The 72,089-nt window shown below is 42.9% G+C and overlaps 4 protein-coding genes and 1 pseudogene across 4 annotated transcripts in view; 2 read left to right on the top strand and 3 right to left on the bottom strand.

The window, feature by feature from the left end:
- The window catches only part of LOC115144448 (Na(+)/H(+) exchange regulatory cofactor NHE-RF1-like), a 32,817-nt gene extending 9,606 nt beyond the window's left edge, over positions 1 to 23,211 (bottom strand). The window contains exons 1-2 of the mRNA XM_029685501.2: positions 22,504 to 23,211; positions 92 to 262 (exon numbers count right to left, since the gene is read on the bottom strand). Of these exons, the coding sequence (XP_029541361.1) occupies positions 92 to 262; positions 22,504 to 22,941 (609 nt within the window). The 5' untranslated portion in view covers positions 22,942 to 23,211. The remainder of the gene's footprint in view (positions 1 to 91; positions 263 to 22,503) is intronic.
- A 10,047-nt stretch (positions 23,212 to 33,258) lies between these two features.
- Positions 33,259 to 43,182, top strand: LOC115144623 (uncharacterized). The gene is made up of 5 exons (XM_029685662.2): positions 33,259 to 33,520; positions 33,773 to 33,882; positions 38,208 to 38,297; positions 39,987 to 40,154; positions 40,458 to 43,182. Exons 1-5 carry the CDS (start codon positions 33,448 to 33,450, stop codon positions 40,653 to 40,655), a joined length of 639 nt encoding a protein of 212 aa, XP_029541522.2. The 5' UTR covers positions 33,259 to 33,447; the 3' UTR covers positions 40,656 to 43,182.
- Positions 43,183 to 44,000: 818 nt separating this feature from the next.
- LOC115144446 (large ribosomal subunit protein bL27m-like) lies at positions 44,001 to 49,869 on the bottom strand. Its single transcript, XM_029685500.2, has 4 exons — positions 49,681 to 49,869; positions 46,468 to 46,596; positions 44,808 to 44,875; positions 44,001 to 44,534 (listed from the first exon to the last, which is right to left on the bottom strand). The coding sequence occupies exons 1-4, from the start codon at positions 49,718 to 49,720 to the stop codon at positions 44,328 to 44,330; spliced, it is 444 nt and encodes a 147-aa protein (XP_029541360.1). The 5' UTR covers positions 49,721 to 49,869; the 3' UTR covers positions 44,001 to 44,327.
- Positions 49,870 to 53,421: 3,552 nt separating this feature from the next.
- On the top strand, positions 53,422 to 57,726 carry LOC135561182 (uncharacterized; annotated as a pseudogene).
- Positions 57,347 to 70,638, bottom strand: LOC115144445 (leucine-rich repeat-containing protein 59-like). The gene is made up of 8 exons (XM_029685499.2): positions 70,437 to 70,638; positions 69,992 to 70,110; positions 69,833 to 69,892; positions 69,268 to 69,426; positions 67,706 to 67,810; positions 67,228 to 67,300; positions 58,975 to 59,169; positions 57,347 to 58,881 (listed from the first exon to the last, which is right to left on the bottom strand). The coding sequence occupies exons 2-8, from the start codon at positions 70,088 to 70,090 to the stop codon at positions 58,532 to 58,534; spliced, it is 1,041 nt and encodes a 346-aa protein (XP_029541359.1). The 5' UTR covers positions 70,091 to 70,110; positions 70,437 to 70,638; the 3' UTR covers positions 57,347 to 58,531.
- Positions 70,639 to 72,089: the final 1,451 nt, after the last annotated feature.

Here is a 72,089-nt window from a genome sequence, read left to right as displayed (position 1 = left end):
AGGGATGAGAGCAGGGATGTGCTGCTGGGTAGTTGGCTTTATAAAAACGTCCTGTACAGAGTCTCTGTTTGTACAGTAAAGATATACGTACCTGTACTATCTTGTCCTGCGGTTTGAGGCCAGCCTTGTCAGCAGGAGATTCCTCGTCCACAGCTCTAATGTACTGGCCCGGTTTAGACTTCTCACTGTGCAAGTTGAAGCCATAGCCCGTCACACCCTTCTTCATCGAGCACAGACGAGGACGCAGCTCTGCCTTCGAGTCCTACAGAGAAAACAGATCTTGTTAAGCACATATCTATACATAGAGAGAGTGAGACAGCAAGAGAGAGAGAGAGACAGAGATAAAGCATGTCTAGTTCAGCACATCTCTATGCTGTTACATGGAGAGAGCAGATCTATACCTCTACAAAGAGCAAAATAGCAGATTGCTCATCACAAAGAGAACAATTAGCACAAACTCCACATTTAAAGCATCAGTTGACCTGGAATGGATATTTTAAAAATGTAGTATACCATTAGTGTGACAGATCAAGACGGACTGGATTCTAGCGTTCAACAACCATCCGAAGACCAAGAGAGAAATAGGCAAGGTTCCTGTTCTCAATGAATTAGAGAACACTCCGTGACAGGTTTACACCAGAGACAGGGAGCTGGGACAATTAAAACGTCGCCCCGTGTCATTTTATTAGTGCAAATGTGGAACATAGACGGCTAGCAAGGGAAAACGGACATGAAGCTATTGGACCTAGTGCACTGCTGTTACTAAATACTCACCAAGCAAGCATCATTTAGTTTCTTTACGAACACTATAGCTCTTCCAAGTAGGGTTGCCAACAGTTCGTATTAGCCGGGATGTCCCTTATATTGGGCTAAATTGGTGCCGTTTTTTTTCATCCAATCACAGTATAGCGTAAACACGGCAATTCCTGTAGTCATTTCGGTTGTTGTTCGGTCGGTTTGGCATATCAAGGAAATATGGATAAACCTGCAAAAAAGACAAGAAAAAAAAAATACTGCAGCTACAACAAACAACGGCAAGCAAAAAAGACGTGGGTTCAGCCTGTCAGTGGTGACTCGACAAAAGCTTTCTGTACTTTATGCGGTCGGGAATTCTCAATTGGCCATGGAGGGGAGAATAACCACAGAAATGCACAAGAAGGCCTCGCTAGCTAAAAAGGTGCTAGCAATATTGGTTCATTTTTCGTGACGTCTTGCCGCGATTTTTGTCATTTTCCGCAGTAAGTGAAGCCTCGTCTATGTACCATACGGTTAAACACGGACTCCGCTACAACAGCACTGACTGTCTTGTTATGGTCAACGGTGCTTGGTTTCATGACTCAAATGTTGTGAAGTTGATGCACTTGGGAAGAACGAAAGCGGAGATGATTACAATTAGTTTTGGATGGTCTGTCCCCGAATGAAGGTGAGCCCGTGTATTTCTCAGTTGCCAGTGATGCCTCAAACAAGGGAATCAGAAAAATGTTTCCAGTGTGTGTGAGATATTTCTCTGTCTGATGGAGTGTGAAATTCTGCGACATGTTTGCACCACGATGGCTCGCTCTTCAATCCAGCTGTCGACCGTCTCCTGCAAAGCTGGCCAGCTCTTACGTCATACTTCAGGTCCCTTGGGGAGTCCTGTCCTGTGGCATTGAAGAGTATTTTTTAGTATGAAGAAAAAACAGAAGCTGCTGAGATTTATCTGTGATTTTTCCACAACGTAGGGTGTGTTTTTGACCAACTCGTAAAAAAGCTGGAGGAAACAACACTCTGCATCACAGATGTTTACGAGGAAGTCAAACAGTTTAAAATGAAGATGCTTCAGGGGAAACGGGACAGCTTTTTTGGATACAAAACCAAGCAGCTGATGGACAAACAATTGTCATCACAAAGGTCCAAGCAGCAACAGGACTTTGAGGGTCTATGACACTGTCATTACATACATTGACAAGTAGTTTGATTTCTCACCAGAAAATGTAATGGTGGAACTGAAACCAGTCGACCTCTGAGGAGCTCTCCTTCACTGACCTGGAGCGGGTGGTGGTTGCCCTCAAAATGACAGAGACAGTCATACTGACCAACTCTGAAGAGTTTTGTGTTAGCCGGGAGGAAATACAGAAAGCCAGACAGGATACCACAAAATACACCAGTGAGAAGTGGGTGGCAGTTTTCCAAAACCTCGGGAAAGCCAACTTGATCAACATGTTCAGGATTGTCTCATTTGTCCTCAGTGTGCCAGGCTCAAATGCCTTTGTAGAGAGGATTCTGTCTGATGACCATTAAATGGTGTGACTCAAAAAACAGATGCAGCACAGAGCTGATCAAAATTAACAAAATTAAATATCTGAACTGCGACTTGTCATGGAAGGACTTCTCTCTGGCTATGCAACAGGACTGCTTGACTCAGTCTAGAGCAGCAAAAATATCCATGGAAGAAGTAGACTTGGAGTGATTCATGCCTCTCTTTTCCTCTTTTGCATTTGAAATGTTTTGTCTGCTGTCAAGTTCCAAACTGAGATTTCTTTGATCATTTATTTTGAGGTTTGTTTACATAATGATACAGTTTTAGTACAGCTATAGGCTAAACGGAATATAAGAATGTTTTTCCTTTCCAATTAAATAAGAACATTGAATATACACTTTCACACAACACCACACCCACACCACCGTGGCACCGTGCACTGGCACGCCACCTTTTGGCCCTTATTTGGTAGTGAGAAAGTTGGCAACCCTACCGCCAAGCTCCATACTTGCTTCTACATACTATAGTTCTATGAATATGAACAGTAGGATAATACTGTATCTAAGAGGAGCAGTTCAGACTCCAGGCTGTGATTGTAAAATAGAATTTGTTCTTAATTGACCTGCCTGGTAAAATAAATATGAAAAAACACCTGTGTGGCTTGGGTTGTGTGCGAGCATCCGTTAAACTCTGTCTCAAGTCAGTGACAAGGCTTGCTAGAGAGTCTAGCTGGGCTCTGGACTGGTGTTCAATGTAACGGACTAATCCAGGAGTGGTCATACGCTAGACTAAGCATTTAATCCCACTAGAGGTGGAGACAGGCTAACAGCTACATAGGAGTGCAGTAGCAGAAAAGGGAATGAATGGGGTTAAGAGCACAGCCAGAGAGAGGTTGCAAACCTAACCTCCATGTTGGCACCAACCAAACCCTCTATGCAAAACATTCTCATTCAGAACCAGAATGCAATTGTTCTTGGAACTTTTGATACCAATATGTCATCCATTAGAATTCTAAGTTAGCAGAATTCTCTAAATGTATATGGCTGTGCTATGGTTCAACACTAATGAGAATAGCAGGGGAAGACAGGAAATGTACATTTATTGAGCCAGGTTGAGGACAAGTCGTTTTGGGGAAGGGCAAAAACCGCCCTGATTGGTGTTAAATCCCATTTCAATCATAACTAATGGAACAGATAAGATGCTGTAAAGGTGGAGACTTTACGACCAGTGGATATATAGAGGCCTATATCTATTTTGCATACAACAGTAATGACAGAACAATCATATAAAAAAGTACTCCTCCTCCACTGATAAAAAGGGCTGTTCCAGAGATTGTTGCTCTGTAATCGTTAGTCACCTGTTAATAATTATCTGTTACCAACCTTAAGAGCAACCTTTGCATCCTGAACGTCCACCCATGTGATGTGTCTCCCTGCTGTAGAAAACTTGCAGAAAATAAACCCAGTTTATATGATTCATATCCTGCCTCCCAAATGACACCCTATTAATTATGGGCCCTGGTCACAAGTAGTGCACTATATTGGAAATAGGGGTCAGTTTGAGAGTCAACCACAGAATATGATTGGTTTAATATCCTAAAATGGTCCGTGCAGAGTTGTTTCTGGCTGGGATGAACATGGAAGGACATTATTGAGCGTTTCATTGATTCACACATGGCTTCATAACCATTGACTGTTGAGGAAGACCAACACAGGCCGTATGACAGCTTCAGTACTGAATGGTACATTAAAACTATTACAACTCACAGTACAAAGGATGGAGGGCAGGACAATATCACATTCCTGACTGTCAAGTGTCAACATGAACATGTCAACAGTAATGATGTCAGACAAACATGATTTTGAATGTGGGAGCCACAAATAGTATGCACACGCACACCACACACAGAGAGAGAAGAAAGCACTGAGGGCCATCTAAGGTATCCAGTTAATACAAGCACAACAGAGAGAGAACCAGCCTATGAACCAGAAAGAGAAGAGAGAACCAGCCCGACACAGGAGGAGAGCAATGATATACCTCCCACCCCCTCACACATCCTGCTGGTGTCCGTCACTACGCCCATGTCTAGCTCCAATCCCAGGTCGTCCTCTGGGGGGACTGGGAGGCCAGGCAGGCTGACAATGAGAAGCTTTGTCCTGGGGAGATGGAGGCCTGAACCCCTGATCCCCAGCCAGCCGCTGTCACAGCAGAAATCTGCACTCAAAACTCTACGAGGGTGGTTTCCTCAGCCAGCTGCAGCCACAGCAAATACTCTCAATCTCTGATAGACAAGCAGTTGTAAATGGATTGATGTTTTGGGCGTGATTTGAGTGGTTTGTTTTGAGCTTTGGCAACACTAGTAGTGCCGACTTAAAACGGCACAGCTCAAAACGGCACAGCTCCAAGCATCCAAAACAAGCGCTTGTCTATTAAAGTACTCATTCAGCTTCAAGTATTTTGTTGAAGCTTTAAAATGCACCAGAGTTACAGAGCAGTGAGCTCTAAGCACTCAACCCACCAGCAGCAGCAGACTGTCACTCGTCTCACTACAGTACATCCAAAATGGCACCCTATTCCCTATATTGTGCCATAGGGCTCTGGTCAAAAGTAGTCCAGTATGTAGGGAATAGGGTGGCATTTGGGACAGATCCCAGTCTCTCCCTCTGTATTTGTCCAGGCTGTCGTGCGGTTTGCTGAAGCTGAGACTGGAACGGAGTAAATAGGCATTTTAACATCATAGAATTTAGCCAGTTGTAACTTGTGGAATAAACACAGGCTGGAATGAAGTTTTAATTCCATTTGAAATGCATTTTATTATTTTGGAACTTTTGTGAGTGTAATGTTTACTGTCTGCATTCAGGATTAGACCCAGCCCTTGAATAAGAAGAACATACCTACAATCTACCACACGTTAAGGGTGTGTGAGTGTTACACTGCCAGAAGGAGAACCATCTCCCCCATTGGAAACACATGTTAACATTGCCAAAGCAAGTGAAGTAGATAACAAACAAGTGAAATCAACAAAAAAAAAACAGTAAAACACTACACTCACAAAAGTTCCAAAAGAATAAAGACATTTCAAAAGTTATTGTATGTGCAAATAGTTCAAGTACAAAAGGGAAAATATGTCAACAAGTGGCAACAGGTCACAGATCTTGCTGCTGTGATGGAACACTGTGGTATTTCACCCAGAAGATATAGGAGTTAATGAAAATTGGATTCGTTTTCAAATTATTATACTTTAAGGCACATATGTCAGAGTCAAGGCCCGCGGGCCACATCCGGCCCGCAAGAAGGTTTTTTACGGCCCCTGGGATGATCTTGATTTATTATTAGAACCGGCCCGCAGCAAGCCGGCAGCCCGCAGATCTTTTACACGCACCAATACTACATTTCCCACAATGCAAAGGTGACGCACCGAGCAGTAGGCTGCTTCATTTCAATATTTATTGGCACAGCAGTCGTCAGCATCACAGTAAAATTAACTTTCAGATACCCATCAAAAATGGCAAAACGGAAGGTGGATACTGAGAACCGGGGTTTCAAACAAGGTGGGAGTCGGAGTATATGTTCACGAAGGTAGCTGGAAAACCTGTGTGTCTTCTGTGTGGAGAAAGTGTGGCGGTACTGAAAGAGTATAATCTGAGACGACATTATGAAACGAAACACGCGGACAAAAACAAGAATATGGACATGGAACAAAGGCTACAAAAGGCAGAGGAATTAAAACGAGGCCTCAAATCTCGACAGGCTCTGTTCAAAAAAGCCAAATCACAAGGCCAGGCTGCTGTCAAGGCCAGTTTTATTTTGGCAGAAGAGATCGCTAAATCAGCCCGGCCATTTACGGAGGGGGATTTCATCAAAAACTGCATGATTAAAGTTTGTGACGAAGTTTGCCCAGAAAAAAGGCAACTCTTTTTAAATGTGAGTCTGAGCAGAAACACCATTGCCGAGAGAGTAGACCAGTTGTCCATCAATCTAAAAGAGCAGCTTGTGAAAAAGGGAAAAGATTTTATTGCATATTCCTTGGCTGTGGATGAGAGCACCGACATTTCTGACATTGCCCAGTTGTCAATTTTCATCCGCGGAGTGGACTCCAACCTAAGCGTGACAGAGGAGTTTTTGGCTTTACGTCCTATGCATGGCACAACTACGGGGCATGATTTGTATGAAGAGGTGTCAAGATGTGTAAATGAGATGGAGCTGCCTTGGGAAAAACTCGTGGGTTTGACAACCGACGGAGCACCTGCGATGTGTGGACACAGGAGCGGACTGGTGGCGAAGATACGGGAAAAGATGCAAGAGGAAAACGCGACAGGTGAGCTGACAGCTTATCATTGTATCATACACCAGGAAGCGTTGTGCGGTAAAGCCTTGAAAATGGAGCATGTAATGAGCATCATCACGCGCACAGTTAACTTTATCAGAGCCAAAGGTTTGAATCACCGCCAGTTCAAGGCATTTCTGACGGAGTTAGAAACGGAGCATGGTGATTTGCCTTATCACACAGAGGTGCGATGGCTAAGCCAGGAAAGGTGCTTCAAAGATGTTTCGAGCTTCGTGAGGAGATTTGTCTGTTCTTGGACAGCAAAGGGAAAGACACAACACAACTCCGAGACGAAATGTTTCTGTGTGAAATGGCTTTTCTGTGTGACATTACGAGTCATCTGAATGCAATAAACTTGCAGCTGCAGGGTCGGGATCGTGTCATCTCTGATATGTACAGTACAGTGAAGGCATTTAAAACCAAACTGACTCTGTGGGAGACGCAGATGCGGAAAGAAAATTTGAGCCACTTTCCCAGCTGCCAGACCATGAAAGAGAAGCTCTCTACCAGTGCGTTCCCGAGCACACAGTTGGCTGATAAAATAGGTATGCTTGCCGCTGACTTTCGACGCCGATTTGCTGACTTTGAAGCACAAAAAAGCAGGTTGGAACTGCTCGGTAACCCATTTGCTGTTGACGTGGAAAGCTCACCACCAAACCTCCAAATGGAGTTGATTGACCTCCAATGCAATGATGCACTGAGGGCAAAATATGCGGCAGTGGGTGCTGCGGAGTTCGCCCGTTCCTCCCGGCACAATGCCCCAGCTGCGCATCCAGGCTGCTCAAACGTTGTCTATGTTTGGCAGCACATACCTGTGTGAACAACTGTTTTCTTTGATGAACCTGAACAAAACATCACACAGAAGTCGACTTACTGCTGAACACCTCCACTCAATTCTGAGGATTTCTTCAGCTCAGAGCCTTACCCCGAACATTGATGAACTTGTGGAAAAGATGGGACACCACCAAGTATCACCCTCAACCTCAAACAAGTGAACATTACTGTGCAATCACATATTTAGAGTTTTTACTCAGTTCAAGTTTAAAAGTTAAAATTTAATATTTGTTTTCACTGCATGTTACTTCTCCTTAAACAAAGTGTTGTTTTTGATTAATAGATTTTTGCACTTTATTTTTTTGTATTTCAATCCAATTATATTTTAAAAATATTTCAGTTGAGTGGATGATAGAAAATTGCTATTATTGTTTTTTCTTTGAAGTAAATTTAGCCCACTTTTGCTAAAATAGAAAATATAGTCTACTGATGGTGCCTTGAATACCGGTTTCTTTCATTTAATGTTCATGTTATGGGGATATTTATATAAAGGAAATTTGTCTTTTGTGTCTGTTGAAAATTAAAGATTACTGACAGAGCCATAAGAAAATATTGCTTTATTTATCTGATCATATTGTAATATATTTGTTAGGTTTTCAGTAGGTTCAATTAGGTTCACTAGACTATATGCGTCATTTAAAAATTTTTCAATGAACATTCGAACAGTCCGGCCCTCGTCTTGTAGCTGATTTTTTTATTTGGCCCTCCGTCCATTTGACTTTGACACCCCTGCTTTAAGGGGTGGATCGGCTTTAATATTGCGGATTGATTGTTGCTTCCATCAATGTAATTGTCTGCATCATTTCCAATCAGCAAAAATAGAAACGTCCCTTTTTCAGGACCCTGTCTTTCAAAGATCATTTGTAAAAATCCAAATAACTTCACAGATCTTCATTGTAAAGTGTTTAAACACTGTTCTCATGCTTGTTCAATGAACCATAAACAATTAATGAACATGAACCTGTGGACCGGTCGTTAAGACATTAACAGCTTACAGAAGGTAGGCAATTAAGGTCACAGTTATGAAAACTTAGGACACTAGAGGCCTTTCTACTGACTCTGAAAAACACCAAAAGAAAGATGCCCAGGGTCAATGCTCATCTGTGTGGACGTGCCTTAGGCATCCTGCCAGTAGGCATGAGGACTGCAGATGTGGCCAGGGCAATAAATTGCAATGTCCGTACTGTGAGAAACCTAAGACAGCGCTATAGGGAGACAGGACGGATGGCTGAGAGAGGCTGGACTGAGGGCTTGTAGGCCTGTTGTAAGGCAGGTCCTCACCAGACATCACCGGCAACAACGTCGCCTATGCGCACAAACCCACTGTCTCCAGACCAGAACAAGACTGGCAAAAAGTGCTCTTCACTGACGAGTCGCGGTTTTGTCTCACCAGGGGTGATGGTCGGATTCGCATTTATCGTAGAAGGAATTAGCGTTACACCAAGGCCTGTTCTCTGGAGCGGGATCAATTTGGAGGTGGGGGGTCCGTCATGGTCTGGGGCAGTGTGTCACAGCAGCATCGGACTGAGCTTGTTGAGATTGCCTGCAATGACAACGCTGTGTGTTACTGGGAAGACATCCTCCCTCATGTGGTACTCTTCCTGCAGGCTAAATATTTACACATTTGCTGTCCTGGGGCTCTGTGGGGTCTGTTTGTGGACAGAGCCCCAGGACCAGCTTGCTTAGGGGACTCCTCTCCATGTTAGTCTTTCTGTAGGTGTTGGCTTTGTTATGGAAGGTTTGGGAATCGCTTCCTTTTAGGTGGTTGTAAAATTTAACGACTCTTTTCTGGATTTTGATAATTAGTGGGTATCGGCCTAATTCTGCTCTGCATGCATTATTAAATGTTTTACGTTGTACACAGGGGATATTTTTTCAAAATTCTGCATGCAGTCTCAATTTGAGATGCAGTCTCAATCTGTCCCATTGTGCGTTTTCTTCCCTTGTCTCAGCTCGTTCACAGCTTTGTGGAAGTTAACGTGGCGCTGATGTTTAGGCCAAGGCATGTATAGTTTTGTGCTCTAGAGCAACGGTGTCTAGATGGAATTTGTATCTCGCTCTCTCAACCGCAGAGCAAATACTGGGTAAGGTAGTAGACCTACTGCTAACAGGAAGTCTTGGAGGCTGTCAAAATGACAACCTCAATTCCTTCATAATACTAATGGGCGTGTGCACACGCAACTGCCTTATCCTTACTAATAAAGATTAGCATATCTGCATAGCACCGCCTAGCTTACATGTGGAAACTAAAAGCCTGTAAAAACTGGACTTTCTTTTGCACATAACATTCCTTGGTCCTGCATCTCAAAGGTTAATGTTTTTACAGCTCCCTACAGAAAGACTGTGATATCCAAATTGGTAGTTACAGTCTTGTCCCATCGCCGCAACTCCCGAACAGACTCGGTAGAGGAGAAGGTTGAGAGCCATGCGTTATCCAAAACACGATCCTGCCAAGCCGCACTGCATCTTGACACACTGATTGCTTAACTCGGAAGCCAGCCGCACCAATGGCGACCCACACAACTGGTGACCCCCACAATGAGTCACTAGAGCGCAATGGGACAAGGACATCCCGGCCGGCCAAACCCTCCCCTAATCCGGACAACCCTGGGTCCATTAATGTGCGCTGCCTCATGAGTCACTCGGTCGCAGCCAGCTGAGACACAGCCCGGGATCGAACCCGGGTCTGTAAGTGACGCCTCTAGACCGCTGCACCACTCAGGAGACCCCCCACAAAAAGTTGCCATACAAAATATAAAAATTGTTGAAGAAGAGATGGATATCTAGTGGCATTCGATAGTAAACCAAAACATTTAGTCCATCCTTGAGGAATGAGGGTGTTTTATTGGAGTGTGAAATTAAAAATATATATTTCACCCTTATTTTACCAGTTAAGAGTTTGTGTGAAACCCTTGAACTTAGAGCTGCACTTTTGTCTTGCACAGACACCTAGAGATAATCATCAACTGGAGAAACAGCTAGCGCTGCAAATTCAATCAGATCTGTCAACACAGGACAGGCTGAAGAGAGATGGGCTGATAGCAGTAGACTAGTTACAGGGTCAAGTTAAGACACAGGTTTCATCCCAAATGGCATCCTATTCTCTATATAGTGCACTACTTCTAACTAGGGCCCATAGGGCACTGTGTAGGTAACAGAGTGCCATTTGGGGGTCACCCATAGGAAGATCCTAGCTTCACCAACAATATTGCAACACACTGGATGAACACAGTAACTAGACACAGCAGTCGGTCATCCAAAAACACATTATCTGATAGCACCTGATAACATCTCATTATAGAGCAATGATTGGGCCTGTGTTTGAACATGAATAGTGAGTCAGCATCAACGCATCTGCCGGGCGGACAGACCGATGGGTGTGGTAGGTATGGAGGACTGGCTGTGTATGCGTGTGTCAATCCTTTTTAGATAGGAGACCGGTGTGGGGCATGGGATAATGGTTGATTGAATGTCAACAGAGCAGTGCTGTTGTTTATAGAGGGGCCTTTCACCTCTGCTCTGGTCAAAAGTTACAACATAACGCGGCAAACAAGAACACCCCATGGCTGAGCTACATGACCACAACATTACCATGGCATCACATCAGTCTCCCGCTCTGTCGCTCTCTGACACCAAGACTGAAGTTTACCAGAGAAAGAGGCTTTTGTGAAAGAACTCCATATAGACACGTTTTATTATAAGATATAATAATAATATGAACTGCCATCAACTTCATCTTCCTTTAAGGTTTCTGTTTAGAACCATGAACAATCTTCCCTCGTCTTCCTTTGTCATGACTCATTTCTGATCTGCTTACCCACACAGTCAGAGAGTTGTGTTCTCTGACAATATAAATGACTTCCATCTCCTCCGTCTACCAACCAGCAGAACAAACACTAGCTGTCTCACATATTTTCTTTCCTGTTCTGGTTGTTCTAGTCTGGTACTGTCGTCAACGGTGACAGTGCTGTCTGGCCTGGTGCCATGGCAACACACAGGACGTGGTTTCCTCAGATAGACTGATGATACAGCACCACCCTAAACCTCAGATACCGGTAGCTACATGGCTCTTCATGAACGAATTGTCTTTATACAGGGTTCTGAGTTGGCTTCCAACCTGTAGAGAATATAATGAAGATTGACTCAAACGGTAGTCTGGACAGTCCGATACAACGGTAAGGCATCCCCTATGGACCAAAGCATCTCTAGCAAGCATCATAGTAAGACTTACACCATGGCCTAACCTACTGTGCTCTCTACTGGGCCTGGAATCTCTGCACAGCTATACCAGCAAACCACAGGCCTCTTGACACACACACACAGTGTAGAAGCTCAACTTAGCTGTGTTAGTTCTGCATGATTACAGAGGAGGAGCATACAGAGCCTGAAGCTCAGAGACAAAGCATCGCTCATAACAGAGAATCAATTCACTCATAATTACATGTAGAAGCTGAATGCAGTTCTCAACCCTGTCATGTTATCAGAAGTCCTTTTTCCAGGTTTGTTCACAGGGTTTTTTCCCGGCTGTTTAAGATCTCACAGCCTCATCACCATTAAACGGATGTGTTAAAACTGCTGTATTCACGGTCTTTATCTCTAGTAGAGGGAGAACCAGTCAGACAGCCTGGGTTAATGGAAGGGTGCTTAAAATGGAGGGCCTCAAAGTTTAATAACAAAACACACACCATTACACAAATCAATGAGTAATACAATCACATGATTTGAGGTCGTTATATGAGTAAGCCAACAGCCTGGGAGGAAAGAGTCGAGCTAGGGCTGGGCGATAAATCAATAATTATCGAGGTAATTACTTCCCTCAATAACGATATAAAAACGTATAGATTCATTTTCGATAATGTCGACGTAGAATAATTAGGTACGGCAGTCCATTTGACCTCTGACGCAGCAGGAACGTGCAGAGAAGTGACAATACGCACATGGAGAGGTACACGCCCACTAAAAACCACTTAGCACCTCGAGTGATGTAGGATCCATTATTAACAAGGAAATGAGTGATGGAGGAGCCATTATTAACCAGGAAATGAGTGATGGAGGAGCTATTATTAACCACAAAATGAGTGATGTGGGCGAAAACAGTGGCAGTGATAGCCATGGAGAAGGAGCAGCTTCCAGGGAAGAAATTATTCATGAAAATGGTTAAACTGTCATTTGGAAGCGGTTTGGCTTTTTGAAGTCCGACAAAGAGCAGAGCAATGCTCAGTGTAACATTTTGGCTACGACAGGTGGCTACCAAGTCTGGTAATAAGACAAACCCTTTTCAACATCTGAAGCAAAAATCACTCTCTGGAACATGCAGGAAGTTTGAGTTTGAGCCACGGTGTTGATCAACGCCCCTCAAGCACCAGTCAATCTAGGGATGTTTGAGCCACGGTGTTGATCAACGCCCCTCAAGCACCAGTCAATCTAGGGATGTTTGCCCGAAGCAGTCAACACTGACAGAGTTTATGCCCTACAAGCAAACATCGAAAAGACAAAAGACATCACAAATGCTATTATGCATTGCATTGCTAAGGACATGCTACCAAATAGCACAGTCGAAAAGGAAGGTTCGATCTAGCAACCTTTCGGTTACTGGCCCTAACCACTAGGCTACGTGCCTAGTGGTTTGTTCAGGCATTAGGCAATATTGAGTCTGAAGCAGATATGCACATTTTAAACACTATTTGATTAATATCATGATAACTATCGTTATCGAATGAAAAAAATATATAGATATCGTGATAATTGATTTGCCATATCACCCAGACCTACTTTGAGCCATAAGGTATTGATCTTCACAAACTATGTTGGCAGTCAGCCCAGTGTGTGTGTGTGTGTGTGTGTGTCACTGAGTAAACAACCCAGAGCAGCAAAGAGCTCTGTGAGATGTCAAGATCATCCAAGGGCTTGTGAGTACTAGTTGTTATGGTGACCCAAATCAGGATCTCCGTGGTAACAGATTAGACAGTGTGGCAAATCTGTGTCGCCTTGACAATAGAAGACGAGACAGGACTAAGAGGTGGGGAAAGCGGGGGTCTGAATCAAGTTCAACTTCACTGCAACACATTGAAATGCATCGCTAACACTGTAAGACTCCTTGTGCTATTAAGGAAATGTATGTGACAGAGTCTCTCCCGTACCCTTGTATACTTTTTAGCCAGCAGTTCTGAATGTAGCGCTCACGGGCCAAAATTGGTCCCTGAAAATTGCATACTACGTCACATTCTATAATATGTGCACCACATCATTGCCCCCCCCCCCCGCCTCTTGCTAGCTGTCACTCAAATGGCCTGAAGCTCATTGGTTGAACTCAAATTGCTAGAGGACTGGCCCACGTGGGTGAAAAATGTAGGGAAAAACAAAAGGCACAGCACAGCTTCCAGAAAAACAGTCGCTTTCAAACTAAGGATTTCATGGCTAATTGAGGTAAAACAGTAATTCTGCTCATAGATTATGCATGTTCATAAACTGGGTGGTTCGAGACCTGAATGCTGATTGGCTAACTCTATTGCCCTTACATATACCAATGACGTGTTATATGAGACCATATACCACAGGTATGACAAAACATTTTTACTGCTCTAATTACATTGGTAACCAGTTTATAATAGCAATAAGGCACCTCAGGGGTTTGTGAAATATGGCCAATATACCACAGCTAAGGGCTGTATCCAGGCACTCCGCGTTGTGCGTAAGAACAGCCCTTAGCCGTAGTATATTGGCCGTATACCACAAACCCCCAAGGTGCATTATTACTTAAATGAACACATTGATACATCCAGCCCAAAAGGGTTTTAAATACTTAGTCGCCAAAACTGTCTTTAATACAATGTTGTAACAATGCTATAACTGCAGTAATAAAAAGTGTAGTTACATAGGGATAAGGGCAACTCAATGGCACTACACCCAGATCAATGGAGAAGAACAACACCCACGATTATGTGATGAGAGCCGTTTTGAAATCTCACATTGAACAAGGTTATACCCATAGAGTACTACTTTTGACCAGAGCTTAATATGCCCTGGTCAAAAGTAGTGCACTAAATGAGTACTGTAATAGGGTATCATTTGGGACGCTACCTAAGACTAACACCAAGGTTATATAGTTATATTATAGACAGTCAGACTGACGTCTAACTAAGGTTCTCCAGTACAGACTGACGTCTAACTAAGGTTCTCCAGTACAGACTGACGTCTAACTAAGGTTCTCCAGTACAGACTGACGTCTAACTAAGGTTCTCCAGTACAGACTGACGTCTAACTAAGGTTCTCCAGTACAGACTGACGTCTAACTAAGGTTCTCCAGTACAGACTGACGTCTAACTAAGGTTCTCCAGTACAGACTGACGTCTAACTAAGGTTCTCCAGTACAGACTGGGGCTGCGTCTCAAATGGCACCAGATTTGCTATATAGCAGAGTGCACTACTTTTGATGGCTCTGGTTAGAAGTAGTGCACTATGTAGGGAATAGGGTGGCATTTGTGACGTACACTGGGAGGAGGCAGTGTACTCAGGATGAAGGAAGGACACCAAGATGTTTCAGGGAAAAAAATAACTAGTAAATACCTGTAAAAGAGTAGCCAGAGATTGCCTACTGCTACTGGGTAATGGTTAAAAGGTCAGGGTGAAGTTGAAGACATGGAATTCGCTTTGTGATTTTAGGACATAAGGCCATATTATTGGCCAAAGAAAGAGGGAGGAGAGAAAGAAAGGCTGTTTCACTGTCATCACTAACAGTCATTCCATCTTAACAGCTCTCTGAGTGTAACATTCTGCCCTCCAGGGACATTCCATCTTAACAGCTATCCGAGTGTAACATTCTGCCCTCCAGGGTCATTCCATCTTAACAGCTATCCGAGTGTAACATTCTGCCCTCCAGGGTCATTCCATCTTAACAGCTATCCGAGTGTAACATTCTGCCCTCCAGGGTCATTCCATCTTAACAGCTATCCGAGTGTAACATTCTGCCCTCCAGGGTCCAGGGTCATTCCATCTTCCATCTTAACAGCTATCCGAGTGTAACATTCTGCCCTCCAGGGTCATTCCATCTTAACAGCTATCCGAGTGTAACATTCTGCCCTCCAGGGTCATTCCATCTTAACAGCTATCCGAGTGTAACATTCTGCCCTCCAGGGTCATTCCATCTTAACAGCTATCCGAGTGTAACATTCTGCCCTCCAGGGTCATTCCATCTTAACAGCTATCCGAGTGTAACATTCTGCCCTCCAGGGTCATTCCATCTTAACAGCTATCCGAGTGTAACATTCTGCCCTCCAGGGTCATTCCATCTTAACAGCTATCCGAGTGTAACATTCTGCCCTCCAGGGTCATTCCATCTTAACAGCTATCCGAGTGTAACATTCTGCCCTCCAGGGTCATTCCATCTTAACAGCTATCCGAGTGTAACATTCTGCCCTCCAGGGTCATTCCATCTTAACAGCTATCCGAGTGTAACATTCTGCCCTCCAGGGTCATTCCATCTTAACAGCTCTCTGAGTGTAACATTCTGCCCTCCAGGGTCATTCCATCTTAACAGCTATCCGAGTGTAACATTCTGCCCTCCAGGGTCATTCCATCTTAACAGCTATCCGAGTAGGGTGTCCAATCAAAAACATAATAATAATCCTCTAAATGAATTATCCTGTGAAGATAATGCTTTAAGGAAAAAGAATGGACAAAGCGCATGTCTCTATCATAATCCGTTCCAACGTTATTGGAGTTTTCACCACTTGTAGGATGGCCAGAATTAGGATGACTTAAATCAATGGAGGCCAGATGGGGAATTTTTTTTAAACTAAAATTGCATCACATCAACTAGGCTGGATTCTATGTAAGAATTAAGGCTACCTGACAGGCTCACTTTCCTGTTAAACTAGTCATCTTTCTCCTCAAATCCAGAGGACATAAAACATTAGAGGTAAGATGGATATCGATTGAAACTTAGTGTTTTCATATTTTTACACTTAATTCAGCTTGTGTCATTTTAATTTTGCCTTTTACGACCAACAGAAACAACGCTAAAGATGAGTACCATGTCATCAGAGCTCTGTGCTTATTATCAGATGTATTAGGTTACGAAATCAGACTTTTTAGATATAAAGTTAATCATATGTTACGAGAAAGACTCCACAACATAACAATCATATTTGTCTTGGTAAAATGTATTTTATAACATAAATGTAATCACCAAAGCGTGTTTTCACCCATTCTGGTCAGAGTGGTTAGACACCCTACTCTGAGTGTAACAGTCTGCCTTCCAGGACCTTACTCCATCTTACTAGAACTAATGAGTGCCGGTCTTTGAGGGTTTTTCCTTTCAAAAAGGCTAACCGCTGGTTAATCCCTCAAGGCTCTCTCACACACACACACACACACACACACACACACAAACTGGTTGAGTACGAGATCATTATGAGTGTTTGTGGTGAGAAAGGGGTAAGGTATTTCAGGCTCAGCCTCCTTAGAGAGGCGTGAGAGTCCTCTTCGCTTTCCTCTCTGGCGCAGTCTCTCTTTTTCTCCTTTTCTCCCCAGACAAACACACCACAGACAATGCCTCATTCTGCTCCGCTGGGGTCTCCAGGGAAACCGAGATGGACACAGTCCTCCAAGGTGTTACTGGTCATAACTTCCATGTGGTCAACTTGACACCATTAATAAACACACTCAGTCTCTGTGCGTGTCCAAGCACAACTCCAACACCATCATTAAGTTTGCTGACGACAACAACGGTAGGGCCTGATCACCGACAACGATGAGACAGCCTAAAGGGAGGAGGTCAGAGACAACAACCTCTCCCTCAACGTGAGCAAGACAAAGAAGCTGATTGTGGACTACAGGAAAAGGAGGGCCGAACACGCCCCCATTCACATCGATGGGGCTGTAGTGAAGCAGGTCAGAGACAACAACCTCTCCCTCAACGTGAGCAAGACAAAGAAGCTGATCGTGGACTACAGGAAAAGGAGGGCCGAACACACCCCCATTCTCATCGACGGGGCTGTAGTGGAGCAGGTCAGAGAGCTTCCATTTCCTTCATGTCCACAACACCAACAAACTATCATGGTCCAAACACACTAAGACAGTCCTGAAGAGGGGAAGACAACACCTATTCCCCATCCAGAGACTTAAAAGATTTGGCATGGGTCCCCAGATCCTTAAAAAGTTCTACAGATGCATCAGAGAGCATTCTGACCGGTTGCATCACTACCTGGTATGGTAACTGCTCAGCATCCGACCCAGTACATCACTGGGACCAAGCTTCCTGCCATCTAGGGCCTCCATACCAGGCGGTGTCCGAGGAAGGTCCAAAAAAAAATTGTCAAAGACTCAAGCTACCCTAGTCATATACTGTTCTCCCTGCTACAGCACAGCAAGCGGTACCGGAGCGCCAAGTCTAGGTCCAAAAGGCTCATTAACAGCTTCTACCCCCAAGCTGAACAATTAATAAAATGCCTACCCAGACTATATGCAGCTCTTTGAGGGCTTGCCAAGTGTAGTGTTGAGAGTCCAGGACGAGCTGTCTGTGCCTGGCTCTCAGTCCATATTAGACTATGGTTCTGTTCAGTAGGGCACACCCAACCGTAGCAAAAAGTTCAGAAACATCCTCATTTCAAAAACACTTTCGTCCTACTGGACACAAACCCCAAGTCCTGCCTCTCAGTCCATGGCTGATTCCCAAATGACACCATATTCCCTATATACCTGGGTAATCAGCAGCGCACCATGTAGACAATAGGGTGCCATTTGGGACGCAGTCCATATTAGACCAGTATCAGCCAGGTCCTGCCAAGTGTCCCATCAGGGAGGAATGCAGGAGGCTAGCAGGCAGCACCTTTGGAGAGATGAGGCCTTTGTGGCCCCTGTCACAAGCAGGCAGCACCGTGAGAGAGACGAGGCCTTTCTGTGGCCCCCGTCACAAGCAGGCAGCACCGTGAGAGAGGCGAGGCCTTTCTGTGGCCCCAGTCACAAGCAGGCAGCACCGTGAGAGAGACGATGCCTTTCTGTGGCCCCCGTCACAAGCAGGCAGCACCGTGAGAGAGGCGAGGCCTTTCTGTGGCCCCCGTCACAAGCAGGCAGCACCGTGAGAGAGACGAGGCCTTTCTGTGGCCCCCGTCACAAGCAGGCAGCACCGTGAGAGAGACGAGGCCTTTCTGTGGCCCCCGTCACTTGAACCCAGAAGATTAGTGAAGGGTAGCAGTGCATTAGTGGTGGGAGACATGAGCTACATCCCAAATGGCACCGTATTCACTCCATAGCCACTACTCCCACATACCACCGTTTCGCTTTCCACTCAGTCTCTTAAAGGTAGGAACAGAATTCTGACCAGAGACAGAATATGACCGGAGACGATAAACAGAAACAGACCAATCGTGGTGACCAGACGAGGACACACTCCTTCCCTAAAGAAGCCGAATGAGTGAATAAGTAATAATATACACCGGATAGGTGCAAGGAGAGAGCGAGAAAGGACAGAGAGAGTTTGTCCTGTTCAGATCATGTGATAAGGAAACACTCAAAAAGGCCCTCGTTGAGACCTACTATTTAGGAGACCTTTCGTGTTCGTCTCAAATTGCCACACTTTACCCTACATGACTAGTGTGTCAATTGGTATGTAACCTATGGTTCAGGGGAAACACTAGCTACACATCAAGGCGAGGCCGATAGAGCGAGATCGGAATTTTTGTAATGTTCCATTTGTGTTGCCGTTGCACAATGGCTATAAATCAGAGGGCAGACCTTGCACTGTCTAACAAAGTTACATGAAGACGTTGTACATGTTCTGCCTAACTAACCGACCCCTACACACCCACGGATGAAATACCACATGAAAAAGTATTTCATAACCAGCAGTATGAGGCTGTGTGTTAGAGGGGTGGAGGCGTCTGTATGTTAGAGCTCAGCTATCACTTTCTCAGATAAAGGTTTTATTTTCTGATTAAATGAGGAATTCCTGATATTCCGACCTTAAGAAAACCAGGAGCACTCTGGCTTACAAATGGATCGGTAGACATTTTGTGCTGGTTCCATATTCAGAAAGCATCTCAGAGTACTAGTACTGATCTGGGATCATTTAAAACGCTTTTTATATTATATTGAATAAGATGACATGGAGGACCTGATCCTAGATGAGCATTCCTACTCTGAGATACTTTATGAATATGGCCCTTATTTCCTATGTTGTGTTGATCACATACCTTATTGAGACAATAAGCAGACAGGCGTCTCTAGTTCGATGGCCTGTTATAGAACATGATCTTTATGTGGTCTATTCAGTTCTCTCTGTAGCCCTGTACTGTACACTCACTGCCCTCGTCAGTCCCTGTATGGGTTGAACAATGCAGATTTGGTAGTGCCTAAATTGGAACTCAGTGGCTGTACAGTAACACACACGTGTGTGAATATGTGTATAAATAATACTACGTCAGAACTCAGTGCTGTATGGGATTCAACTGACAGCTGTTCTAAACGTGCGTACCACGCACAGCTAAAGATGACCCCTTCCCTCCCGCTAATTGAGCTACTTTTACAAATTAGTTTTGTTGTCTAACGCCTCGTTCACAATAAGTTACGCTAGATGTCATTCATTTCAATGGGGATGTCCACAACCGAGCGGAATCGCACTGCCCCCTTGCGGTTGAAGGCTCAGTTGGGAGTCAGACACTGCACACTTGGAATTTTTCCACACTTTGCGTAGTCTTCAGTACAGACAAAGTCTGTTGAAGAACAGGTAGTGACCAAAACCAAAAATGTTCATCTTCTCTGGTTTCGGTGATGGCTTTATGGGATAGCTAGCAACTTGTAAACAATGACCTTGTTTTTTATTATTATGGTGGAGGTTGCTAGGTATCTTCAACCTAGCCTAGCCTTTAGCTAGCTACTGTAGCTGTTCTGCAAGCTAGCTTGACTAGCTATAAAGTTAGTTTTAACTCTACTTGTTACGGTAACTAAACAAAACATGTTTTTTTTTAGCTATTACCGGAAACAATAAGTCTCCGGTCTTCAATGAAAAAGTCATATTTTGCGATCTGCCAAAATAAATGTGATCTCTGGTACACCTCCATCTTGCGTTAAAAACGCTAGACTTGTCCGCTCAGTAGCGGTGCAAGACTCCGTGAAGATGACCACATACAGCGTAATGAAATATATCACGGTGTGTACGGGGCATGAGAGAGCGGAATCTGTGTTCTGAAAGACGAGATGTTGTTTGACATCAAGGCGGTATTTATTAGAATCCTCAACAACCACAAACCTGTGAGTCTAAATGTGCACTTCACATTTCCATATTGAAAGCCTAACACTATGATTGGATTTTATAACTTAGCAAGTCATGTTGGAAATATAATAAGCTTTCAAAATGATGCCCACCTGACCCAAGTGGTTATTTATAATGGAATATTTCTGGATTGCCTAAACAACAACAGTAATTGTGTAAAGGGGGGATGCAGGGCTGTGTTCCAAACAAACTACAAATGTGTTTGCTTCAGTTCCTCAACGGCAAAGCTAGGAGAGATCAAAAAAGCACCTTATAGTTGAAGGCTCTTTCCTTGAGCCATAAAAGTACATTTAAATTCCGTATGAACTGTGCCCAGTCTGGAGAGGTGTGTCCAGTGGGGGTTCTAGACCATTTCAACAGGGGGGGGCCAAGCTGGGGCCAGTTGTACTGTTAGAGGGGCCAGTTACATTAAACGTTATTGTTGTCATCATTTTATTCACTACATTGCATTGCAGGCATTAGCAGGCAAAAGACCATGTTCATAATCATCATCGTTGCCACTGTCTAATAACAGATGTAAAAAAAGATAGCAAAAATGAGTTATGTAAAAATTATTTCATACTCCACATTTAGGGGGTCCAGAATTGTAGTCACGGGGGCACTCCCCCCCCCGAACCACCACTGTGTGTATCCACTTGGAGACACCAGTTAGAAATCATGCTCAAACTCGTAATAATTGTTTCTTATTTTGCACCTAAACCAAACTTTCCAAGAATATTCTTATTATGTAATTGAATGTATCCAGAGTATTTTCAATTTTTGTCAAGTACAGTCAATGTAAAATGCACATAAAATCAACAGTGTCATGTTTGAATTCAGTCATGTCAGGTGAACATTTGGTCTGAATTTCCCCATCTCCAAAGTCTTCTCTTTCAATTGCTACCATGGTCATGCATATCAATCAAATGTATTTGCTTTTTATATTTATTATTTTAAACATTCCAATTTGTCCCTATCCATAGGCCAATTTCCACAAGCATAAATGGTTAACAGAATATCTGCCCTGTAGGCAGGTGTCTGTTTAATGCTTCTATACACAATACAGGCGTACAATTAAAATTTTAAAAAGAGACAAAAGCAATTCTCAGCAAATGTCTAGAACATGACATATGGAGTTTAGGGTAGGATGTAGCCTAAGGTTTGGACACACCTACTCATTCAAGGGTTTTTCTTCATTTTTACTATTTTCTACATTGAAATGTAATAGTGAAAACTTCACAACTATGAACTAACACATATGGAATTATGTAGTAAACAAAAGTGTGACACAAATAAAAATATATTTGAGATTCTTCAAAGTAGCCACCCTTTGCCTTGACATCTTTGCACACTCTTGGCATTCTCTCAACCAGCTTCATGAGGTAGTAACCTGGAATGCATTTAAATTAACAGGTGTGCCTTGTTAAATTCCATAAATAAAATGATTTCCTTCTTAATGCGTTTGAGCCAATCAGTTGTATTGTCACAAGGTAGGGGTACTATACAGAAGATAGCCCTATTTGGTAAAAGACAGAGTCCATATTATGGCAAGAACAGCTCAAATAAGCAAAGATAAACAACAGTCAATCATTACTTTAAGACATGAAGGTCAGTCAATCCGAAAAATTTCAAGAACTTTGACAATGTAGAAAATAAAGAAAAATCCTTGAATGAGTAGGTGTGTCCAAACTTTTGACTGGTAATGTATATTGTTGTTCAAATGTGTTGACAGACAGTGGTTGACCCTGGTCAGCTCTCCAATACATCCCATGACTAGGCGTATGAAAATTGCCTCATAAAATGTAATATTCTGCGAAATGAATCTAGATAGGAAACTTCGGAAATCCCTTTTACCTTGGCGCTCACACTTAGCCTCTGTAGGGAGAAGTTTCCGTTCTCTGCCGATGTAGCAGTCGCCTCGCTCTCCGCTGCATCCCCATGGCCCGACTTGCTGCCCGGTAACGGGATGCCCTCCGTGACATACTCTTTACGGCACTCCAAGTTGTGCTTCTTCAGTACCTCCGCGGTCTCAGCGTCTACCACGATCAGCTCGAGGCTGCCCACGGTGGCTCGTATCCGGGCAACGACCTGCTGGTGGCTCTCGCCCTCCACACTGTCCCCGTTAACGAACGTCAGTCGATCCCCAGCGAAGAGACCGGCGGTGGCGGCAGGAGAGTCTGGTTCTACCAGTCGGATAAACTGTCCGGTCTTCCCTTTCTCACCGTGCAGATGGAAGCCGTAGCCATTCGAACCCTTTCCTAAAATACAACATCTAGGCCGGAGGTTTGACATAATGTTGCCGCTGATCAAATATTCTCACAGATAACGTCACAACAAAGAAAGTAAACGTGGACAACAAACAATCTCAGAAATTAAACTGACGGACTAACTACTTCTAACGACCGGTCGCTCTCACAGTTTACTTTCTGTCAAAACAGAACGTATTATTTCACTTGCGTCTCGGTAAGGTCCTCCTCGAAACTATGTTGCGATCTAGTAACTATTTGTGGAGTGCACGTAGTCAGACACACCCACAAAAGTACTCTTCCTTGTGTGCTCAAATCAACTGGGCTTTGTTTTTTAAGTTGATCTGAAGTTGATGGTGAAGGGTTCTAGTCTGACAGGTGACAAGACCAATCAGTAATCTCCTTTAGGAAAACGCTGTCGTTGAGTTTATCCGACAGCCAATGGACTGCCTTTAAATTTCCCTCTGAACAAAAGTGGGTGCCTACGCCAGAGCCATAAATGTATTTATTTCTAAATACGTGGCTCTGGCCTAGGCTATTACTTATCACATATCTAGATTCTAGAGACACTGTCATATCCTTTTTCCATAACGTTATTGAACGAATTAGGAAGGAATGTCGATGTAAAACGCAACATTCAGTTTTCCGTCAAAATAATAATTATTGCGAGCCAATGTAACTTAATAAAGGAATTTGCCTATGTCGCAAGAGAAAATATAATTTGCCTTTATTAAACTCCAGGGCCCGGTTTCCCTAAACAATTTTAAGCCTAAATTCCAAAAGTTCCTGATCATTTTCCACCCAATGCTATCTATGATTGTAAATATATCCCGTTTGCGCATGTGCATAACTATAGATAAATCCGACAGAAGTTTGGGTGATGAAAGTTGGACAGAGGATCTCGAAATCTCTTTGCAAGAAACATTTCGACAAACGTTAAAAAAAACTGGCTTAATGTTATTTTCTTAAATTGTGCCGTATTATGAGCCAGGTGTTAAGACTACAAATCGTTGAATGGATAATGCAAATAGCTAGGCCTGTTTGCGTGATTGACTTTTCAATAGACCTGGGCTGCTGACTAAAATCTGGATTTATGATTGTAATTAAACGTTGCCATGGTTTGCTTTTGCTTAGAACAAGTAGCCTAGTCCTTGATAGGTCCTACATCTCATATCAGATAGCCTAGGTAAAGATGTAGGTCAAATGTAAGCTGAACGCTTTAGCATCTTGCTTAGTTCAAATTGACAGACTCATTTATTCATCATGAATAGTGTCGTGAACAGCGATGCGATGCGATTTAGAGCCAAGAGTGCTCGTGTTGCCCATTAATTACTCTGTAGGCCTAGGCTAGTGCTGGAATTGACTACTGAGGACGGGGTCGTAATTTCCATCAAATGTTATTAATATGCCATTGATATGAACTGAATACGTTTGTCAACAACAGCCAGTGTTTTGTTTTTGTTTGCATGTAGCCTAATATGACTGACTGTTACCATCAATCTAATGTACTCTGATCGGCAATTGCGATAGAGCTGTGACCATGACCACAATTGCTTCCAATTGAATTTAAACATGGTCATTAATTGCATGATAACACAAGGCTGCAATAGCCTAAATTGAAGTTATAGGCTATTTATATATCATATCATATAATTTGATTTGCAATGACTCCAGTGTAGAGCTCTGCTACCTGCTACCTGACACTTGAAAACTTACCCCTTATGATTTATTTTTTGATTGTCTGTTTTGCAATTGATTAATGTGTTATGCAATGTGTTTATTTGGGCTATAGCAGTAAAATCAATATTTTATCAAATAATAAACACACACACACACACACATATATATATATATATATATATATACACACACACACACAACCATGTACATGGCTTGAAGACCAGCATCCCGGAGTCGCCTCTTCACCATTGACGTTGAGACTGGTGTTTTGTGGGTACTATTTAATAAAGCTGCCAGTTGAGGACTTGTGAGGTGTCTGTTTCTCAAACTAGACACTCTAATGTACTTGTCCTCTTGCTCAGTTGTGCAACGGGGCCTCCCACTCCTCTTTCTATTCTGGTTAGTTCCAGTTTGCACTGTTCTGTGAAGGGAGTAGTACACAGCATTGTAGGAGATCTTCAGTTTCTTAGCAATTTCTCGCATGGAATAGCCTTCATTTCTCAGAACAAGAATAGACTGACGAGTTTCAGAAGAAAGGTCTTTGTTTCTGGCCATTTTGAGCCTGTAATCGAACCCACAAATGCCGATACTTCAGATACTCAACTAGTCTAAAGAAGGCCCATTTTATTGCTTCTTTAATCAGTACAACAGTTTTCAGCTGTGCTAACATAATTGCAAAAGGGTTTTCTAATTATTAATTAGCCTTTTAAAATGATAAACTTGGATTAGCTAACACAACGTACCATTGGAACACAGGAGTGATGGTTGCTGATAATGGGCCTCTGTACGCCTATGTAGATATTCCATAAAAGATCTGCCGTTTCCAGCTACAATAGTCATTTACAACATTAACAATGTCTACACTGTATTTCTGATCAATTTGATGTTATTTTAATAGACAAAAAATGTGCTTTTCTTTCAAAAACAAGGACATTTCTAAGTGGCTCCAAACTTTTGAACGTGTGTGAGGGGTCCTCATATTCAAAATCAAATAGCTAAATGCTCCGTAGAATGACCATCTTAAAATAATTCTATGTGTTAGCTTAATATAGAACCACCTCTACCAAGGAATTTATCTAGTGCGCCTAAAGTCGATTTAAACCCTTTTTCCAGTGCGTTTGTTGCCATTATTTCTTATGTGTATCAGTTCTAGCATGTAAATATATTTTTTTTTATGGAAAGGGGTTTATAGCTAGGCTATTTATGTGAATTCAAAGCATAGAGATCCTATTAAATTACTAGAAAGGCTATGTCACAAACCCTTTAAGATCCAGGTTGGGAAGGAAATTGCAGCCATATTGGTCAGGGAGAAATCCAAACCGGTCTAATTGGAATGAATAGCAGTAGAGGCATTATCCTGATTTTAATGCATTAATGCATTATAAATACAGTTTATGGAGGTTGTATACTGTATAAATAGCCTCTAATATATATATATATCTATATATATATATATATATATATAAACATGTATTATTATTTTTATGACACAATATCAGTTGTTGTTGCATATATAACTTTTTTAAGTCCTATAATAAAACGGCTGGGTCTAATCCTGAATGCTGATTGGTTAAAACCACATTCCAGCCGGTGTCTATTCCACAAGTTACCAATGGTTAAATCAATGGTGTTAAAATGCCTATTTACTCTGGTCCATCTGTCTGCACAATCCACTGTCTCATCAGCCCAGCCAGGCAATTTATAAACCTGATCTCCACTATAAAAAACATTTAGACATCATCTCCCATTTCTTTTAGACTAACATTTCGTTTTCAACAGAGGAGATTTGTATAAACCTTGTTGTCTGTCTCTCCGACATTTGCAACATTGTTTCAGTATTCAAATTAGATCACCAGCTGTCCCATAGTAATGAACGTGTCGGGAGTCAGGACAAGACAGACATGCAGGCAGCGTTTCTCAGCTAGTCTAAATCATGAATCAGCTGGCATCATTTTTATGGATATATACAAAGAATTGTCAATTGAAAAAAGGTAAAACAAAATGAAGTGCAGCAAGTTTGCAGTCTTTGCAGCTTCAGTTTGAAGTGATTGTGTTAGCTGTGTTGTTGGCTAACTCCTCTGAACAAAATTGTCCTGATGAGTGAGCACATTTTCTATGACAGGCAAAATTGCGCCGCATTAGCTAATTGTTATGGATGTTTCCAAATAAATGTAATTAGAAAACAGCTTAAACAAATGCAAATGACCCTACTTTGTTGTTATTCTGTCTGCACTTTTTGAGGTGACTGTAAGTTAGTTGTAGTTGGCTAGGCTAGGCTAGGCTAGGCTAGCAAGGGATAAGATCTTTGCCAGCCGTATGGCAATGGAACATTTGGAACGAATTACTTCCACAGATACAGAACAAAAAGACTGAATGACTGGGTTGCGTCTATAGCAACCGTACCGATAGAACAAACAACCAGCCGGCGTGGGTAGCTACCCTAAATTTGTGTCGGGATTATATATTGTGGAAGGATGAAATACTATGAATAAATTCACCAAAATAACATTTTTAATGAAAATATGTCAATCATTATTTGAATATGTTGGTAATCCATTGTATAGAAGTGATAATGCCCTCAAAGCCGGTGTTTGGAGGATATATTAGCACAGACCTAACACCACCCGTGCCAATATATCCTCCACACACCGGCTTCTCAGGCATTATCACTTAATCATCAACTGATTTCAGCCAGTTTATAGCTGTGGATGTACTACATTGTTTGAATGTTTAAATATTGACAATTAATTTGAAAAATGTATGTAATCATTTGTCTAAAACTGACTAGCTAACAAACATACAGTGCAGATCAATTCTTCAAAGTCATTGTTTTACACAATGTCTTATCACTGCACTGGCAAACCATGGTTGACCAACTCCCTAACTTTTATACCATCAGAAGAGGTTCTGACTATTTATTTTTACCAGGTAAGTTGACTGAGAATACATTCTCATTTACAGCAAAACCTGGAGAATAGTTACAGGGGAGAGGAGGGGTGATGAATGTGCCAATTGGAAACTGGGGATGGTTAGATGACTGTGATGGTATGAGGGCCAGATTGGGAATTTAGCCAGGACACCCAGGGTTAACAGCCCTACTCTTACAATAAGTGCCATGGGATCTTTAATAACCACAGAGAGCCAGGACACCCATTTAACATCCCATCTGAAAGACAGCACCCTACGCAGGGCAATTTCCCCAATCACTGCCCTGGGGCATTTGTTTAGACCAGAGGAAAAAGTGCCTCCCACTGGCTCTCCAACACCACTTCTAGCAGCATCTGGTCTCCCATCCAGGGACCAACCCCTATCTTCCAAGGCAAGCCAGCAGTGGGATACAGGGTGGGATGCTGCTGACCCCTAGAGGTAGTAGGCTACAGCTATGACCGGAAGTTAGTTTTTTACCCAGCAGGCTAGGATAATTAACGTGGCATGTTAGGAGATTTAAGTTAAGGTTAGGAAAAGGGTTAGCCATAATGATCTCCTAACCGGCTGTGAAAAATCACTTCCAATCGTAGCTGTAAGCTACTCCCTCTAGTCACAAACATCACAACAAGGTTTGTGTTCATTCTAGTATTCTAATTTCTAATTCTATGATGCAAAGCTTCTTCATGAATCCTCATCCATAGACAAATGATTTTATCCAAACTGAGATAATAAAAAACATTATTGGTAAAAAATAGACACACAAATAAAATCCTTCTAAGTTCAATGTAGGACCCAATTCTAAATATAATAACATTACATTCATTGTTTTACTTTTGATCATGATGAAAGGTGCCTTCAGCCTTCCAGCGAATTACAGAACATAAATGATAAGACAAGGCCCTCTGGTGGTGTGTACCAGCTATGAACTCTCTCTCTCTCTCTCTCTCTTGCTCTCTCTCACTCTCGGTTTCTCTCTCTTTCTCTCACACACACTATTCACAGTGAAGAGACAAAAAAAGTACAAGACGTGTTAGAAAATATACTTTTTATGCAGCATAGGTCACTACAACATTTGGCATTCTCACAAGAAACTGACCTGGTAAATAACATATTATAATATTCTGAATAAAATACACAAGTTCATATTCAAAGGGGCAACCGGAAATAACTTTAGCAGCAAGATTACGAAAACGTTAACCCCCTTTTTTTGTGTTGCAGACAGCCACCCACCAACAAGTGAATGCAGTCTGGGGACATGGTGGATCCCAAGTTGTGTCAGAAGGTGTTATGGCTTTGTTTGGTGAGAGCACATGTCTTATCGAGTTTGGTCAAGCTGAAATGGAGATCTTGAGAAAATGGGCACCTGCTTCGTGGGCTGCATCACTTCCTGTGACCCTTTTTGTTTTGTTTTGTTTCGTTCGTATGTCTCTGATTTTTAAAGCTCAAAGTAAAAGAACAACAGCTTAAAGGGAAATAACAAATGACAACACTGATGTAAGAATGTGAACTGAGAACAAGAGCTAAAAGTGAAATAACAAATGACAACTCTGATGTAAGAATGTGAACTGAGAACATGCTGGAACTTTGATTTGCAACTTATGTGGAGAAAATGATTCCTTAGAAGATAAGACCTTGAAGCTGTCCTTTTCCACGTTGTGACACGTACATCACACTGCATGGTAGTCATGACACAAAATGTGAAATGGTGTATTTGACCTTAGGGGAAATGTATTCATCTTGAGACAGGTCTCCCTTGTGAAAGGGGAAACATCTCTATGGAATTTCTGTACTTGTATAAGTAAAAGAGAAATACAAAAACCTCAAAAAGCCAATTCTCCCACAAGTCTCCAAAGCTGAACTGCTGATCAGGTCCTTTCTGTGTAGGACTTAGATGGCCAGCCAAGTCACCCCTGATACAAATCAGTACTTGACATAGGAGATGACTTGGAAAACAGGCACTAGGGGCAACAGCTGTTTTTTTTATTTTATTTTATTTATTTAACTAGGCAAGTCAGTTAAGAACTCATTCTTATTTACAGTGACGGCCTACACCAGCCAAACCCAGACGACACTGGGCCAATTGTGCTCTGCCCTATGGGACTCCCAATCATGACCGGTTATGATACAGCCTGGAATCAAATCAGGGTGTCTGTAGTGATGTCTCTAGCACTGAGATACAGTGTCACTCGGGAGCCCAAAAGCAGGTTTCAGTTACCTTCAAGTACGTTTCAGTTTTGCTAGGGCAGGAAAGGAACATAATACCCATTGGAGAGAAACACAGGAGAGGACAACAGAATGATTACAATTTAACTTGGGTAAGGATTGGATAGTCAATTTAGAATGTGCTGAATCGTAACTTGAGATGAGTATGTAGATATGTGCGTAACCGTAAATGTTCCGTATGTGTCCTTCACATCAAAGCATGGTTTAGTTCAGAATGGACTGTGCTGCTCACCCTGGCCAGCTTGTCTCCTTCATCTCTCCTGATCACTCACTGTCCATGTCTGCCTGCAGGGGATTTAGAGATTCACACCATTGGAGAAGAGAAAGGACAAATATCCAAGTAGGCCAAATATCTCAAGTACAAAAATGTATACACTCAGTACTGTAAGTCGCTCTGAATAAGAGTGTTTGATAAATGACTTAAATGTAGGTGTCCAGATATATTTAAGTCATTTGTGTGAGGTAGGGGGAACAAGCATACACACGAGTGCTTGGACACATACATTTATTAAGTAATTTGTGTGCAGAGGGAGAAACAGACAATCAGAGGACAAGAAGGGAGGTCACGGGACCACAACTAAGGCTGCATTCATAACAAGTGGGAAACTCTGACAATGCTACTTGTAAACCGGGATGAACGAGTTGTGTGCGTTCATGTGCTTTGAACTTGGTGAGAACGGCGATTGGCTGATGTCAACCATAAACTAAAGGTACAGCTATCACGTTCAAAAACCATATCGATGTGTTTAATAAATCATGTTTTGTTGTCTCATTTAACTGTCGGAAATGCTGTATCCCCTGTATTCCATGTATCCCCTGTGTCCCCTGTATTCCATGTGTCCCCTGTGTCCCCTGTATTCCATGTATCCCCTGTGTCCCCTGTATTCCATGTGTCCTCTGTATTCCATGTATTCCCTGTGTCCCCTGTATTCCATGTATCCCCTGTATTCCATGTATCCCCTGTATTCCATGTATCCCCTGTATCCCCTGTGTCCCCTGTATTCCATGTATCCCCTGTGTCCCCTGTATTCCATGTATCCCCTGTGTCCCCTGTATTCCATGTATCCCCTGTGTCCCCTGTATTCCATGTGTCCCCTGTGTCCCCTGTATTCCATGTATCCCCTGTGTCCCCTGTATTCCATGTATCCCCTGTGTCCCCTGTATTCCATGTATCCCCTGTATTCCATGTATCCCCTGTGTCCCCTGTATTCCATGTGTCCTCTGTATTCCATGTATCCCCTGTATCCCCTGTATTCCCTGTGTCCCCTGTGTACCCTGTATCCCCTGTATTCCCTGTATTCCATGTGTCCTCTGTATTCCATGTATCCCCTGTATCCCCTGTGTCCCCTGTATCCCCTGTATCCCCTGTATTCCATGTGTCCTCTGTATTCCATGTATCCCCCCCTGTGTCCCCCCCTGTATTCCATGTATCCCCTGTGTCCCCTGTATTCCATGTGTCCTCTGTATTCCATGTATCCCCTGTGTCCCCTGTATCCCCTGTATTCCCTGTGTCCCCTGTATTCCCTGTATTCCATGTGTCCTCTGTATTCCATGTATCCCCTGTATCCCCTGTGTCCCCTGTATCCCCTGTATCCCCTGTATTCCATGTGTCCTCTGTATTCCATGTATCCCCTGTATTCCCTGTGTCCTCTGTGTCCCCAGTACCGTAAGCCTTCTTGGATGGGCACTCCTAATGTAATGCTATGGCAACATCCAAGAGGCTTGAATTTTCGAGCTCTCCCCGTAGATTTTGCTGTGACGTAGTGTCCCCATGAGTGACAGAACACTGAGCCTATCACGGCGCAACTAGAGAACATTACCAACCCCTAACCTATGTATTTTCCACTGGCTGCCCCACCACCACAGAAAGCACAGAGCTAGGCTGAAACACCTGCATTTTTGGAACTTGTAGTAGATATTTGAATCAATAATGAGGAGAGACAAGGTCAATCAACAATCAGGATATTAATTGTATTAAAATAACTTATCGATAAAGTATTTTACCCACACAAAAGTGAACAGAGTGAGAGCCCACTGAGTGGAGTGGGGGGGTGGGGGAATACCTAGGATAGGATAAAGTAATCCCTCTCACCCCCCCTCCCCCTGAAAAGATTTAGATGCACTACTGTTCCACTGGAGGTCATAAGGTGAATGCACCAATTTGTAAGTCGCTCTGGATAAGAGCGTCTGCTAAATGACTTAAATGTAATGTAAATGTAATGGAGTGAGCCTCTGGGTTATATACCATCTCAAGATAGGTGCAACCTCAGAGATGACGTACAATGGCTCCAAACATCAACACATCCTGTGCCAGCACTTGGCCTCCAGTATAAAGAATGTGTTGTTTTGTTCAGTACTAAGAACACAAAAGGACATATTTCGTTACTTAGTCTCCACCTTGCTAAAAAAAAAATGGATCCAGGGGAGAGGACAATCTCCCCCAAGGCCCAAGGAGGGGGTGACTGACGCACAGATATTGTGGAGACAAGTGATTGGTTCCCCATTACTCACACCATCCCTTCACATGGTTCATATTAGATGCACATTCACCTATGGAAACAGTGTTCTCTTCTGACCTCCTTGGCCCTATTCTCTTTCTGATATTCTGCATAGCAGCAGGGACATGTTGTTTGTCTATGGAGATTACATTTCTGTGTGCTCAATTTTACACACCCCTCAGCAACTCATTTTAAGGGGTGTCCACATACTTCTGTATATAGTGTAATTTCCAACATCCCGTGTGTGTCCAGTAGGCTGCGCCTCATTCACAACCTGGAAAAGTTTTTATCTCCAGTAAAACAACAATCTTAAATTACAGACGGGAAAGGTCTGTACCATAGCCAAACCTATATTTTTTTAGCAAAGGTTTGCGAGGTAGTATTTTGTTGTGGAGAGCACAGAGCACACGCTGCCCAGCATACCCCCCTCTCTCTATCTAGCGCGCTCTGGCATTCCAAAAGAACAACCTTGCAGCAGAATCGAACAACCTGGACTGAGTGGTAGACGTAATATAGTAAACATAACTCCAGAGATGGAATGTAACGTTTTGTATTTATTTATTTTATCTTTATTTAACTAGGCAAGTCAGTTAAGAACTGTCATACCTGGTCCATAGACTGCTTCTTTTTTTTAAACATGTACTTTTGGAATTTGGGTGAACTATCCCTTTAAATAACCTTCTGTCTCATGTGACCATACCCCCACCCCCCAAAAAAACTGTTGTAAAAATTATAATATAATAAACACCTATCTTTTCCCACTACCACTGACTTTGCTGATAAATACTTTGTTGAGGGAAAATGTACTTGATACGATTGTGATGGGTTGTTGTCTCACCTAGCTATCTTAAAATGAATACACTAATTGTAAGTCACTCTGGATAAGAGCGTCTGCTAAATGACTAAAATGTCATGTAAAATATATGTTTTAAAGTTTATCATACTAATTTTAGTATCCTGATTTAAGTTTACTATGTTACGTCTAGTCTATGAGACCAGGCTGAATCGAAGCAGCAAGATAGGTGGCAGAATCCTGCAGTTAAACTGGATTTAACAACAGTGTCCGGCTCTGCCCTCGAATGAAGAGGAAGATCATCGATTTATTTTGATCTTCTTGGTTTGGACAGGAGTAGCCTAATATCATGCCAGTGAAAGCCAACATTTTTATGTGGGCCGTTTACACAGCGGAACCTCGTTTACATGCTGATTAATTTTAGTTCAATATGTCTTTATCTGCATCTACAACTATCCCACCTGCGCTGACAGCGGATCAGCTAACGGTCATCGTGGCCTCCGGTGAGTGATGGCAGTCACAAAAACTTAAGTAGGCTGCTGCTAAACCATGAACATATATATTCAGTCGACATAAACCTGTTGCTCTGACACAGGACTGGCTAACTGTTGATCGTTTAGTTATGTATGTTTTGCATGTGTTATAAATACACATTAAAAAGGAATCATGTATAACCTATATGTTTACATTAATGCCGGATATGTTTTATAAAGCTTCGTAGTCACGTCTGTGTTCTTGTTGCCTCATTTCTGTAGTGTCCTGCCTGGTGTTCTTCGTAGTGATTCTCATGCTCCTGGTGGTCTTGTACAGGAAAGACCCTTTCTGCTGCAGGGTGTCGAACTACCAGGCCAACCAGCGTTGTACAGTAAGGATATAAGTAGCTCGGTTGGTAGGACATGGCACTTGCAATTACAGGATAGTGGGTTCGAATCCCGGGACAACCCATTCGCAAAAAATGTATGCAGCATGACTATAAGTCTATAAGTTGCTTTGGATAAAAGCTATTTTCTATTTTTTATAAACAGGGATAACATGTTATAACTGCCTAATGTATATTATTACCCTCTTTGATGCAGGGTCTTCCAACACTATACAGGAAGGCTATGCATGTTATACATATGTAATTAACAGGGAAACGTGTTATTAACACCTAGTGTATATTGTACATATGTACAGTAAGGACATAAACACCTTACAAATGTGATATAAACATCTATAGGGTTTACCCTAATCTCATCACTAAGGTCATTTACAAATGTGATATAAACATCTATAGGGTTTACCCTAATCTCATCACTAAGGTCATTTACAAATGTGATATAAACATCTATAGGGTTTACCCTAATCTCATCACTAATTTAAAAATGGCTATAATGGTATTATGCATGTGCTATAACCCCTTATTTTAAGGCTGCAAGGTCAGGCCTTACCAGGGAGCTCATTATCATTACAAACCTGGGTCTCTGGTGTGAAAGGCAAACACCCACCGCATCTCAACCAATAGAGTTAACCCACTTGGTGGGAATGTAACGTGGATCCTATAGCGAAGATCGCTGCAATATCATTAACATGTTCACCAGCTGGGAGCCTGATTACAGTAACAGGAGTCTGGTAAACGAGGCTAGAGAAACATCCATAAACCATTATGTAAACACTGTGACAAAACAATATGAACACAGGTACAATAGAGTACTATAAACTCTTTGGAACTTTGTGTAAATGTGTAATAATGATTTCAGTAACCAATAAGAGCGAGATGCGATAAAGGAGAATGATGTGATTATACATTTGCTCTAGCATGAAACATTCCCAAGTTAGTTCAGGTGAAGAGAGATTCCTGTTTGTTTTTCTGCAGCAAGCAGACCAGACCTTATGGGCCCTGGTCAAAAGTAATGCAGTATATGGGCTATTCTACAGACGTGGTGGTGCAAACTGGGGGTTGGAAATCAATTTACATTTGTATCGTATTTCTCCCAAACACTTTCAATGCAACATACTGAAACAAAACTAACTATGCAAGACTTAGTATGCAAAACTAACTATGCAAGAGATGTTGTTGTAGGCAGAATGCAGCAGAGTAGGATTTTATTTAATTGACAGGCACGACTCATGCCTGTACTCTACACAGACTGGTGCGCCATAACCAATCAGAGCTGCAGTAGGCCTATATGCAAATAGACCATTGCCATATGTGGATCTGTGCCATTCACTTTGAACTGGACTGTTTTTACAGCATGAGCGATTGTGAGTAGATGTGTTTATTTTGAGATCAAAGCGAGAGCTAACGTTTGCACGTTACGTGACGTGTGTAAAACACCCGTTGAATATGGCCGGTGTCAGTAAACATCTGCAAAAAAACGTAATGAAATTGAAATAATTCTATACCAGCCAAACCCAGACGACACTGGGCCAATTGTGCGCCACCCTATGGGACTCCCAATCACAGCCGGAGGTGATACAGCCTGGATTCAAACCAGGGACTGTAGTGACACCTCTTGTACTGAGATGCAGTGCCTTAGAGCGCTGCGCCACTCGGGAGCCCTTAAGAGGGTGTGAGCTGAATGGGTGTAGACAAAGAAGAGCTCTTCACTAGATACCAAAACATTCAAAGGCCATTTTCTCAAAAGGGGAGTTAAAAGTTGATCAACTTTTAAAGCAGAATTACTTTCCCATTGTTCCCACTGTAGTGTATGATATACCATTTCCTAGCTCTGAGTCTCTCCTTTTATCCAATGTAAAAAAAAAAACATTTTCAAATGTTGCTACGTAATACTGAATCCAGGTGGTGAGTCACATTTTGTTCCTATCCTTTGCTATTTAGTGAGTTATTAGCCCAGTTATAGATCATTTGTAGTCAGCAATAGGGGAGTGATTGCTTCCTCCAAGAACACAAAACGTGTACATTTCTAGACATCTTTGAAAAGAGCCAGTTAAAGAGCTTTTTTTGTCTTAAAGGGGCAGTGTTGTATTTTGAGACGGACATAATTTGGTATGGAAATGATTATGCATTTTATTTTGAAAAGTGGTTTCCAGCATCACCTCCTTATCTGAATGAGAAGTGGATAAACAGGTTAATGTCAAGCCTTGCATGTTATTTTTCAAAAGTCTCATGGAACGTAGACCTACATTGAACACCACACATGGGCTGCTACTGTAGGCTGGATGATAGATCAAATCAAATCACATTTATTTGTCACATACACATGGTTAGCAGATGTTAATGTGAGTGTAGCGAAATGCTTGTGATTCTAGTTCCGACAATGCAGTAATAACCAACGAGTAATCTAACCTAACAATTCCAAAACTACTACCTTATACACACAAGTGTAAAGGGATAAAGAATATGTACAGTGGGGCAAAAAAGTATTTAGTCAGCCACCAACTGTGCAAGTTCTCCCACTTAAAAAGATGAAAGAGGCCTGTAATTTTCATCATAGGTACACTTCAACTATGACAGACAAAATGAGAAAAAAAAGGATAGGAGAGAGAGGTAGGGTAGGTAGGATTTTTAATGAATTTATTTGCAAATTAGAGTGGAAAATAAGTATTTAGAGTACAGTAGATTAGGGTACATCACAGTACAGTAGAGCACAGTCCTATAGTGTACAGTACGGTACAGTCCTTTAGAGTACAGTAGATTAGGGCTCATCACAGTACAGTAGAGCACAGTCCTATAGTGTACAGTACAGTAGATTATTTATTTATCTAGGCAAGTCAGTTAAGAACTAATTCTTATTTACAATGACAGCCTACCCCAGCCAAACCCTAGTGGCTATAGTGGCTGTTTTAAAAGGTTTACGTGAATAATATTTCCCTGTGCAACTCTGTTTTCTGTATTTGTTATGATACAGAGCTGAGAGAGCATGAGAGAGCACGAGAGAGCACGAGAGAGCACGAGAGAGCACGAGAGAGCACGAGAGAGCACGAGAGAGCACGAGAGAGCACGAGAGAGCACGAGAGAGCACGAGAGAGCACGAGAGAGCATGAGAGAGCATGAGAGCATGAGAGAGCATGAGAGAGCACGAGAGAGCACGAGAGAGCATGAGAGAGCATGAGAGCATGAGAGAGCACGAGAGAGCATGAGAGAGCATGAGAGAGCATGAGAGAGCACGAGAGAGCATGAGAGAGCATGAGAGAGCATGCAGTGCACAGCTCATTTGATAAGGTTAAGATCATTACCTCCTGCTTTTTGTATCCTTATTTTTCTCCCCTATTGAAAATGCAACCACAGATAAACGCTCCTTTGACCTTTTGGTTGGTTGTATCAAAAACATTGATATTCTTCTGTTAATATACGGCCATTTTTTTAATCCAACCATAGGCTACTCATCTGAGATAACCTTACATGAGTGTGTTTTTCCTTTGCATCACATGCTAGTCAGTTACAGTGAAGGCCATCCTCCAGCCCCATTTGCCTCCCACTCCTTTCCTTCCACTCATTCAAGTCAAACATTTTCAATATTAACATTGAAAATATCAACACTGTCGCTTCGTTAAACCAGTATTAGTTGATTATATTACAAATGATGCTGTGATATTATGGCGGCTGCCAGGGGATTGTGTGTTGCACAATGATGTCTCATGTTAAAACCCATATAGCGTTATCAGTAGGGAGACTGCAACAGAGTGTCAGAGCCGAGACAGAGGAATAAAGAAATAAACGGTTGGATCTAACTGTAGATTTTGGCAAAGGCATTTTCCATTGTGTGGTCGATAGTGCATAACATGCATCAGATCAGGAGAACAGCTCTGGTAGCCCTTAACAAGACTGACTGGAGTATATTGAGTGGAGTATATTGAGTGGAGTATATTATCGGGCATGAAGAAAGTGTCATTACAGCTCTATAGCCAAGTTACTCCATCACCACCTAGTAACCTGGCTTGAGGTTAATTCATTGGACTGTTATCATGCCTTTGTTGTTGCTGCTACATTACTAATTGTAAAGATAGAATAGAACAGAATAGAGCATATTAGAATAGAACAGAATAGAGCATATTAGAATAGAACAGAATAGAGCATATTAGAATAGAACATAATAGAGCATATTAGAATATAACAGAATAGAGCATATTAGAATAGAACAGAATAGAATAACTTTATTTTACACCGACTGAACTTTGGTAAGATGTCATTTTCCACTGTAGTGTAGACAGACTTTAACCAGTCTTCCCCCTTCTCTCCCTACCCAGGATGCTCCACCCCAGTACAACAGAAGACAGCCTCTAGTGGTGTCTCCCTACAATGAACATACTGCTGCCCACGGAAACATTGGATCCCAGGTGAAAAAAACCCTCTGTCTTTACATAGTAGGGGAGAGTGGGGCAAGTTTAGGCATTTTGTTCATTCAGCATCACTCTGTCAAGGGAAATATGGTATTCTTTCTAACAAAGATATCTACATATATTTCAGGATGTTGTGTATACCTGGTAATAATCAGAATACATGTAAACTTTACAGTTTTGAAAACATAGCTTGTCCAAAAAAAAGTGGTTTTTCATCATAACTTAAGTTGAGCCGCGGAACAGGGTAAGTTAAGCCACCTACACATGTCTGTACTGAATTAAATATTACCACTACATTTTTAAAACCATGTCTATCTTTATTTCCCAATCGCAATTCAATTCAACACAATCACAATAATATTTTAACCCTCTAGACTCTATTGTCTAAGCCTGTGGGGTTCTACTAAGATAACATATGGAATTGTTTTAAGGTGGCCATACCAAGGATCATTTAGCTATTTGATTTGGTATTTTACAACCCCTTTAGGTATCCCAAATGTATTTTACTTTTTTTTTTTAATGAAACATTGAATTTGGCCTTACTGCTATTAGCCTATAGAAATGCAATGAATAACAGATTCGTACATGGAAAAACAAATGTCCTATATCTGAGAGATTAAATAAAGCTCAGGAGGTGTATTTGTTTTTACACACATTTAGCCCCTTTTTTAGGCACTGAACTACTTCCACACAGAATGTACTTCCATTCATTTTTTAAACTGGTACTGGGCTACCTTCAAACGAGTCTTGTGAGGCTTGTCGGTGTCCTAGAGCAAGACATGTACTGTACATGTAATGAAAGAGTCATCTTTCCATAGAGGGGTCATGTTAGTGTGGAGCCCAAGACGTTTGGACACTACAGACAGAAGTTGGCCCATCGGCGGTACCGACTTCAGACGAGTCATGTGACGCTTGTGACGGTTGTAGAGCAAAACCATAATAGAGATCTCTAGCCTAACAGACAGATTTTTATGGGGATTTGTTAAATTATCCTAATTATATTTCCACGGGGGGGAAATGGACTCAAGAGGGTTTTAACACAGGCTTAACACCTAACAAACACTTTATACTTTTTAAAACACTTTTAACACAGGCAAGGCCCTGTTGTTACGTCACATCCCAGCGATAATGCCTTGCATTACGTCTGGGGAAGAAAACATTTCAATTTGCTCAATTTGACTCAAACTATTGACTCACATGGCCATTGGCTCAATTTATCCTAAGGCAAACATTTTAACTATATTCGCCCACACAGCTACAAGGATGCACTTTCATGCTAGGTTTAGGACCTCATATCGAAGCTTATAGAGAAGCTTGTTTTTTGTACCTAACTTGCTTAAACACTTTTGCCATGTGGTTACTTCCTCCACAAACTCCATGAAATTATGACCTCTTCCTAAATATTCGGTAAAATGATACATTTTGTGTATGATTTACTATAAACAAGGGTGGCTCAACGTACCCCACACTCCCCTATTACACATAGAGATGTAGGTATTAATCAATTAATTCACTCTGAGCTGCTTCCACATGGTTATTGATGCCCAGTGCCGTTTGTAATTAGGCTGCGTTTACACAGTCAGCCCAATTCTGATCTTTCTCCACTAACTGGTCTTTTGACCAAGATCTACTCTTGAAAAATAGAAAAAGTGATATCCTATAAACACGTTTGGTGTGTGTCTGCAGCTTCCAGGGAGGCTGTTTATCATCGGTAAGCCCAGCAGCTATCACCTGGACGGGATCCTGCCCCGCCTTCCGTCCTACGAGAGCGTCCGGAAGAAAGACCGTCAGAGACAGATCCACTCTATGATAGCCGACCGCTTTGGTATCAGCCCCACACAGTCTGAAACGGAGGTCAGTCACTCCTCTGTTCTGGACCTATTTTTATTATGTATTGTTCACTGCATATGTAAATATTTATTTTGTCATTGATTTATTCAAGCCTTATTTTACCATGTAAGTTGACTAAAGAACACATTCTCATTTACATCAATGAAATTGTGGAAGGATGTTGCAGGGCTCCTTTGTAAAAGAGACCTTGCTCTCAATGGGAATCCCTGTTGAGATCAACGTCAAATAAAAAATAAATATATTCATACATAGAATATTGATTTATTACAGTAAATTTGATCTCATAAAATGTCTCCGTACCTACAGCGTCCTCCGACGTACGAGGAGACTCTTCGCCAGTCCATGATCATCTCCTCTGAAGACCTTCAGTGTGTTGAGGCACTTCCCTCAGACACCCCTCTCTCCACCTGTAACTCCAGCCTTGAACACACAGTGACAGTAGATGCAGGCCCGTCACCCTACCGCCCTATTCAGAGCCCGACCCGGGAACCCGTCTCTGTCTAGACCAGGAGTTATTTGAGGGTCGGAACACTCCTGGTTTTCAACTTCGCATTTTTAACTAGAGACTCGTGTTTCTACCCTTTGCAAGAAAAAAGCAGACAAATCAACAAAGAAAGAGACATTGTCATGATAATGCATGAGTCAGTTTCACTCAAGAGTTTGTCCTCCTGAGACTAACGCTCTCAACTCTTGACTGTCGTCTGTTGGTGTAGTGAGTGGTTTTAACATGACTGTATGCTGTACATGGCTTGATATCCTTCCACTGGCAATGATATCCTTTATCGGCTAAATAATCAAATCAGCCTACATTTCAAACTCTAGACATGCTCGGGTGTGTGGAAAAGAAGATGTCCGCACCTCACAAGCAGACATATTATGCTTCATCACAACATCCAATGTCGTAGACAACCACAAAACAAGGACATTGTTTCGGGTTGAACGTGTTAATGAAAAATCTAAATCTCCTTGTTTCAAAAGAACACCAAGCTGTGAATACCCAGCTACCTGACATGTGATGATGATGGCTAGTGAGTGTAGGGCCAGACCAGAGAGCTGTTGTGGTTGAACACATCACTAATTATTAACACTACTGAAGGCAGACAATGCCTATGTTCCAAATGGCACCCTAATCCCCATGTAGTGCACTACATAGGAAACAGGGTCCCATTTGAGAGACAATCAAAGTGTGTTCACTCAGGGACAGTTGACCAGGGACCATTTGTCTTAACCAAGGTCAAACTAACTATGCACAGAGAAACTCACCATGACCCTGACGTTCCGTAATTTTTGAAACTGCACTGTCGGTTAGGGGCTCGTAAATAAGCATTTCACTGCAAGGTCTACTACACCTGTTGTACTCAGCGCATGTGACTAATAACATTTGATTTGATTTACTTCCTGGGCTAAACTGGAATGGGTTTGTCAATGTGTTTAGCCTGAGATACAGTATGTAACTATGCAAAACATTAATATTATGTGTGACCCAAATCAAACAAAAAAAACATGTAAAAGTAATAGTTAAATAGCTGAACCAAAAAGGGTCAAATAGGTGAACTAAAGTAGATATAAATGACCTATCCGCTTTAAAAAAAAAAGTTTACTCTAACTACGTTTCCATACAGTTTTCATGCGAGTAAAGTCATACCTTTGATAAATTGAATCACGACAGCTGTGATGGAAACAAGAAGTTTCAATACAGTTTTCTAAATGCAGACAGATCATTTGTTCGTTCGACATGGTGGGATCTTTTTGTGTCTGTAAAATGTGTTATGCGAGAAATGGTGGTGGAAACTCGTTTATGCACAAATATTGATATAACAACGGTGTCGAAGTACAATTGGAGTCACGCGATGACATGGTGTGTGTGTGGTCCTCCCACTACAACTGGGGAATCCATGCAGTTTATTAGAATATAGAAGAAAGCAATTATGAACTTCACAGGGTGGTGAAAGTGCACAGTGATCTTGATGCTCTTTTCAAATAAATATTGAGGGTCTTATTCTTTTGATCGATTCATGACTGCCATTTGACAAAAACAAATATCCATAATAATCTCATCATGTAGACTAGCCTACCCGCACTGTATGTACAAGCTGTTGGCTAGAACGAACGTGCCAAGACCAATGAGCCTATCCTCCTACAGCTCCCCAAACCAGCCTCCATTGCAGAGTAGGCATATTTACTATTTAACGTAACAGCTTTTTGTGAACAAACTATCGGTAGAGGTGAAAATGCGAAGGCAACATATTGAACTTTAAACTTTTTTTTAGTACATTAAAACTTGTGTGTGTACTACATCATCGCTCACTGACTTTAATTTGCAACAAGTCAGTTTGAAATACACCATTGGTTGGAAAAATATGCATGTTTTAGTTCAGACTTGTTGTATTAACTTGACCTATATTAATCGGGACGGCAGGGTAGCCTAGTGGTTAAGAGCGTTGGACTAGTAACCGGAAGGTTGCAAGTTCAAACCCCCGAGCTGACAAGGTCATTCTGCTCCTGAACAGGCAGTTAACCCACTGTTCCTAGGCTGTCATTGAAAATAAGAATTTGTTCTTAACTGACTTGCCTAGTTAAATAAAGGTACAATTTTAAAAAACTGATAGGATTGCTATCAACCTTATGGTCAAGGTGTCAAAAGGGAACACTCCTGCTTCTATTCATTGACGTTTGTCAAAGTGAGTTGAAATTTGTCCGTTTTTCTCTACCAGGCACAAATATGTCCACAGCGTAGAATAGATGTTGAGTAATGTCAGCGAAGGGAGTAGAGACCTCATTTTGACCTCTCCCTTTTTTTTTTTTGCAGTGTTTCTCTCCCCAAACCCAATCTTCCCCTAAGCACTTACAAATCTTATAAACACTCAAAACTACGGCGCTCATCAGTTATTAGAGGGCCTCCATCAGAAGTGTTTCGACAAGCTGTCTGTTGTGGTGAATGTACCAGGGCATTCGTAATGTATTTCACACTCCCCTGCATTCCACTGGGAGGAGTTGACATACTATCTGTAACTCATACTCTCAAAATAAATGGCACCTAACTCACTCTACAAGTTCTGAGTAAAGTATGATCTGTAAAATGCTATACACATCCTGCCATCACACTGGGCACAGACATCAGTCCAACTTCTAGTTTTGATTTACATTTGGTGGAGTTGTCAACTACTGTGAATTCAACTTCAACAACAAAACATCACCGTGTCATTGGATTTAGGTTCAAAGTTTGGCGAAAGACAAATTCCCTTACGTTCATGACTTTTGTTCAAATTGAATCCGTTTTACACGTTGAAATAAGGTAGAAACATTGATTCAACCCGTTTTTGCCCAGTGTGATGTCTATCTGGAGATTTGTTTTTCTCCCAAATGGATCAATCCTGGTACGAGCAGAATGTGAATGGGTTTTTATAAATAATTCACAGGAAATTACAAGTCAACACCCAACGTCTCTTGAACCGGGGTCATCAACACGAAATGATGTGAGGTAGTTGACTATAAGATAACGCATAGGGCTGTGAGTTAATGATTCATGAGAGTTCTTTAGAATACCGTCTGCTGCTAAAAAGTGTGATTTATTACTTCAATCGGCTTCACAGGTTCTTTAAAAAAACAAACACGTTTTTACATTAGCCCTCCGTGGTCTGTATGGAGAAAACTGAGGGGAAACTTGAGACACTCTGTGGTTACTTCAAGAACTATAGACCACATTCACACTTGATACAGGGGTGGTTTTAGATATTGATTTTTTCCCCCACCAAACGATACTAAAATATTCCCGACAATTAAAATACCTTTGGATACACAGGAAATTGTTCTCTTAACTAAGCTTAAAATTCCAACAGACTGCTGATGTCATGATTATATATAAAACTTTATTGGATGGAATGACATTGGTATGTCTTCTTACAGCACAAAAAGTCATAAAGGTGCCTGTTGAATAAACTTTCGACCAGTCACATTTCCAGAGTGCAGGGTCGATGACAACGGTCACCACAGGTAACACAGGAAGCTTTGAGGAATTCCCTCGGAACATCCAGAATCCTCATCACGCTTTGGCTCAGTTCCACAACATTCACGACAAATGAGTCTGCGGTTGAACAGAAATTTTCAAATCCAAACTGCCCAGTCCATAGAAAGAGTAGGGTTTGTACCTACACAGAGTGGAATAGGAATGAGTCTTCAGAACATGCCAACCAGTTTGAATTTGCCCTCCTGTTTGTTGGGCACTACGTTGATGAAGGTCTTGTAGAGTACAGTTCCTGTGGGCAGCTTGGTGATGACCTTGAAGGTCTCAGAGCTGCGTGGGGCTGGAACATACACCTCCTTCGTGAACCTGACAATGCCGTCCTCCAGGGCATACAGGGTGTTGTTGGTTCCAATCCCCACCTGAGAGAGAAAGAGAGAGGTGGGGGGAGACAGAAAGAGAGGAGGGGGAAGAGAGATTAGTTGACAATCAACCAGCCACCTACAGACATTTGAAAACTTCCAGGGGTGTACTCACTAGGAACCAAACGAAACAGCGAGGGACCTACCTGAATTTGTCCTAATAGAAACATATCGTTCTTTGGAGTAAACGGTTTCTTTTGAAAAATATTTTGCTAAGATGTCCATCTAATGAATACACCCCAGGATATTAACAGTGACCGTGTGAAACCTTACATGTGCTCCTGGTTGCCACCTCATGAGCCTCTGTGTTGCTAGGATGTTGCCAGCATGGACAAAGTTCCCTGAAGATGGATGACAACAAAACAGAAGTGTTTGTTAGATAATGCAAACATGGTGTGTAGGATCTAATGTTGTCACGATACCAGTATCGCGATATCACGATACCTCATTTTCCATGGCAAAAAGAAAACAAAGCAGAATAAACACTTTGGACTTTCAAAAACGACTGTATGAAATAGTGTGTGACAAACTCAGCAAAAAAAAGAAACATCCCTTTTTCAGGACCCTGTCTTTCAAAGATAATTCGTAATAAATCCTAATTCCTTCACAGATCTTCATTGTAAAGGGTTTGAACACTGTTTCCCATGCTTGTTCAATGAACCATAAACAATTAATGAACATGCACCTGTGGAACGGTCGTTAAGACACTACAGACGGAAGGCAATTAAGGTCACAGTTATGAAAAACACAGAAAGAAAGATGCCCAGGGTCCCTGCTCATCTGCGTGAACGTGCCTTAGGCATGCTGCAAGGAGGCATGAGGACTGCAGATGTGGCCAGGGCAATAAATTGCAATGTCCGTACTGTGAGACGCCTAAGACAGCGCTACAGGGAGACAGGACGGACAGCTGATCATCCTCGCAATGGCAGACCACGTGTAACAACACCTACACAGGATCGGTACATCTGAACATCACACCTGCAGGACAGGTACAGGATGGCAACAACAACTGCCCGAGTTACACCAAGAATGCACAATCCCTCCATCAGTGCTCAGACTGTCCTCAATAGGCTGAGAGAGGCTGGACTGAGGGCTTATAGGCCTGTTGCAGCAAGGCAGGTCCTCACCAGACATCACCGGTGACAACATTATCTATGAGCACTAACCCACCATCGCTGGACCAGACAGGACTGGCAAAAGGTGCTCTTCTCTGACAAGTCGTGGTTTTGTCTCAGGGGTGATGGTTGGATTCGTGTTTATAGTCAAAGGAATGAGCGTTACACCGAGGCCTGTACTCTGGAGCGGGATCGATTTGGAGGTGGAGGGTCCGTCATGGTCTTGGGCAGTGTGTCACAGCATCATCGGACTGAGTTTATTGTCATTGCAGGCAATCTCAACACTGTGCATTACAGGGAAGACTTCCTCCTCCCTCATGTGGTACCCTTCCTGTAGGCTCATCCTGACATGACCCTCCAGCATGACAATGTTAGTCACATGTCTGTGGAACTTGTTCAGCTTATGTCTCAGTTGTTGAATCTTGTTATGTTCATACAAATATTTACACACGTTAAGTTTGCTGAAAATAAACGCAGTTGACAGTGAGAGAACGTTTTTTTTTTTTTTGCTGAGTTCAGTGTGAGACACACCGTGTGTGACATACCGTGTGTGACATACCGTGTGTGACATACCGTGTGTGACATAGTGCTAAAGCTTGGAAAATAAACACGTGATTCTGGGTGACAAAATCTGATGTTTTTCCCCCCAACATTAGGACTGATTTCCTCCTATTCATGTTTTGTTTCCCTGCCTCGATACCTCTCGAGTATAAGGATACTGGAATAGTGACTGCCCTAGTAGGGTGAAAGACATAACATGCACCTCAGAGATGTCAGAACTAAGCATACTGACAAATAAACAGCATTAATGTAGCTACCATCGGTTTTCTTGAAGCCATATCTGCGACCAGGGCTCTTTCCACCGACGTTCTTGCTGCTACCGCCTGCCTTCTTGGAGGCGAACCGCACCCAGTCCGCGAGAGAGGCCTGGCAAGGGAGCAGAAGACCTGCAAATTCATAGAGTTAACATTGTAGTTTGGAAACATTGTAACAGTTGTAGCAAGGAGATACAATGACTGTCTGGCTTGTATAATGACAGTGGGCTGTTCAATGCCATTTGTGATGCTCATGCAATGCTAGCAACTTCTTTCCAATGTAGGTAGCTAGTTGTCGGATACACCAGCTGTAGTCCCGACATGACCAATCTCTCAAACTCAAGGCAGCATTCTGCCTTCTCCTTACAGTTCTCAGGCATTCGTTTCACCCACGACTGGCTCATGTGAACTACAATCGAAGGCCCTTAACTTTCATCAGGGAGAAACAATCCTTCAAATAAAAGATAGTTACTGTAGCAGTTGTGCACTGATCCACACAGTTATGGAGCCGCCACCCGACGAAACTACACTTACTGAGTTACACTTACACACAGGTGTTCAGAGCATTCTAGATAGCTAATTAGAACAGGAGGTCGGCTCTTGGCTTCTGTCTGTTTTCTGTAAACAAGTACTGTAACATGGAGATATGGCTGTGTGGGAACACTAACCCTATCAAGGTATGTATCAATTCAACCTTTAAAAAAAAAACTAAAAACATACTGCAAGTGATGCATGTTAAGATCCCCGACGCTCCGTTTTTACATGAACAAAACTTCCCCGTACAGAAGACGCCTTCGTCCAATGACTTATGTATAATCTAATAGAACTGAGAGTCATGATCAAGAGCTAGACATGACCATGCAATCCAATCCCTCGACGGCATGGCCACGCAATTATTACATACACAAAAACTGAAATGTTCAAATATAATTTTAAATCAACATTTGTGATAGACAAGAGAAGTTTAGGTTTACGTCTAATAGAAGGGGCCCTGCTGTCCAGGGATTGGATAGCATGGTCATGTCGGGACTACACTAGTTATTGATAAGCCAAGGGGGCTTTACAGCCTCCCCTCCCTCCCCAATACCAGTTGAAGGTATTGACCCCAGCTGGCTCACTGTGAATTACAATCTGGACGCTCTGTTAACATTTAGAAACGTTATTAACCATTGCTTGCGATACAGTTTTGGAAACATTTGGAACTTAACAATAATTTCAGCAAGAAAGAATTAGGGCTGGATGATCTGGTCAAAATATCAGATCCCAGTATCTTTAAAAAAATTGGACGGTGTTTCATGTTTTTGATTAATAAAAGTTCTACATTTGCTTTATGACTAGTGAGTGACCCTAGGAGGGTGGCGACACATATATTCTAAGTGATTTCAATGGGTCTTTCTCCATTCTGATTGTTTTATACTGTTCAATTCAACCAAAAATCAGGGTTTTGGCTACGGTAAGCCATCATTATAAATAAGAATTTGTTCTTAATTGACTTGCCTAGTTAAATAAAGCTTAAATAAAAAATACATACAAAAGATACACTTACTGTATTGCAGGTGAGAAAAGTTGTACCGGGCTGTTTTCAAGTACAACCTCCAGCAGAGGTATGTCACCTTGTGCTCACCTTTCCATTGGACAATTCCATTTCATATTTTCAGCTGGAAGCAGGCGTTTGTCAAAACACAGCCGGGTGCGACTCTGCTGTGTATCTTTTGTATTTGAATAATTCTCTTATATGAAAGTTATGTTCCCAAAACCATATTGCAAGCGAGGTGTATTTGCGTGTAGACAGAGGGTCGGCGAGCCGGGCATAACCCTTAGGCGGCATATAGGTACGTGGAATGCCTCAATCTATTACTTTTGCAATTTGAGTCATAAGGGCAAGGAGTACACCAGCCGGTGATGGTTAGCTAACTAAATGCAGAACGAACTAGCCAGCAGATCCGACCAGCTTGCTTACAGCTGCACAACATTCCTGTGTATCTCGATCCAGGGATGAGAAATGCATTTTACTCGGAATTGTCCCATTATCCTAACTATTACACAGAAGATTAAATTGTGTTAAATTTGGTTGGTGTAACAGTTAGAATAATGGGACAATTCGGAATACAACGCCTTTCTCATCCCTGGAATGAGGTACATTTTTCAACCCATATCTCTCACCGGCTCCACGGTGTCTTAATACTGTATACACAGGAATGACTGTCTCAGGATGGTAAGTTGGTGGCTGAAGATATCCCTCTAGTGGTGTGGGGGCTGTGCTTTGGCAAAGTGGGAGGGGTTATATCCTGCCTGTTTGGCCTTGTCCGAGGGTATCATCGGATGGGGCCACAGTGTCTCCTGACCCCTCCCATCTCAGCCTCCAGTATTTATGCTGCAGTAGTTTATGAGTCGGGGGGCTAGGGTCAGTCTGTTATATCTGGAGTACTTCTCCTGTCTTATCCGGTGTCCTGTGTAAATTTAAGTATTCTCTCTCTAATTCTCTTTCTTTCTCTCTCTCGGAGGACCTGAGCCTTAGGACCATGCCTCAGGACTACCTGGCATGATGACTCCTTGCTGTCCCCAGTCCACCTGGCTGTGCTGCTGCTCCAGTTTCAACTGTTCAGCCTGCGGCTATGGAACCCTGACCTGTTCACCGGACGTGCTACCTGTCCCAGACCTGCTGTTTTCAACTCTCTAGAGACAGCAGGAGAGGTAGAGATGCTCTTAATGATCGGCTATGAAAAGCCAACTGACATTTACTCCTGAGGTGCTGACTTGCTGCACCCTCGACAACTACTGTGATTATTATTATTTGACCATGCTGGTCATTTATGAACATTTGAACATCTTGGCCATGATCTGTTATAATCTCCACCCGGCAAAGCCAGAAGAGGACTGGCCACCCCACATAGCCTGGTTCCTCTCTAGGTTTTGGCCTTTTGACCTGCATTGCTTGCTGTTTGGGGTTTTAGGCTGGGTTTCTGTACAGCACTTTGAGATATCAGCTGATGTAAGAAGGGCTATATAAATACAATTTGATTTGACCCTATTGCAGCTTTAAGCAAGCTGATGACAGAGAACGAGCGATTGGCTATTGTCATGCTAGCTTCAAAAACACGTTATCCAGCTAAATAGCTTTATAATAAATACGCATCATTGGCGTATATTAGGTCTAAAGACGTGTTTCAAAGAGGTTTTATTTAACGCAAATAAATGATGATTTGAATATTTTACCTGCTCTGGACTTGAACATCAAGGACGAGAGCGCAGCCATCTTGTTTTACTAGTTACCAGAGCCGCAAAGTCAAAATGGTCTATATAGTAACAATTCATGAAATCAAAAATTAGTTTTTTGGTCTTTAATTTAAAGTTAGGCATAAGGTTAGCAGTGTGGTTGAGGTTAGGGTTAAAATCTTATTTTAAGAAAAAATGTAGAAATAGGCGGGGTTTAGCCGTGACCTTGTGTCACATCAAAACCCTCCCGTCAACCACCACACCCGCGGAACCAAAGTTGTAACCGCTTGCAAGTCGAGATAAATAGCGAATTACTTTTATTCTTTTGAAAATAAAATATTGAACACATTATACAATAATTGTTTAATAACAATGTGAGTAGCTAGTTATTTTTTTAAATTACTTTGACAGGTAGCTAACTATTAACGTTAGCTAATGGTAGCTAAACGTTACTGTAGCTTGCGAGGTTCGTTTTTACCTCGGGAACATTTGTTAGGTAATTAGCTAATGTATGTCATTATGTAAATATGTCATTAGCCTTGACTATAATATGTCGTGAATGTTACTGTTACAATAATTACTTACAAATTATGAACTATATAACTAGGTGGCTGCACGTCAACGAACCCGTGTATATTGGCTAAGTATGGCATTATAGCCGAGAGACCTTCTTCGATGAGATTTAACGGCGGTTGGCATCCAATAAATGTTGCATTACCGCCACCTACTAGACTGGAGTATAACTCCCTTATACTTGAAAAAAAATAATTAAACAAATACCCTACCACCTAACACTACACTCACAAAAATTAATATATCAGAGTCCACTATTTAAATATATTTAGTCCTACTTCAGGCCAACAGCCTGAAATGATGGGACACCACCACTTAACACACCCCATAAACTCTTCTGATGTCAAGTCTCGCACACCCAAATACCTCTCTGCAGCTGCTACCACAACCTCTATTTTCTGTGATTTACTTTCCATCCCAGCAGTACAGTTGATAACTATTGCTATAAATGCCAAAAAATCCAATCTTAATCTTACAGCTCTACTACTCCCCCCTACATCTTTCTGTGCTTTCTTCACTGCCAGCATATGACAACTTCTGCACGACTCTAACCCTGGAAACCTCAACCTGCCTCTCTCGCATGGGACATTTCTGATCCCCAGCACCATGGGCACCGCTACAATTAACACATACCACTACTTTCCCCAAGGCTTCACATTCCTTTGTCTCATGCCCTTCTGCACACTTCTCACACCTAGGAACCTCTCTCCTACACACTACTGCCACATGCCAATGAGCTTGACACATGTAACAACGTAATGTATTTGGCACAAAATCTCATACAGGATAACTTATACATCCTAACAACACTTTGTCGGGCAAAGACTCATCAAAACTCAAAAAAGAACAGACAATGACTCTTCAGTTTCACCACTCACAATGACTTCAGTTTCACCACTCACAATGACTTCAGTTTCACCACTCACAATGACTTCAGTTTCACCACTCACAATGACTCTTCAGTTTCACCACTCACAGTGACTTCAGTTTCACCACTCACAATGACTTCAGTTTCACCACTCACAATGACTTCAGTTTCACCACTCACAATGACTTCAGTTTCACCACTCACAATGACTCACGCCACCCTGTCTGTGTCGCACAAAACGTTGAGCATCAAATACCAGGAATCCGCCCCTTCAGTTGGTCAACTTTCACATTTACCCCTACCCCAGTAATCACTCCTTTCAATGGCACCATTTTCTTGAGAGCAAAACAATTCACATCTCCACTTTTTTCAAAAACATCTTTATCTTGATCCTCGGTGCAAGCTTCTGGCTCTGAGAACTTCACCACACCTACCACCTCCGATACTTTGCCCTCATTCACTTCCATTTCTCCTCAAATCTTCAATTCACTCTGCTTACACTTTCTACCATTCTTCTTTAACAAACCATCTCCCTTTTTTTCTGCCATTTTTAACTGACTCAAGCTCGTCCTCTTCCTCCCTCCCTCTCTCTTTTAGACCTCCCCTGCCTCTCTTTTTTCCCCCATTCCTCCTCCGTATTCCAAGTATAAGCCTCCTTATGATAACACAATCTCCTTACATCTTGTTCTTGCCTTGTCAAGGCACACCATTTAACCGGCTGTCACATTCTCCTTACATCTTGTTCTTGCCTTGTCAAGGCACACCATTTAACCGGCTGTCACATTCTCCGTACATCTTGTTCTTGCCTTGTCAAGGCACACCATTTAACCGGCTGTCACAATCTCCGTACATCTTGTTCTTGCCTTGTCAAGGCACACCATTTAACCGGCTGTCACATTCTCCTTACATCTGGTTCTTGCCTTGTCAAGGCACACCATTTAACCGGCTGTCACAATCTCCGTACAATCAACATGAACCCCTCGGGATGTAGCCCTCAAATCACATTTTATTGGTCACATACACGTATTTAGCAGATGTTATTGCAGGTGTAGCGAAATATTTGTGTTCCTAGCTCCAACAGTGCAGTAGTTCTAACTATTCACAACAATACACACACACACACATCTAAAAGTAAAAGAATGGAATTAAGAAATGTATAAATATTAGATTGAGCAATGTCAGAGTGGCATTGACAAAAATACAGTAGAATACAGTATATACATATGAGATGAGTAAAGCAGTATGTAAACATATTTAAAGTGACTAGTGTTCCATTATTAAAGTGGCCAGTGATTCCAAGTCTATGTATATAGGGCAGCAGCCTCTAACGTGCAGGGTTGCGTAACTGGGTGGAAGCCAGCTAGTGATGGCTATTTAAGTCTGATGGCCTTGAGATAGAAGCTGTTTTTCAGTCTCTCGGTCCCGGCTTTGATGCACCTGTACTGACCTTGCTTTCTGGATGATAGCGGAGTGAACAGGCCGTAGCTCAGGTGGTTGATGTCCTTGATTATCTTTTTGGCCTTCCTGTGACATCGAGTGGTGTAGGTGTCCTGGAGGGCAGGTAGTTTGCCCCCAGTGATACGTTTGGCTGACCGCACCACCCTCTGGAGAGCCCTGCGGTTGCGGGCGCTGCAGTTGCCGTACTAGGCGGTGATACAGCCCGACAGGATGCTCTCAAATGTGCATCCTGAGGTTGAAGAGGCGCTGTTGCACCTTCTTCACCACACTGTCTGTGTGGGTGGACAATTTCAGATAGTCAGTGATGTGTACACCGAGGAACTTGAAGCTTTCCACCTCCTTCACTGCGGTCCCATATATGTGGATAGGGGCGTGCAGCCTCTGCTGTTTCCTGAAGTCCACGATCACCTACTTTGTTTTGTTGACATTGAGTGAGAGGTTATTTTCCTGGCACCTCTCTCCCAGGGCCCTCACCTCCTCCCTGTAGGCGGTCTCGTCATTGTTGATAATCAGGCCTACTGTTGTAGGCCAGTGCATCCCACTTGTAAAAAAGCATCCTCAAGAGATCTGAAGCAAGCACTGTTCTTACTGACATTGTCCGCAAAAGCGGAACTACAACATCAGAAGAACAGCACCCGATAGATGTTTCTCGAGGCTAATATGGCCAGAGACGAAGGCCAATAAAGATACTATTTTGTATAGCATATGCCTTTTAGGCCGTCTCAAAGTAGAACATAATAGATTGCAAATTAAATATGTATGTCCAATGGTACCAGCAATATAACACCATCCTTCTGATTTTAACCTGCTTTGTCCATCATCTGTCTGAAACCAGAGCCACCATGGGCAGCTACAGTGACTCCACCAGTGTCCTGGACGAGGATTTCCCTGTGTATGACTTCCTGCAGCCCGGCCGTAGCCTCAGCCGAGCCTCCCAGAACCACATAGACCAAACAAACCTGGTGGTCAAGGACAGCTCCGATATAGAGATCCCCATCTCCTCCTCCCCTGTCTCCGCCTCAGAGGGAGTGGTAGGGAGGCTGTGGGCAATAGGGGTTTGGGAGCGGGGATGGGGTGGCTGATGTTATGATGATCAGTAAGTGATGATGAGGAAGCGGAGACTCAAGCAAAGATAGGAGGGTGTGGAGCCTACATACTCCACTCTCAGGAATGGACAGGACAACCATCCCTCTTCCCCTGACCCCCCTAGTGGTTTAGGCCTGTTGGTACCGAATGGTCACGCAGAGTCCAAACCTGGAGGAAGGTGGAGGTGAAGGACCAGACTGGGATGACCGAGGCAGGCAATCAGAGCCTTCTCTCCCTCAGCTATGGCCCCTGCTGGGAGCACCTCCAGCTCTCCTGCTAAGAGGAAGCCCTCCAAGAGGACTGCTGAGAAGATCCAGGCATCCAGAGAGAGGAGGGAGGCCCTGGACAGATAGCAGGGGGAAAAGGAGGCGCGGAGGCTAGAGCAGGAGAAGCAGAAGGCAGAGAAGGCCCTGGCGGAGGCTGTGAAAGCACTGTGACCAGAGGAGTGTATCAAACACATAGTGGTAGCTGTGGATCCAGGTGAGTGGAAGAGAGGCCGTGGCTGTGGATCCAGGTTGGTGGAAGAGAGACCGTGGCTGTGGATCCAGGTGAGTGGAAGAGAGGCCGTGGCTGTGGATCCAGGTGAGTGGAAGAGAGGCCGTGGCTGTGGATCCAGGTGAGTGGAAGAGAGGCCGTGGCTGTGGATCCAGGTGGGTGGAAGAGAGGCCATGGCTGTGGATCCAGGTGAGTGGAAGAGAGGCCGTGGCTGTGGATCCAGGTGAGTGGAAGAGAGGTGGGTGGAAGAGAGGCCGTGGCTGTGGATCCAGGTGGGTGTAAGAGAGGCCGTGGCTGTGCATCCAGGTGAGTGGAAGAGAGGCCGTGGCTGTGGATCCAGGTGAGTGGAAGAGAGGCCGTGGCTGTGGATCCAGGTGAGTGGAAGAGAGGCCGTGGCTGTGGATCCAGGTGAGTGGAAGAGAGGCCGTGGCTGTGGATCCAGGTGGGTGGAAGAGAGGCCGTGGCTGTGGATCCAGGTGGGTGTAAGAGAGGCCGTGGCTGTGGATCCAGGTGAGTGGAAGAGAGGCCGTGGCTGTGGATCCAGGTGAGTGGAAGAGAGGCCGTGGCTGTGGATCCAAGTGGGTGGAAGAGTGGCGGTGGCTCCATTCCCTACCTTTCTCCCCGGAATGTACACTTGTAAACAAAGGCTACACAGAGGAGTTTCCACCATATTTTAGTAGTTTCACTTTTCTACCATGTGTGTGTGTATCCGAGGCCCACACAGTGATGCCAGTACCTGTTGATGACTTCATCAACCTGATCCACAGCTACAATATCTGTGCAGGGCGTTGCTATGGTTTGATTCCACTTTGTGTTTCTGCTGACGAGCTGGAATGTGTACGTTGATGAGCAATGTGAGCACAGCAGTTAATGGCCATAGGTTTATTCACACACACGCCACACGCAAACTGTTGTGTGCCATTGGATTTATGTACACCAATATGCTTTAAAATCCAGCCCGCGGGTGGTTTAGTGCAAAACCAGATATTTATTTTTATCGGTGGGAAAAATAACTCGATACATTGTTTGTATAGCTAAATAAACCTAATATAAAAGCTAGGTTTTAGCCAAAGTTTAAACTGTTTCACATCTCCACTAGTTATTTTCCACACAAGCTCAGCCATCCACGTAGAGATGTATGTGCAATTATTGAACTGTGAACATTTTCACACTGTGAGAAATTTTACAACACGACTTCACAATCTGAACATGATTGGGAAGCTGGGAAGATGTTTTACATGACATAAGGCAAAGCCATTCACCTTGGCAACCAAATGAGTTTGCTGTACCCGGTCACAACTATATTTTTATGGTCACACAAAGTAGTCAGCTGTGAATATAAAATTAGTAGCCTAGCAATTATTTACATGCCCCAGTTGCATTTGCAACCAAATACATTTTTTCTGTGTGAATTTAATATGAATGGATTAAGTCTAAAGATTTGATCAAGGCTTTTTTGTTTGTTTTACTTCTTGTCAAGGTGGGTTTCTGCTAGTTGAGTATATTTAGGAATACAACTGGTCATATCATTTTTCTACAAATTTGTTAAATGGAATTCTACACTCTGGTTATACAGTAGGTAGTGACGTTGGCAGTTCAAGGTCATGATTGGATACACACAAACTCACATATACATTTTTCTTGGCATCATTGCATTCATTCCAAAATGTTGACACTTCAACAGACAATGGCTTTATAGTCATTTAACAGATGACCATTCTGTCTCTGACAGAAAGGTATCCTAACCATATAGTATGGTAAATAGAACAGCATAAAGCCATTTAATTGCAATGAATGTATCACACCAGTGTTAATACAGGGACCCGCTACATTCTGGGCTGTCCCTAAGAGATGCCTCAACTATCATTTAAAGTACATCAACGTATTCAAAGAAAAGTACCTTGTCTCATAACAATTCATTATTAAAATACAGCAAACAGAAGATAATCCAGGAAACATTTACAACTATTAGGAAATACACCGTGGCCAGATGCTGCCCTCACTCCCTTTATGTTATCCAGTAGCAGGGGGGGTAGAGGTGCAGACTGTAGCCCCTCTTTGACCTCCTGGACCTTGGGTTTGCAGGCTCCCTAACCCTGGTTTCATAGACTTGGATAAGTACTTCAGGTGAGGGGCCTGGAGAGGAAGATTTGGTCTGCATCCCAAATGGCACCTTATATAGTGCACTACTTTTGACCAGGGCCCATAGCGTACTGCACTATATAGGACTCTGGTCAAAAGTAGTGCACTATGTAGGGACTATGCAACAGCCCCCTTATGGGGGTATTTATAATAGTTTATAACGCATTAATTAAAGTGTTACCATTTCAAGTAAGTGTAAGGGAGGAATAGTGTTTAGGTGGAAGGGGTGGGAAAGGGGACTTTTAGCTATCTCTTGTAGAAACATCAAGCTGTGTCCCATAAAAGTCCACCATTTTGCAAAAAAATAACAGCTTGTTTTGCTTTTAGATCCCAGAAGCCCCAGAGCCAAAAGAAACAAGCAGCAGGAAAGGGGGCGGGGGAAAAAGAGGAAGAAAGATGGAGGTGAGGCACTGCCCTCGCAAGGTTTCTCGGGTTGAGGAGGTGGGTTGACATCATTAGCAGCTGATAGATAACATCTTCACAAAATGATTTACAGTCATTTGATAATATAGTGGAAGGGATTATTTTTGCAAATACTATAGGAGCAAGTTGAGTCTTTGAAACCAACTCAACTATGGGCCATTCTGGATCCGACTTACTTGAGCCACGAAAGGACTTGGGGAACCTGTTTAACCATGATTAACATACCTGTATGCACTTGTTCACTCCCATGTCCACTTGTATGGAGTATGTAGTAGGACACTAATGTGACACCTGGTCCAATATCCTTCCCCGAGGGGGGGGGGTCCAGGTGCATTTCCTATCCACCTGGAAGAAAACCAGCTTCCCCATCCCAATCCTAACCTTAACGGAAAACAGACCTTAGATCAGTGTTTAGGGGCAACTTCCTCCTTCTCCTCCTGTGTCGGAGCAAGGTATTCTGGGTACAGTCGGATACCTGGAATGGTGCGTTTTGATTGGAAGAAGGTTCCCCTGGCCCGTGGCTGCTATAGAAGAAGGTTTTCCATTGATTCAATAAACTGAGGCATGCCACAATGCTCCATTCTCACGTACACATCTCTGCAAAAACTACAGAGACAATCCTCCAGCTTAAAGCCATTTATTGATGTTGACAGTCCTTGAGCAGAGATGTAGCGTTACAAAAATGAATGCAGCCAACTTGCCCCAGATGGAAGACACAGGATTACTCCATATTTACAGCCTCACTGCACATGCTCAGACTGCCCCAACCAACCAGATACCATTTATATTATGATCTGATTGGCTCAAATTCTGGCCAATACCTGGCTCTGATTGGCAGTTGGACTCTATTTAAAAAATGAAAAAAAGAATAATATTTTACCCCTTTTGCCTCCCAATTTCGTGATATCCAATTGGTCGTTAAAGTTTTGTCCCATCGCTGCAACTCGCATACGGACTCGGGAGAGGCTAAGGTGGACAGCCATGCGTCCTCCGAAACATGACCCTGCCAAGCCGCACTGCTTCTTGACATACTGCCCGCTTAACCCAGAAGCCAACCGCACCAATGTGTTGGAAAAAACACTGTGCAACTGACGACCAAGGAATCGCTAGAGCGCAATGGGACAAGGACATCCCATCCGGCCAAACCCTCCCCCAACCCGGACGACGCTGGGCCAATTGTGCGCCGCCTCATGGGTCTCCCGGTCGCAGCCAGGGATCTAAGCCAGATCTGTAGTGACGCCTCTAGCACTGCAGTGCCGTAGACCGCTGCGCCACTCGGGAGGCCCAGTTGGACTCTTAAGACTTTGACGCAGCACAGACGGAGTCTGTTACTATTGCCCAATCCCAAATCAACCCCTAACCTTTACGTCCTGTGCACCTGTGTAGATATGAAAGGAATGGACAGGTGTGGTATATATATTGTATCTTGACCTTGCCCTGTGATGGGCAAGTTTGCGTTTCCACCATATTGAATACACTTATCCAGACCTTTCAGATCTACCGTGCCAAGGAGGTAGTAGGGGCTGGGGGTTGACTTGGGAGTGTGCACATGAGTCACAGGGAAAGTCTCCAATCACACCCTATTCCCTTTTTAATAGTGCACTACTTTGCAATAGAGTCCCACACTTTAGGGGACTAGGGTGTGAGACTAGGGTGTGAGTAACTTGTGACGCAGACAGCCAACTGGTTAAAAAGAGAGCGTACAAAACAGAGGAAACCAGGAGCGACGAAAGGACAATTCCATAGGAATTTAAGCTGGTCGTCTATCTTTCTTTTTTTCTCGTCAGTCCTACCTTCCTTCCTTACTCAGTTTTCTAACGTTTCCACAGGTTCCGTTGCCGTGGGTGCGACGCCGAGCGGTTCAAGGAAATGCGGCGCCAGAGAGGTTAGTTTCTGCAGCAGCTCTCTGGCTCTGATATCAACTTCCTGTACCAGCTCTCTGACCCTCACATCTACTTCCTGTTCCCGGATCCAGGATAGGCCGTCATCCACAGCAATGTTGATTGGCGCGCACACCGCCTCCTCCTTTAGCCCTGTCAGATGACATACCCCGACAACTCCAGCCAATCCCAGCAGCACCAGGAGGAGGAGCTTGAAAAGCAGGCCAATGAGAGAACGTCTTTGGGCTTTGGGGGTGGATTCAGCTGCTTTCTTATCTGGAGAGAGAGAAGTGAGTAAGTGATGTTCGCTGTATAGTCAACACGTGCACAACTGCATTAAAGACAACCTGGAACGCGCCCATTACATACCTGCTGCCATCTGTCCATTCCGCTTTTTCTTCTCCTCCTTTCTCTTATTCTTCTGTTCCTGGACAGCTAAGGCAGCCATGTGAGCGTTGTACTCCTTCCTCTTCCTCTCCTTCCCCTCTGCCTTCTCTCGTTTACGAGCCTCCCTCTCTTTCGCCTCCCTCTCTCTCTGTTTCGTCTCTTTCTTCTTTTCCAGTTCTAATGCCATGGAAGAAAGAAAAAATATTAACATAAGTTTTGATATGTTCACTCTGTGTTCTTAATGTTTTGTACACTCTCCTGCGGCTTCCATTAACATGTTTGTTGTCTCATTCAATGATTGCCCAGTGGGGAAAAATAATGTTTATTGAATTTAATCAAATTCCTAGCTATAATCATGGCAAGCTAGATATTACTGACGATCAGCTGCTCTGAGCTAACAATGTTAAAACAGTATGAAATATCACGAGTGAAGCCATAGTGAGACGTATGCAGCAGGGACTCCAGACAATCACGGATTACAGAGGGAATACCAGCAATGCCGCGGACACCGACGTCTTGCCCTTGGACAAGCTAAACACCTTCTCCGCCCGCTTTGAGGATAATACAGTGCCACCAACGCTGGACACTCCCGAGGTCTGTGGGCTCTCCTTCTCCGTGGCCGACGTGAGTAAGACATATTAACCACGTGATAACCCCCGCAAGACTCCCGGCCCAGACAGCATCCCTAGCCGCGTCCTCAGAGCATCCACAGACCAGCTGGCTGGAGTGTTTACGGACATATTCAATCTCTCCCTATCCCAGTCTGCCTTCCCCACTTGTTTCAAGATGTCCACTATTGTTCCTGTACCCAAGAACGCAAAGGTAACTGAATGAAATTACTATCGACCAGTAGCACTCACTTCTGTCATCATGAAGTGCTTTGAGAAGCTAGTTAAGGATCATATCACCTTACTTGACACCCTAGACCAGTGGTTCCCACACTTTTTATAGTCCCATACCCCTTCAAACATTCCACCTCCAGCCGCATATCCCCTCTAGCACCAGGGTCAGCGCACTCTCAAATGTTGATTTTTGCCATCATTGTAAGCCTGCCACACACACACACTATACGATACATATATTGAATATAAGAATGAGTGAGAGTTTGTGTTACAACGCGGCTCGTGGGAAGTGACAAAGAGCTCTTATAGGACCAGGGCACAAATAATAATAGAATATCAATAATTTAGCTCTTTAGTTAGCCATCTTACATATAAATCCTTATTTGTTCATCAACAATTGTGAATAACTCACCACGGGTTAATGAGAAGGGTGTGCTTGAAAGGATGCACATAACTCTGCAATGTTGTGTTGTATTGGAGAGAGTCTCAGTCTTAAATCATTTTCCAGTCTGTGCCTGTATTTAGTTTTCATGCTAGTGAGGGCCAAGAATCTACTCTCACATAGGCACATGGTTGTAAAGGGCATCAGTGTCTTAACAGCACAATTTGCCAAGGCAAGAAACTCGGAGCGCAGCCCTGTCCAGAAATCTGGCAGTGGCTTCTGATTAAATTAAATTTTCACAGAACCGCTTGTTGCAATTTCGATGAGGAACTCTTGTTCAGATATCGGTAAGTGGACTGGAGGCAGGGCATGAAAGGGATAACGAATCCAGTTGTTTGTGTCGTCCGTTTTCAGGAAAGTACCTGCGTAATTGCGCACCCAGCTCACTCAGGTGCGTCGCTATATCCCGTTTGACATTGTCTGTAAGCTTGAGTTCATTTGCACACAAAAAAAATTATGGAAAGCCCTGTGTGTTGCCCTTGTTAATGCAGACAGAGAAGAGCTCCTACTTCTTAATCTTAGCCTCAATTTTATCCCGCACATTGAATATAGTTGCAGTCCCTGTAATCCTAGATTCAGATCATTCAGGTAGGTCAGTCGTGTGAGAAACTCATCATGCAAGCAGTCAGACAAGTGAAAATGATGGTCAGTAAAGTCAACTTTAAGCATTTCTCTCAATTCAAAAAAGCGTGTCAATACTTTGTCCCTTGATAACCAGCGCACTTCTGTATGTTGTAAAAGCGTTACATGGCCCATATCATTGCATAATGCAGAAAATACACAAGTTCAGTGGCCTTGCTTTAATTAACAAAGTTAACCATTTTCACTGTAGTGTCCAAAACGACTTTCATTCAAGCTGTCAGGTATTCCCTTGGCAGCAGAGCCTCTTGGTGGATGCTGCAGTGTACCCAAGTGGCACCGGGAGCAACTGCTTGCACGAGCGTTACCACTCCACTATGTCTCCCTGTCATGGCTTTTGCTCCATCAGTACAGATACCAACACATCTTGACCACCAAAGTCCATTTGATGTCACAAAGCTGTCCAGTACTTAAATATCCTGTCATGTTGTCCGGGTTTCCAGTCATTTGCAGAAGAGAATGTCTTTCCTAATTGACCCCCCAGGAGCTGTGCCAGTGTTGTTTGATGAAGACATTGTATAGTTTTTTGGGGCTTTTCCCCCAGCATTGTCCCAGCCATATCCGCAGCAGCAGGAAGAATTAAGTCCTCCACAATAGTATGGGGCCTGCCTGTTCTAGCCACTCGGTAGCTCACCATATAAGAGGCTTCTAGTCCCTTCTTATTAATGGTATCTGTTGCTTTTACACGTCTTACTACTCGAAAGTCGTCTTTATTCTCACTCCAAAAACTCCCGTGGCTTATTTTCCAAATAGTTATGTTTCGTTTCTAAATGTCTGTGCAAGAGTAAAGGTTTCCCCGCGAGATAGTAACAGTTAATGTGATTGGATGTTAATTATTTGACTAGGCTACCTGTATTTGACATTGTGTTGTTATTTTGCTGAACACTAGATGGTTGAATTTTATTTTTGGCAGTGAAACGAGGCTACTCAGGAGAGAAAAAAATCTCACCCAAATGCATAGCCCCCTTGGAAAATATAAATGTACTGTTTGAAAATGTGAAGAATGTGAATCACATTTGTATTTGGCGTACCGCCGATGGCATTGCGTTTCACGAGGCTAGTTTGGGAATACCTGCCCTAGACCGCCCCGAAAGAGCCACGGATGATGCCATAGCACTGCAAGAATGCTAATCATTGACTATAACTCAGCCTTCAACACCATAGTACCCTCCAAGCTTATGATTAAGCTCGGGGCCCTGGGTCTGACCCCGCCCTGTGCAACTGGGTCCTGAACTTCCTGACAGGCCGCCCTCAGGTGCTGAAGGTAGGAAACAACACCTGTACCACCATGATCCTCAACACAGGGGCCCCACATGGGTGCATGCTCAGCCCCCTCCTGTACTCCCTGTTCACCCATGACTGCGTAGCCACGCACGCCTCCAACTCAAATCATCAAGTCTGCAGACCACACAACAGTAGTAGGTCTGATTACCACAAGACAGCCTACAGGGAGGAGGTGAGGGCCCTGGCAGAGTGGTGCCAGGAAAACAACCTCTCCCTCAACATCCACAAAACGAAAGAACAGATTGTGGAACTTCAGGAGACAGCAGAGCGAGCTAGCCCCTATCCACATCGACGGGGACGCAGTGGAGAAGGTAAAAAGCTTCAAGTTCCTCTGCGTACCAATCACTGACTATTTGAAATGGTCCACCCGCAGTGTGGTGAAAAAGGCGCAACAGAAAAATGCCACGGGCACTATCTGATGTGTGGGGACATTTCACTGCAGCTAATGTAGAAGGAAAAGCTGTGTACATTTGCAAATACTGTGTCAAATCATTTGTGAAGAATGCAACAAAGATACAGAATCATCTGGCCAAGTTCCCTCAGCGCTCACAACAAGCTACCTCTGACTAAAGTCCCTCTGCTTCTATTCGAGGTGAAAATGATGAAGCAGACACCTTATCGATAGAAACAGCTCATGGTCCTCCTGGGATCAGAAGTCTTTTTGACTCAATGGAGGAACGTAGTCAGAGAAATGCTGATGAATGTCTTGCTCGAGCTGTGTATGCAACTGGTTCTCCTCTGATGCTCACAGGCAATGTGTATTGGAAGAGATTTCTGAATGTTCTTCGCCCAGCATACACCCCTCATACCAGACATGCTTTATCTACTCATTTGCTGGAGGCAGAGTTCAACAGAGTTAAAGTGAAGGTCAAGCAAATCATAGAGAAAGCAGACTGTATTGCAATCATCTCTGATGGGTGGTCGACTGTTCGTGGGCAAGGAATAATTAACTACATCTCCATTCCTTAACCAGTATTCTACAAGAGCACAGACACATGGGACAACATACACACCAGTCAATTCATTGCAGATGAGCTGAAGGCAGTCAACAATGACCTTGGACCACAGAAGGTATTTGCACTGGTGACAGACAATGCTGCGAACATGATGGCTGCTTGGTCTAAAGTGGAGGAGTCCTACCCTCACATCACACCCATTGGCTGTGCTGCTCATGCATTGAATCTGCTCCTCAAGGACTTCATGGCACTGAAAACAATGGATACACTCAACAAGAGAGCCAAGGAAATGGTTAGGTACAGGAAGGGTCATCAAGCTATAGCAGCAATCTACCTCACCAAGCAGAGTGAGAAGAATAAGAGCACCACATTGAAGCTGCCCAGCAACACCCGTTGGGGTGGTGTTGTCATCATGTTTGACAGTCTCCTGGAGGGGAAGGAGTCTCTCCAAGAAATGGCCATATCACAGTTTGCCAATATGGACAGACCCATCAAGAAGAGAGTGGTAATCCGCCTTAAACTCCTGAAACCTATAGCAGTAGCCATTGCACGGATTGAGGGAGACAATGCCATCCTGTCTGATGTTCAGACTCTGCTTGCTGATGTAAGAGAAGACATTCCTACTGCCCTGCCCACTTTACTGTTGCTCCAAGCAGAGGAAACTGCAGTTCTGAAATACATAAAAAAGTGTGAAGACTTCTGCCTGAAGATCATACACGCCGCAGCGTACATGTTGGTGCAGAGATCAACAAGGCCTATGGTGTCATCACTACCGTGTCTCACCACCTTGGCCTGGATAAGGGCAAGGTTCATGGCAGTCTGGCAAAGTACACTTCCAAGCAAGGGCTTTGGGATAGAGATGCAATATGGCAGTCGTGCCAACATATCTCATCAGCCAGCTGGTGGAAGGGACTTCGTGCATCGGAGGCTCTTTCCCCTGTTGCCTCCATCATCCTCCAAATCCCACCAACATCTGCCGCCTCAGAGCGCAACTGGTCCTTGTTTGGGAACACACACACCAAAGCACACAACAGGCTGAACAATACAAGGGTTGAAAATTGGTGGCCATCCGGGCAAATTTTGGGCTTTTGAGCCTGACAACGAGCCATCTTCAACAAGGTTGGAAAGTGACAGTGAAGATGAGGCCTCAGAGTCTGATGTTTAAGAGGTGGACATTGATGAGGTCCAGAGAGAAAACATGGACGCCTGAGAGGAAGACAACCAAAGCTTTAGTTTCTACACTATCATTTTACAGATGTTTGTTGAAAACGTTTTTTGGGGAGATGTGATGGATCATTGGGGATCATTTAATATTTCCTTTCTTTTGGTCAGTGAAATCATCCCATGTGAAGAGTCAACTCATTTAATTTAAGATCAATTCGTAACTAAAAAAAATTATTTTTTTTCTATTGGAAGGATCTAATCATTTGCAGTGTCTACTTATGATGAGGTAAAAGGTTTATGTTTCTGTCTCCATATGATATGGGAAATATATCCAATGCAAAAAACATCTACATTTAAATAGTATTAATATTAATTTTCATATATTTCCGTTAATTCCCACGGAAAGTTTCCATCTCTGAATATTCCCCAAAATGTGCAACGCTACACAGCACCCAAGGTCACAGGAAGGCCAAAAAGATAATCAGCCAGCCAAGCCATGGCCTGTTCACCCCGCTATCATCCAGAAGGCGAGGCAGTACAGGTGCATCAAAGCTGGGACCAACAGACAGAAAAACAGCTTCTACAGTGCCTTGCGAAAGTATTCGGCCCCCTTGAACTTTGCGACCTTTTGCCACATTTCAGGCTTCAAACATAAAGATATAAAACTGTATTTTTTTGAGAAGAATCAACAACAAGTGGGACACAATCATGAAGTGGAACGACATTTATTGGATATTTCAAACTTTTTTAACAAATCAAAAACTGAAAAATTGGGCATGCAAAATTATTCAGCCCCTTTACTTTCAGTGCAGCAAACTCTCTCCAGAAGTTCAGTGAGGATCTCTGAATGATCCAATGTTGACCTAAATGACTAATGATGATAAATACAATCCACCTGTGTGTAATCAAGTCTCCGTATAAATGCACCTGCACTGTGATAGTCTCAGAGGTCCGTTAAAAGCGCAGAGAGCATCATGAAGAACAAGGAACACACCAGGCAGGTCCGAGATACTGTTGTGAAGAAGTTTAAAGCCGGATTTGGATACAAAAAGATTTCCCAAGCGTTAAACATCCCAAGGAGCACTGTGCAAGCGATAATATTGAAATGGAAGGAGTATCAGACCACTGCAAATCTACCAAGACCTGGCCGTCCCTCTAAACTTTCAGCTCATACAAGGAGAAGACTGATCAGAGATGCAGCCAAGAGGCCCATGATCACTCTGGATGAACTGCAGAGATCTACAGCTGAGGTGGGACACTCTGTCCATAGGACAACAATCAGTCGTATATTGCACAAATCTGGCCTTTATGGAAGAGTGGCAAGAAGAAAGCCATTTCTTAAAGATATCCATAAAAAGTGTTGTTTAAAGTTTGCCACAAGCCACCTGGGAGACACACCAAACATGTGGAAGAAGGTGCTCTGGCCAGATGAAACCAAAATTGAACTTTTTGGCAACAATGCAAAACATTATGTTTGGCGTAAAAGCAACACAGCTCATCACCCTGAACACACCATCCCCACTGTCAAACATGGTGGTGGCAGCATCATGGTTTGGGCCTGCTTTTCTTCAGCAGGGACAGGGAAGATGGTTCAAATTGATGGGAAGATGGATGGAGCCAAATACAGGACCATTCTGGAAGAAAACCTGATGGAGTCTGCAAAAGACCTGAGACTGGGACGGAGATTTGTCTTCCAACAAGACAATGATCCAAAACATAAAGCAAAATCTACAATGGAATGGTTCAAAAATAAACATATCCAGGTGTTAGAATGGCCAAGTCAAAGTCCAGACCTGAATCCAATCGAGAATCTGTGGAAAGAACTGAAAACTGCTGTTCACAAATGCACTCCATCCAACCTCACTGAGCTCGAGCTGTTTTGCAAGGAGGAATGGGAAAAAAATTCAGTCTCTCGATGTGCAAAACTGAGACATACCCCAAGCGACTTACAGCTGTAATCGCAGCAAAAGGTGGCGCTAGAAAGTATTAACTTAAGGGGGCTGAATAATTTTGCACGCCCAATTTTTCAGTTTTTGATTTAATAAAAAAGTTTGAAATATCCAATAAATGTCGTTCCACTTCATGATTGTGTCCCACTTGTTTTATATCTTTATGTTTGAAGCCTGAAATGTGGCAAAAGGTCGCAAAGTTCAAGGGGGCCGAATACTTTCGCAAGGCACTGTATCTCAAGGCCATCAGACTGTTAAATAGCCATCGCTAGCCAGCCTCCATCCAGTACTCTGCCCTGAACTTAAGTCACTGTCACTAGCCGGCTACCACCCGGTTACTCAACCCTGCACCTTAGAGGCTGCTGCCCTATGTACATAGACATGGAACACTTTAACAATGGAACACCGGTCACTTAAATCATGTTAACATACTGTTCAAAATGTATATACTGTATTCTAGTCAATGCCATCCTATTCAACTATTACTGTACATTTACTATCCTATCCACGTATTCTTCAGATATACTACATATTATATCCACATACTGTCCATAATGTCTATACAGCCTACCACACACACACACACACACACACACACACACATACTTATACTCCGGACTACGACATTGCTCATCCTAATATTTCTTAATTCCATTCTTTTACTTTTAGATTTGTGTGTATTGTTAGATATTACTGCACTGTTGGAGCTAAGAACACAAGCATTTCGCTACACCTGCAATAACATCTGCTAAATGTGTTTGCGACCGATAGCTTCTAGCAATCCTAGGCTATATGGGGAAAAGTGGCACCCTTTTCCCCCATATAGTGCACTACTTTTGATTAGAGCCCTATGCTTTGGTCAAAAGTACTGCACTACAGAGGGAAAAGGGCGCCATGTTGGACGCAGACCCAGGCGGAGCCCAATGACTGACCACTGGCAACGGTATCGTAGTACCTACCTTTGTCCTTTAGGAGGCGCCGCTCCCTCTCTTTGTCTACCTCTTCCTGAAGGATCCTCATGTGCTGGAGAACCTACAATCACATTGTAGTTGAAATTACACTGCACCATAATAGAACCCAACAAACCTCTAGTCTATCTCAACGTCTCCTTCCTCTCCCTGTCCTCCTGAGTGGCGCAGCGGTCTAAGGCACTGCATCTCAGGGCTAAAGGCATCACTACAGACCCTGGTTCAATTCCAGGCTGTATCACAACTGGCCATGATTGGGAGCCCCATAGGGCAGTGCACAATTGGCTCGGCGTCGTTAGGGTTTGGCCGGGGTAGGCCGTCATTCTAAATAAGAATTTGTTCTTAACCTAGTTAAATAAAAATGTCATCTCTTATGAAGAAACTTTATTATCAACTTCCATTGTCCTCCAAGAGTTGCTCCATCTTCCCTCTGCCTACCTTCCCATCTCTCTCTCCATCCCAGTCTTACCTTGGCAGCACATTGTTTACACTGTTTCTCGTCCAGACAGTCTCCTGCAGCCTTGGCCAGGTTGATTTCCAGAGGGTTGTCCTTCAGATCCAGCCACTTCAGGTTCTGCGGACACAAACACACACGCAGACAAAGGGGAAAAAGAAGACTGTTGAGACTGTGGAAAGTGTTTTCTGTCTTCAACCCCCATCCATATGCCACTGTGGTCGTGTTCAGTTCACCAATATTACCCAGCTCAAAGATAACTGGCTAATTGTAGAGTTTACTGTGTAGTCTTGGTGATGAAAAGCACATATGATTTAATGTTTTTAAAACTGTTTGTAATGAATTGTCTAACAATAGAATTTTCAGATTGTCGTAAAAGGTTATGGATTGGCCGAGTAGTTAGCCTTTCCTACTGTTGATGGTTGGATTCAAAGTTTATTCCTAGCTCATTCACAGAGCTTTACACATTTTTCAGATTAATATCTGTGTCCACCAAAAATAAATGAACAGTAAATATTGCTATATATTATAGAATTAAGCAGATGACCATATTAATTAATAATAGTAGTAAAATGCCAGGAGAATACTGGGACTTTTGGGACCCAGGGGGTGAATACATTTGAGCTGTCTGTAAGCTGATGTTTGGGAAATGTCTATGTTTCCTCTATTACATGAGAAGTATCATCACTAACTCATTTTGCCAAGTCAGCAGTATTTCCATACACCCACGCATTAAGACCACTTATTTGGGACTCGTAATTGCTCTGAATAAATTCACTCTATTTCCAGGTCAAATGTATTTCCAGCAGAATGGCACCAGTGAACATGGGCCTTATATTGTGCTGTAGTTTGCCTGCTAGAATTATTGTTCCAGGAGAGCTTCGGAGGGGAACTAACTACTATACCCAGGCAGATCTTAGCCAGCAGCATATCACCCTGCAGCATATCACCCTGCAGCATATCACCCTGCAGCATATCACCCTGCAGCATATCACCCTGCATCCCACTGCTGGCTTGCCTCTGAAGCTAAGCAGGTTTGGGCCTGGTCAGTCCCTGGATGGGAGACCAGATGCTGCTAGAAGTGGTGTTGGAGGGCCAGTAGGAGGCACTCTTTCCTCTGGTCTAAAAACATCCCAATGGCCCAGGGCAGTGATTGGGGACATTGACCGGTGTAGGGTGCTGTCTTTCAGATGGGATGTTAAATGAGTGTCCTGATTCTATGGCCACTAAAGATCTAATGGCACTTATTGTAGGGGTGTGGCCACATAATCCTCCCCAGCTTCCAATTGGCTCATTTCCAGGTCATTGAGAACATGTTCTCAGCCAACTTACCTGGTAAAAAATACAAGTTACATGGGTGCCAATGGTGAAGCATGCCAACTCCTTTGTTTTCTAATTAAATAGTGGGCAGATCAAAAATACAAGTTACATGGGTGCCAATGGTGAAGCATGCCAACTCCTTTGTTTTCTAATTAAATAGTGGGCAGATCATTGTCTGGTTAACTTCAGTGGTTAGACACCGTTTAGTATCACGAGGTCCCTAGCAATTCCCAGTTCTAGTGTTGTGTATTACCTACCTTGAGTTGTGAGAAGCTGACCGGCAGAATGGTCAGCTTGTTGTTGTACAGATCCAGGTGTTGCAGGTTGCCAAGGCGACCCAGATCATCAGGTAGAACAGTCAGCTGGTTCTTACTGAGGTCCACCTTGACCAGGTGGCTCAGGCTGCAGAACTCCAGCTGGACACACACACAGTTATGTACAGTCTGTAATACTCATCTCTCTCCCCTCCTACAGCAACATTCCGGCGTGGCTTCTATGATCCACAGACAGGAGAAAGTGGAATGTCTGCGCTAGTTCAACGCTCAGAGGAAACTCAAGGTACACTAGTGCTGCTAACTCTTACACCCCTCTCCTCCTCTACCCATATACCTCTTGTTAATATACTGTAGTACAACTCCTTGACCATCGGGCTGGGTTGGCTACCAGAATATCTACTTTAAAGACATTTGCCACTTGTCTTCAGAGGAGAGCAACACTGTGAGCAGGATTTAGTTCTAGTCCAGCACTAACACAACTGACCGAACTGAAGATTGTGGTGACCAGTGTTTGGCTTTGGGGATGGGGTCATTCAAGGTTACTTACAGGCAGGGAGGTGATGTTGTTGCAGGACAGATCCAGGACTGTAACTTTCGGGAAGGCAGCCTGAAAGCGCACACATAACAGTATGACAACAAGACTACTGCCTATAATACATGGCGTTATAAAAAGTAATGTGGTGTGAGTGTGTCGTTGTTGGCCTACCAGTTCTTTAACAGGAACTTCAGTGAGGTTACAGAGGCTCAGATCCATCTCGTTGCCATCGACTTTATCCTTCAGATTCAACACCTTGTTTTTACTCATCCTGAGTTTTGGGTGGGGGGCTGGGGGAGAATACAAATGAAAGTTTCTGTTTTCACAATCAAACACAATAGAAAAGCTAACTGACATGTTGACTACCATGGTTTGCTTTCTGTAGCCTATCTAGACAAAACAAATTGAGGAAGTATATAGGAGCTAGCTACTGTAAGATACGTTGTTCCAACCTTATTTTAATGTCATTGCAATTACTTAGTAACTAAGCTGACTAGCTAACGTCACACTTTGTTTCTCTTCTAGCGTGAGACAGTTTCTACGTTGGCAGCTAACGTGGTGACAGCGCAGCAAAGTAACCTTTTCTTGGTACAGTAACGTTAGTGAAAGTACTTACCTGTTTCACTGAGAAATCACCACCGTTTTCAAACGTCTCAGACCTTCTATTCCTTCTAATAAATACTACAATAATGGCTACTTTATAGACAACTGTCAAACTAGTCGTAGCATGCAATTATATCGCAGACAAATATATTGTGTGTAAAGCAGCGAGGCTGCAGTAAATTATTACAATGAAAGTCCACGTCATTGATAGAAAGATACAGTTGTGCCAATGACGCGATATTTCAGAGCATATCGCCACCTACAGCTTGGAGGAGCAACTGGCAAGATACTCTCTCTCACACACACACACACGCACTGGAAGGACTTTCAGTTCTTTCTTTATTGCTGTTCAGCATAGTCTACAATAGCATTTTTCTTGTTTCATTAGCACATTATAAGACACGAAAAGTATGTACCGTTTATTATAACCAGTTAAGAAGAAACAATGTTGGGTAACATAAATACTCTTGGGGCAGCAGGTAATCTTGTGGTTAGATCGTTGGGCCAGTAACCGAAATATTTCTAGATCGAATATCCGAGCTGACAAAGTAAAAATCTGTCTTTATGCCTCTGAACAAGGCAGTTAACCCACTGTTCCTAGACCGTCATTGTAAATAAGAATTTGTTCTTAACTGACTTGCCTGGTTAATTAAAGGTTACATTTCTAAATGAATTGCCATTTGAATATGCAAACCTACACACGTATTGATAAAATATTCTATAGATACATGGTGTATATTTTATGTACATGAGCAAACACACAAGTGCCTTTCAAAACACCCATTGACACTGCACATGATGAAACTGATGAAAGAACACAAACATCGTTGAACTTATTTAACCACAAATGTAATTACGGGTGAATCTTAAAAGATATTCTCATAAACCGTCATTCTGATTGACTCGCAACTCAGAAAGGATGTTCATCATGTCAGTCTCTACTAAGTTTGAAAGCTAAGTGACACTTCAAAAGATGGAAGAGAAAATCGCAACTTTCTAAAAATAAATATTGCGTTCTCAATCAACCCCTAATAACTCAACTTCTCTTCGCTCTATGTCAATTCTACATGTATGTTTTTGTTGTTGTTGTACCATGCTCATTAGGGACCACAATAGAAATAAGTCTGAATTTTTCTGTTATCCCTGCGAAGTTTTTAAAATATGTGTTCTTGTTTTTTTTATACATGCAAATAAACTCAATCAATCATCTATGTTCATTGTGTCAGCCTCTACTAAGTTTGAAAAAAGCTAAGCAATATGTCAAAATATAGAGAAAATCTCAACTTTTAAAAACAACAAAAATACCCTAATACCTCGACTTCTCTTCGCTCTATTCACTTGAAACTGATAGTGTATTGAGGGCACTAGTATGAAGGTGTATGCTGAAACAGCTGTTATCTCAAAATACATGGAAACACCAGTATGAACCTCATACTGTTAGTATTTCTGCTACTGATAAAAAGATGTTACATTACAGCCTTATTCTAAAATGTATTAAATAGTTTTTCCCCTCATCAATTTACATACAATACTCACTAATGACAAGCAAAAACAAGTTTGTAGAAATGTTTGTAAATGTATACAAAAATATATTTAAAAAATTGAATATCATATTTACATATGTATTCAGACCCTTTACTCAGTATTTTGTTGAAGCCCCTTTGAC

The sequence above is a fragment of the Oncorhynchus nerka genome, linkage group LG16 (assembly GCF_034236695.1).
Source record: "Oncorhynchus nerka isolate Pitt River linkage group LG16, Oner_Uvic_2.0, whole genome shotgun sequence".
In the NCBI taxonomy this organism is placed as follows: Eukaryota; Metazoa; Chordata; class Actinopteri; order Salmoniformes; family Salmonidae; genus Oncorhynchus; species Oncorhynchus nerka.
The sequence above is the reverse complement of the archived record's forward strand: the minus strand, read 5'-3'. Positions and strand labels throughout refer to the sequence as shown.

Bases quoted from the DNA above. Each gene is read 5' to 3' on its own strand.
- LOC115144623 (XM_029685662.2), top strand. From the start codon at position 33,448: ATGTCTTTATCTGCATCTACAACTATCCCACCTGCGCTGACAGCGGAT. The intron at 33,883-38,207 runs GTAAGGATATAA...CTCCCTACCCAG, and splicing joins AGGCCAACCAGCGTTGTACA to GATGCTCCACCCCAGTACAA. The intron at 38,298-39,986 runs GTGAAAAAAACC...GTGTGTCTGCAG, and splicing joins ACGGAAACATTGGATCCCAG to CTTCCAGGGAGGCTGTTTAT.
- LOC115144446 (XM_029685500.2), bottom strand. From the start codon at position 49,720: ATGGCTGCGCTCTCGTCCTTGATGTTCAAGTCCAGAGCAG. The intron at 46,597-49,680 runs GTAAAATATTCA...ATGAATTTGCAG, and splicing joins GATGTTCAAGTCCAGAGCAG to GTCTTCTGCTCCCTTGCCAG. The intron at 44,535-44,807 runs GTAAGGTTTCAC...TTTCTCTCTCAG, and splicing joins GGTGGCAACCAGGAGCACAT to GTGGGGATTGGAACCAACAA.
- LOC115144445 (XM_029685499.2), bottom strand. From the start codon at position 70,090: ATGAGTAAAAACAAGGTGTTGAATCTGAAGGATAAAGTCGATGGCAAC. The intron at 67,301-67,705 runs GTAAGACTGGGA...ATGTGATTGTAG, and splicing joins GTAAACAATGTGCTGCCAAG to GTTCTCCAGCACATGAGGAT. The intron at 58,882-58,974 runs GTATGTAATGGG...CTCTCTCTCCAG, and splicing joins GAATGGACAGATGGCAGCAG to ATAAGAAAGCAGCTGAATCC.